The following is a 67,775-nucleotide window of genomic DNA, read 5'->3' as shown; positions in this document are numbered from 1 at the left end:
GCTGCTGATTGGTTTTATTTTGAAATGTTTCTGTTTATCTGCGAGGAAAATATTGTTGTACAGCTCGCCAAAGGGGCAAAATCAATATAATTGGAGAAATGTAACAAGATGCGGCATTGGTCATATATCAGAAAGACTTAAAGTCTTGGGCAGGAATTATGACTAATAGATTAGGCTAGTCTATGTAGTTTTATCGGATTGAGTTTACTCTCTTTCTTCACTGTCTTCATTCTCTCTCTCTCTCTCTCTCTCTCTCTCTCTCTCTCTCTCTCTCTCTCTCTCTCTCTCTCTCTCTGCACAGGGGCTATGATTGTTTTTCCCTCTCTTATGGTTTTTCTGTAAGTCTGTGTCTGGTGGAGCCGAACACCATCTATGTAACAAAAACAGGAACACCTACAAGGTCATCTGTGTTCTGGGGAACATGTTTTGGCCACTAGGTGTCAGGCTTGGATGTGAAGTATCAATCATTCAACTGAGATTTCCCTCCCCTAAGTTGGAGACCTGTGGGACTTCTTTGATCCACCCCCCTGCACTGCATTATGGCCATTTTAATCCTTTTGTGTACATGACTGACATCTGAGCTCATGCTAACTTGATAATGATATCGTGTTTAATCTTAATATGTGTTTTCATTTATAAAAAAAAACTTTTTTCCCTCCTATAAGAGCAGTCACACCACAGGACACCATAAAATGAACCTAAGCATTGCGTGACAGAACGATTGCAATATGAAGACATATTAAGAGGTTAAGAGTCACCTTAAACTTCCACAGCACTACAATAACTGAGGTACTGACTGGTTAGGAGCCAGTCTTTAAGACCCTTGTATTTGGCCTTGCAGCTGCCCAACAAACATTGACATACATGTCACCCCACAGGATGCAATTTGTGTTACGAAATTGAACTTGTAGTTAATATTACTGTCTTGAGTTTTTTTCACATTCACATATCTTAATATAAAGTTAATATTTATGCAACCATGCCAAATGCTTCATATATTATTCAAAATGTCGTTAGTTAATTTATATATATATTATATTCCAGGTTTCATTAATGTTACAGTCACACCACAGGATATTTGACATATAAACCTTTACATAAATCTTAACAAAGATGTTTCTTTCTCATCTAAGACTAATATGAAACATAATGTACTACATCTTCTTTATTGACATTTGTTTTTAAGATGAAAAATAACAGTTTTGTAGGTTTTCAACCAATGTTACGAAAAAACAAGGCGTCACGTTTCCCACCCCTGTCTATTTGATGAACACCCTTGGGTGCCTGGGCAGGTAAATGAACGGTCATGTGATATACGTAGGCCACAGCCTCTTTCTGTTACCCATATGCCTGACGAAAATCCAGGGTGATCAAAACGTTGATCGAAACGCTCCTTCAACTGTTTGACACTTTTGTCTGGCACCTGTAAAAAGTGTTTCTGGATGTGCGCACCCACACAAAACTACTGAAAATGATGCATGGCTTTAGAACTTTAGCTTCGTGAAGTGAAAGCCCAACTAGTAAACTTCAACTCCCATTGTCATTGTGACAGACAGCACAGAAGTGAACACTGCATGCACCTAAATTGCATTCATGCCTTACCCATCCAAGGGGTAGTCATGAGTGATGATGGGGGAGATCACTGGGTAATTACTCCCTCCACCAACCTGGCGGCTCAGGAGTCCACCCGGCAACCTTTGGGCTACAAGTCTGATGCCAGCAGGTTTTCTGGCATTTCAGATTTTATTCTACTTAACAAAAAATCCTCTTCTCTCAATTTTTGACCAGGAAACCTAGTAATAAGGCCTTTTAAAACAAGCCATGTTAAAAAGCTGAAAGGGATTCATTTTTGAAATATTCAACCATTTGGCCAACACACACACACACACACACACACACACACACACACACACACACACACACACACACACACACACACACACACACACACACACACACACACACACACACACACACACACACACAGGGCTGGACTGGGATCGAAAAACAGCTTGGGCATTTTGGCATAGAGCAGCCCCTCCCTAACACCACCTTCTGTTTTTCTATGATGTCATGATTAGCTCTGTCCACTGTCTATATTAAAGATGGGTCAGATCACAAGGGGTGATCACAGGGTTGCAGGTTCAAATCTCACCCTTCCCAGCACTTTTATCCATGGCTGAAATGCCCTTGAGCAAGGCACCTAAATATAGGTTACCGAGGGTAACCCTGGTTAACGGGAAATCTTTCTATGGGTTACGCCAGGGGTGTCAAACTCAAATTCACAGTGGGCCAAAATCTAAATGTGGGACGAAGTCGCGGGCCGAAGTCAAAATTCTTAAACATCTTAAACACTCAATCCCAGCAGATATTGTAGTTCAAATGTGCCTGCAGTCTGTTGTAAATGAGTGGAAGACATCATTGATGCACTTGTATGTGACGCCCAAAATGTCATGTTGAAGTCATATTAAAATACATTTATGTGTAGGGGGGCCAACTGTAATACACATTTGAAATGATCTCGCGGGCCAAATAAAATGACTGCACGGGCCAAATTTGGCCCCCGGGCCTGAGTTTGACATCCCTGGGTTACGCACTTTGCATGACCATTTGCCGAAACTTGCTTTCAGTCAAGCCATCAGGCCAATGAGCTACACAGGGGGAGTCCCGACCCCACAGGACAAAATCCAGATGCACCATGCTCTGAGTTTCAGTCTGAGGCAACTTACCTTTGAGCTTGTGTGGTGAGCAGGGAAATCTGGTGAGATGTCTCGTTCATCTTCCTCAGAGAACTGGGGTTGCCCTCCGTAGTTCTCTTTCAGTCAATTTCACTCAACATCTCACTGGGTATTTAAAAACTCCCCAATTGCCTTGCCAGTTACCCAGAATGCACAGGCAAGACCGGACCCCAATTATTTTTTACCCACATGAGTCCAGAAGCCTGTGCTCTAATGGCAGAGCAGTCACATCCATTATCTGACAAATGTGTTCAGGCTAGCCCACTTGCTGCCCGACACACCTCAGACACCACAGCGCCCTGGAAAAGATCCCAGGATGTGGGCACTGCTCTGGTAGAGTGCGCCCTGAGAGGAACAGGGGGAGCGCGCCCCCGAGACTCATATGCCACGGTAATGGCTTGGATAAGCCATTTCGACAACCTCTTTCGTCCACCTTGTATTGACAAAGCGGAAACCTTGGAAGGGTTGGCAAGGCACACAAACAATTGTTCAGTCCTTCTGATTGGTTTCAGTCCTCCTCATGTAACGCACAGACAGGGCACAAGTGATTTTGGCGCCTCTGTTCCAGCGAGGAGAAAGGAGGTGCACAGTAGGAGTGCCGCTCCATGGGATCACAACTGAAAGAGTTGGGAATTTTGGAGATATACACATCTTCAGAGTGACTTTGGCATCATCATCAGCGAACTGCGAGCAATTGAACGACAGGACATGCAGTTCACTCACCCACTTGGTAGTAGCAGTAAGGCAGTTTTGATGGACAACATCTTGATGTCCACCTCCTGCAGGGGTTTGAAGGGGGCCCCCCTCACATGGCTTCCAGCACCAGGGATATTTCCCACAGGAATGATAAATGCCACTGCACTGGGCAAAGGCATCTCGTGCCCTTCATGAACTGGCACACCAAGGGGTGTATTGCCTAGGCTGATCGTGCCTATGCCCACATGGCAGGCTGATATAGCTGCCAAATGCAATTTGATGGTGGAAAAGGCCTTACCCTCCTCCAACAAGCCTTGTAGGAACATTGAAAATCGAGTTCGCCACGTTGGTCGCAGCAGTGCTAAAAAATAGCCATCTTACGGTCTTTAAAGGGCCCTGATAGATTGCGCTCTCACACCTTGAATGGTCTTAATGACATTCTTGGGTAGCCCTGTGGCGTTCAAGTTCATCCACCCACAGTTCCGGACAGGGGTGGGATATTTCCCCCTGGCCTGGGAGAGAAGGTCCCGGCTCTGGGGGAGCCTCCACGGCTCTCCGGAAAGGAGTTGGTGAAGCTGGCTGGAATCTCCGCTAGCCACAGGCGCATAAGGACATAAGGGTGCCACCAACAACAATGACAAGCACTCAGTCCTCACCCTGCATAGGACCAGCATGATGAGGCTCACTGGAGGGAATGCATAAAGGCGTACGCCAGTGTGTCTATAGTGCCCACTCGCATACTGTCCTGGAGAAGAACATCAGACAGTGAGTGTTTTCTGGCGAGGCGAAGAGGTCGATGGCAGCCTTGCCGAAGTGGTGCCACATCATGTCCACCACCCTCGGGTGGATCCTCCACTCTCAGGACGTGAGGAGCTGGTCCTACAGACTCCTTGCACTCCTCTGCCTTCGAACACTGCTCCCCAACCAGTGTTGCCAGATTTGTCTGACCAGTTCCAGCCCAAACAGTGCTCAAAAACTGTCTGCAGACGGTAAATTCTGCCCAATTTCAACAAATTGTATTGATTTCTATGGCCATAAAACTGCAGAAAAACCCGCCCAATGGCCGTTTTTTACCATTTTTATCCGCAGACTGCTATGCCAAGCAGCCCAATTGAGCGGGTAACCGCCCAATCTGGCAGCACTGTACCCAACCCGTTTTGGAGGCGGCTGTTCGTAACACTTTGCGTGTGTGCATCAACCCAAGTGCGTCACGCATGCATAACAAACGCTGGATCTCTCCACGGTCCGAGCGCAGTTACGCACAGTCTCGACCCCTCCACCAACCACTTCAGGAGGCGCATGGGGTTCAGATGCAGGGAGTTCACCCATCATTGGAAGTCCCTCGTGAACAGTAGTCCCAGGGGGACCCGAGCCCGAGCATTAGGGGGCATATGTGAAAGGGAATCGTTTTCCCCACATGAAACTCTCTCAGGCAGAGCCGAAACATTTTGATCCGCTGAGGCGAGAGTCTCACCAGGAAGGACACGGAGTCCAGCACAATACCCAGGAACACAATCTTTTGTACTGGATACAGCGTGCTCTTTTCCCAATTTATTGTGAATCACAAGCTGTGCAGGTTCGTCACCAGCAAAGCAGTCTGCCACTGTGCCTGCAGTTTGGACGATGTGCATGTCAACAGATCTTCCAAACAAGCTAGAACTCTCACTCTATGGGGGGGTCTACAGATCTACTGAAGTAAACCAATCGTTGTGATGTACTGGGTACATCTTGAAATCGTAGCATGTGAAATAAGAATTCAGAGCTCTTAAATCCCTTCTGCAAGGCTTCGTCTCCAACTGCAGTCGAGTCCATTAGGGGTCTTACACACCAAGGCGGTAAAGCGTCGCGGAACGGCCGCGTTTTTTACCGGCGTCGGTGAAAATACATTGAAACCTATCTGTCCTTACACACCAACCGGCGGTAGTCGGGCGTCAGCGGAGCGGGAGCCGGCTCCGCGCCGCGCTGCATTTGGAAAATAGAACTCCAGCGTATTTTTCACGCCGGCAACCGGCGGTGTCTCATTCAAATGAATGGCAAAGTAGCACGCTAGCTTTAGCTGTGGGTAGGGTTTTGAACAGGACTGGCCGCGCACGCCGACGCTGTCAGTGTGCAAGGCAGAGAAAAGCACGCCGGCCAAAACTAAGCAGAAAGACCGCGTCCGTCCTGCGACCGTTCCGTTCCGCCTTGGTATGTTTTGGCCCTTATGGAGGCGAAAGCTGGCTCGGAAGCCTTGCATTCCACCCAATGGTCTAGTCCAGACAGTGTGCCAGTGGCATAACTGGAACACTGCTGCCCCCCTGCAGCATAGCCACGGAAGTGGCGTTCGCCATAGGTAGTGTCACGGCTCTGGTGAGCCCTGTGGGCTTATAATGCCTTATAATCGGGGGATAATGGGGATGAGACTTTTTTGGTGTGTGCAGAACAGGGGTGTGTTGTGCTTTTGCCACTCAGTGAGTATTTGAGGCCCTTATTAACACGAGAGTACCTATTCCCCCGGTCCTATATTCTCCAGGTCCTATGTTCCCTGGGCCCTAGTTTCTATAAAAGGGTTCTATCACCGCATTGTATCTAACCCATCTAACCCAGAAACCATTCCTAAACCTAACCTGTCAGTAATGCAATGTTTCTCAAGTTGTACATTTGTGCCCTGGCCAAAACTATCCCTAAAGCTAACTTGTCACAGGTGCGACAACAACCTGCGCTTTGGCATGCGACAGCAGTCTACTTGGAAGCAGCGGGGAACATAGAACCCTTTTTTGAAAAAAGGGTCCCAAGTTCCCCGTTTGCGGTTTGTTCTGCTGGTGCACGCACATCTGAAATGAGTGCGGAGAGACCGGCAGTGCGCACGGAGGTGGCTGAGGCGGATGTTGGAAAAGTCCATTGCGCTGCACATCGCTCAGCCGGTTCAGACCGTAATGGCTAGGTCTGCTTCCTTTCCTTCTTACCCTGCATGGCTTGGGGTGCTGCCTGAGCCGTGCTGGGGTTAGAGGGGCGTTTGGTCTAGATGGTGGACCACTGTTTATCTTCTGGCCCTGGACACTTCAGGCACTCCGAGGATTCCTGCGAGAAGTGCTGAGGGTGGGCTCTGCCCACTGTGCACATGTAGTGGGCGAGACCGTTACAGGAGGTAGTTCGACTACGCCACCCCCGGGGGTGGAGCCCCCGGAGGAAATGAATTAGGGGTAGTTACAGATACCCCGGACCAACACACCATGTACCCGCACAATAGATTACCAGGCAAACACAGGTTCGTGCACAATGGAGGCAGAGACAGTGGTGACAATTAATAATTCAAATCTTTATTATTCTTTTCATTATAAAAATATATTTGTCACTCTTTGTATAAAAATAATATGCACTCACTTACAGGGGTGGGTGTTCTGCCACAACACCCGCAGATCAATAAACACTTTACCCACTGCTTTCTTGTTCACAACCAGTTACAGTGTGGTGGGTGTTCTGCCACAACACACACAGATCCACAAACAGTGTAGTCACTAGGGGGTAGCCAAAATGGCTCAAATGGATTGCACAGACACAGACACTTTAGCCTCTGGGGCTTATCTTAGGCATTTCAGGTTGGTACCAACTCAAAAGGGTTAATAAAAGAAAATAAATTAAATAATTCACAGCAAACCAAATAAAGCAAAGAAAACAAAACACTGCATAAGCAAAACCATAAACAAAAGGATTAAGTCAAAAATCAGCACACAGGGTTAGAAGAGGGGCACAGCAAACAAAAGTAAAAGATGGGAAGTAGAGTTAGTCCAGCCCTGTTAGCCTTCTGGCCCAGGGACTAATAGTGGCCGTACCACACGCACACACACACAATCATTACACACACACACACACACACACACATACACACACACACACACTGAACTAGAGCGCGCCAACGCACACGCACACACGAATGTCCAAAGTTCCCGAGGCCGGAGCAGCAGCCGAGATACGGGTTCCCGGCGTCCAGAGGCACCACACAACCGGGGCTAAAAGTCGCCGCTCGTGCACCTAAACGCGTGGTGTGTCTGACCACGGCCACACAGATACAACCTGCGAGGGAGGAGGAGAGCGTTAGCCAAGCTAGCAGGACACCCACTATCATACGATTCTGCTGCCGAGAGGTTACCTTACCCGGAGATGAGGGTGCACCGATGCGCAATTCTCACAGTCGGAGTGCCAATACAGAGGTACACGGCCGAGGCGCCGGTAGCGACCACACGCTGAAACCATAATAATGGCCGTCGTTAGCAACCATGGTAAGAAAACAAACAGTCAGAGCTGGGTAAAGGCACAAGCTAACCCACTATAATACATACCGGCGTGCAGGAGACGGGAAAAGCGCAAGGTAACCGTTGGTATTGTCCACCGAAGTCCTTGCCAGTGGAGAAGCAAGAGATCACTCTAGCCAAGTAAGAGACGCCAAGTTGGAATCACAACCTATAGAACAGCAGACGCGAAGTTAGCCACTAGACGCTGGCTAGCACATAAACAGCGACAAGAGATGGTCCACATACTCACAGCGACAAGAAATGGTCCACATCTCCTAGATCTGAACTGGACACCGCACTCCTCTCGACGATGAGGGGAGAAGCAACCACAGCATTCGCCGGTGGCGATGAAACGCGCAAAGGGGGACTTTGCAGGCTTACCGAATACTAGCCACTGGCAGTGTTTATGAAGAGACTTCCCATAAGCCTCTACGAGCGGCGTGGTGACGTGTGCCGCAGCGTCAGACTTTCCCTTAAAGGAGCAGCGCTCCACTACACAAGGGTGGAGGTGAAGAACCTACTGCTCTGCGTCTAGTTCGAGTGCACAGATGTGTTCTGTTGCGGGGACTGCAGAGGCGGCACCATGGCTTTAAAGGCGGTTTGCTCCTATATAGCAGTGAATGCCGCGGGACCGAAGAGACAATTCGAGGACACATGGTGGTCCAGGACCGCCGTCTTCTCCTTTTCCGCCATGGCGGAGAGACTGAGCCACCGGTTCGTGTGCCCCTCAATGGTCAGTCCAAGGGACCTGCCCATTGACTGCGCTGAGCAGCGAGAGACCTTGAGGATGAAATCTGTGACAGTGCGAATCTCAGTCCACATCTCCTCGACAGGCCTGCCCGCCCAAATGGTCGCAGACACGTCCAGCTCTACCAGGTAGGCTGTGAGGAGCTATGCTGCATTCAGTGTTTGGCCTGTTTGTGTAACCGACTTGTACGTCTTCTACCATAGAGATGCAGCAAGATGGTCCGCCTTGAAGGGGAACTTGGGAGAAGCTTTGGTTTGGCCAGTACCACTGAAGGAAAGGGGCCGGTCCCAGCACTCCCTCCATGTCTGACATGGCATAACCGTAAATCGGAGCATGTGCGGAATATGGGTTCAGCAAAGTTTTAGTCAGATCCTTTATCACGTCCGGGAACTGAGGAAGGCTCTGGCGCATCACATGTGCGGCTTGCATGAGGAATTTCCAATCCATCCTTGACCGCTTCGCCTCAGGAGGAAGCAGGCCAGTCAGGGACCCCAATCTTCTCTGCGGCATGTTTGCACGCTCCGTGCAAATGAGCCATGATAGGAGGAACCGGCACCTCCGTTTCGGCTTCTGGCTCAGTGGGAGCCTGGGAGGAGGCTGGGTAATAGCCCTCTGAGTTCGCCTCCATCTCTAACTCCTCTTGTGTTCAAGGCAGCGACCGAGACAGCGTCCTCGTTGGTCAAGACAGCGTCCTCGAGGAAGTAGTGCTTCAAGTTTGGCACAGACAACCCACCATTTTTCTTTCCCAATTGTAAGGTTTTGCACCTAACTCTTGGTTTTTTTTACCTTGCCAAATACGTAAATCTGGAGATAATTTTGTCCCACTCTGAGAATTGTTTGGAGGACATTCTTATGGGCAGGGACTGAAACAGGAACAGAGGCCTTGGAAGAATGTTAATTTTCCCAGATTCAACCCTTTGAATGAGATTTAGGAATGGATTAGGCCGAGTGTTCCATCTTTGTATGTCTGATTTTATTCTTGACACAAGAGGATCATAATTAATTTTACCAAGCAATGACATATCTTTAGGTATCACCATTCCCAGATATTTCAATGTCGTCTGATCCCATCCCAGTGAAAGTGTGTATTTAATTTGTCTTGGAGGATTATTATTAAATGTTAAAATGTGAGTTTTATGAATATTAAGCTTCTATCCTGAATATTTTCCAAAAGTATCCAAAAGTTTGAATAGTTCAGGGAGTGAGTTAGTGGGTTCTTCTAAGTGAAGAAGGACATCATTTGCATACAGTGCAACCTTATGTTGATCTCCATTCATTGATAAACCTTTGATGCACTCAAACTGTCTTAACTGTAACATATTGATTGATCTTGACATTTACTGTGTGGAGCTAGACTCTTGTTATTCCTTTGTAACATTATGTACCTAACATCTTGATGTACTTAATTTGCATTTAACATCCTTTTAAAATTCTTTAGTTTTTTGCTTCATTCTTGTGTTGGACATTGCTGCTATTGTTGCAACTGTACACTGCGCCTAGATGTCTTGTTTATTATCCAATATGCCTTGTTACCTTATTATTTAATGTTGCTTCTGTTACCTTGTGTTGGACAATGCTGTCAGTGTTGCAACTGTACACTGCACCTTGATATCTTGTTTAATTTCTGCTACTTTTTAATGCATCATCCTCTTCTTTACTCTGTGTAGGACAATGCTATCAGTGTTACAACTGTACACTGTCCCTTACCCTGTCCTTGTTTAAATTGCTCCTTGTAAGTAGCGTTGAACAAAGGCGTCTGCTAAATGCTAATGTAATGTAATATAACAGCGCCATCTGGTGGCACTTGGCTAGCTCATATTCCCCGGATGTGTAATGTGCGGTCAGTCTGTCAAATGGAATAAAAGAAACCAGCCGTGTTTGTAGTCCGTCTCCTGGCGTAATTACTACTGGTATGGATATATTATCAGTAAGGTAATTGTGAGAACCCAAATTTATTACATTAACCACTGGGCAAGAGGTTCTAGTATGTAGATTGCAAAAAGTAGCGGCGACAGTCCACACCCTTGTCTTGTGCCTCATTCTAACTTGATCTTGTCTGTTAAATATCAATTTATTTTCACCCTTGCACATGGATTACTGTATAGGTTGCTAATTGCCTGTATAAAGTTTTTATGGAACCCAAATCTCTCAAGCACATTTAACAGAAATGTCCAGCTGACAGCGTCAAATGCCGTTTGTGCATCCAAGATAATTGATCAGCAGTTTCAGTGCCGTCCTCAAGGCCGGATTAACACACAGGCTAGATATGGCTGCAGCATGCAGCCTATGGGTACATTCCAATATGCGACCTTGCGTCCTCCACTTGTGCTTGTGACCTCGTACCAGGAAGTAATGTGTCATGATGACATCATTGACAACAGCATTACAGTATATGTCAATATCTCGCAAAAACTCAATTGTAAAGTCATTTTCTCATTTGCAAACTGGATGGTGAATTGTTTTGGCTAGGCTGACAGCGGGGAAACTTATTTGTTTTCTCCACGGAGGCCGGGCATCAGCAAACGTGAGGCCACAAGCACAAGTGGAGGACACAAGGTTGCATATTGGAATGCACCCCTAGTGTCCCCCACCCACGGAGGTAGAACATAACACTATAGGTGACCCTGCCCTGGGTGCCCCCCTTTTCACTGCAATTTGTGGCAGCCATTTTTGGAGGTATACCTAAGAAATGGAAATGAATGGAGGCTCACCTCTGTCAAAAATGTCCATCATCAACGCACTATACAAGGACAACAGTTGAAGTTTGTTTCTAAATATCTACATAATTAATATAATTTTACTTTTTTTATGTATTTTATCGACTCATGTGATTTAAGTATACAGTGCCTTAGCTTGACATTTCAAATCTGGACTTTGATACAGTTTTAGTCCATTTTTTGACAAAGGTGGGCGTGTTCTCCATTAATTTGCATTGGCTTGATGTGCCTACACTACCTACTCCAGATGGGAGGGTGCATGTGCCTTTTCCCAGTGCGGTCACGATTGGCCGTGTCACCTCAAGTGTTATGTTCTACCTCTATGCCCCCACCAGCCAGGGACCTCCCGATTGGACAAAAGGGGGAACCAATATTGCTGAATTGCAGATGCAGTATTGAAACATGCATTGTTAATAATGTATCTCTAGTTGAAAATTGACCCTGTTTGTGTTTTTTGGCGGGGACCTATCACAACCTGTAGGCTAGCATATGCCTCTGGCCATCTCAATCTGCCCCAATGTCCTACAAGTTGTGGAAACACACAAGAATGAAAGACAGTAGAGCTCCAGTAGAAAAAACTAAATAGTAACTAAATAGTGCTTAAAAATATGATTGGCCACAATTATGTAATGACACACAAATTATGACACTGTTAATTCACTAAATTAGCCTTCCAGGGGGTCCAGCAATCTAGGGGCCACAGGCTACCGGTATCTTTATCCTGCCCTGCAGATTAATATCCTCCCATTATAGGTGTATGACCCGTAACTATGCACAGCAGATAGTTAATTTACTCGTAGGCAAAGGAAAGTGTGATCTAAATTCCAGTATTATTTGGATCACGTCTGTCCACGGCAGTCGAGTAGTTCTAGCAGAGACGGTAGAGAATCTTTGGTTCTAGCGTCTCCTTCTGAGAGAGAATCTCATGGAGCATGCGCCAAGCACCTGAGTCACGCGAAAACCGCATCACACTCATCAGGATCTCTCCACTGTAGAAAAACAATCCTATTTTCAGGTTTCCACCGTCACCTCTTGACTCACTTCTGAAAATACCGTAAAGAAACCTTGGGTAGCGATTTGTTTCTATATTGTAAGAAAAAAATGTGTAAAGCAGGCTATAAGCAGACGTTGTTCTTGCAGTGAACTAAACCCCAGTTTTGGGAGGGATTACTTTGCCTCCACGTCTGCGGAAGGTAATTGCAGAGGGTGGGGTGTGAGGTGGTCAAGATGGCGGCGCCCTGTGGAGTGCAGTTACTCTAACAGGTAAACAGGTTTATTTATTAATGTGCCTAAACATGCCGTACATTCTTAATATTGTACTACTCATAATGGAGAATTGTGAATATGGACGTGTAATGTCCTGCCTTCCGCAGTAACTGGCTAATGATACATTTTTTCTACAAAGCTTGTGATTATGATGACTGGTGTACTAGAGACTGAAGGCGATTTTCAGTTTCTCGCCTTTAGCTATCTTAGTTTTATTTGTATTTTAGCGTTGTGGAAGTGCATTTGTGGCATTACATCTTGCAGATGCATGTTTGTATGGCAAGGATTGAGCACAGTAAACGCGGAACAAGCCGGACTTAGTTTGGCCAGCGATCCCTATTGTTCTCCAGAGTTGTTTACGCCAAGCAGTGGTCATTCCAGATTGCTAGCGAGAATGCTAGCGAATCTAGCCACAGTACTTAATCAAGTCACACTGCGAATAGAAATCCGATTGCATGGCGGCATATATATGTAGTGTAACCACTATATTTCAAGCTCTTTTTTTTGGTAATTTCTAACAATTTATAGCCGTATCGCTTTGTGATTATCGCTTGTCTCTGAGCTTGAAACGCAGCGTCATAGCTGCAAAGCATTTGGACGCTGCATACTTCAGAGCACCTGGTGGCACAGTTGTCCAAATTTATATGATCGGCATCTTGACACAATTTTTTCTAATCACGAATGTTTATACTGCACTCAATTAGCAAACAATCGGTGTGTTGCAGGAAGTTGCTACTATAAAATGATGTGCCATATCATTCCATATCAGTTTCTGTGATGTACAATAAAACGGTCTCCTAGATCTTCGTCTGTCAAGTTGTTAAAATGAATTTATCTTGAATTTATTTTCAAGACATGACAGATTTTGTGAAAAAGTACAGAGGCGCCTGCACGGAAACATTTGTATGCAGTTGCGTTAGGGCCCCTTTTTGCGTTCTTTGCCTGGAGGTGTCTGACTGTGCTGTCTATGCCCTAAGCAGGTCATGGTGATTGTTTGGTCACTTTACTCGTGCAGCGAGTTTTGGTAATGTAGGAAGAATTTTGATAGTGAATGGGAAAGTTTCGTTCTCGTCCCGTGTGCCGTACTGTCCCCCAGCTGTGCACATACTCAGGGCATAGAACACTCATTCTTCAACTAGTTTTAATCCCTACCACGAAGGTTAGTGGCGTTTTAAGCGTATCAAACCTTACCACGGTGACATATTAACATGTCAGCTACTGATCTCGTTAAAAGTACCAAGGTGGTGTGTTTTTAAAGAAATTGCGTTGCTTGCCCATTTCAATTATGTTTTTGATGCAGCCTTGTTGCTTGCTTCTTCAGAAGTGAGCACGTATGTGGGACTTGAAAATAAAATTTTTTAAGGAATGTTCGAAACTGAACTGTAAGATGAAGACCCACTTCATAGTTCTCAGTTGTCAAGTTAATTGGATAAATAAATACAGACAATTAGGTCAGGTAGGCAAAACTTAAACACACACACAGTGTTTTAAAAAGGAAATATAAAAGTATTCTTTGGAGAATGTAAGAGTGTAATAGTGCAAGTGTGTTTTTGCCAATGCTATGCTATGCCAGTCATCAAGAAAATGACTGCCCATTTGGAGTCATACTCGTTTGTCCAAAGAGATTTAAGAGAAGTGACACTTTCGTAGCTGGTAGACGTCACCATGTACAGATCACTTTCACTCCCAGTCAGGATGGGTGTGAGTTTTTAAAAGCATGCTGGATTTCTCTCTGCCAACTGGACTTCCATCCCCCACCCTACCCAGCGAGCTGAATCAGCAGACAGGGAGTCACACCATGCCTTTGGAAAAGCTCCTTGCTGCTAACTGTGTTAAACGTCCACCAGAATCCTGGGCTAGAATGAGAGGGCAGATTATTTTGTCATTGTAAATGACATGTCCCTGTCATTCTGCATTTGGATGTTAGAGCGAACGTCTATTGGGTCAGAGTGAGGTTTGGTACACTACTACTCTCTCAGCCAGACTCCTCCTATTAGAGAAAGTGGACTAAATGAGAAGGCTCGCTCCCATCCTATATATATATATATATATATATATATATATATATATATATATATTTTTAGATATATTTTTTTTGTTGTTTTTTTAAGCACCAGGAGCATCTACACTTTACCAATGTCATGGTACCTGTACAATGACAATAAAGACATTCATACATTCATTCATTCATACATTCATTCATTCATTCATTCATTCATTCTGTTATTCCCTGATAAACGTCAGTTCCATGTACAGTAGACGGCGACCGCAGGCAAGTGATGACTGGGAAACCTGAATAGAGTCAATTGGGCTCAAAGACTTTATTACCAGCATAGTTCTTAACACGATATTTGGATAGAGGTTGATGACTGGAAACTGGAGCAGAATAATGCAAAAATCTTAAAAAACAAAAAAACAACAACCTCAAATTAGTTCTTTTTAGGACTAATTTGGAAATTTACTGTTAATATTTTGGGGCAAAAAATATAGATCAGGAAAAAATATTTCATTTTAGGTTGCTCCACTGATTTACATTACATTCTAGGTTGCTCCATTTTACACTTGTATGGGTGGTACTGCAGCTAGTTAGCTATCACGAGCAACTTCAGTCAGTGATCCTTTATAAATATATTCCCCTTTCTCTGCTCCTACCCAACCCCATGTCTGACTGACATATGAAGCACCATCAGAAACACATGTTCCCACTCAGATGGAGGGAGTGAAGTCTGCGGAAGCAAGAGACTGCAAAATGCAATGCTGTGTTTACAACACGGGTCACTGGTACTCTCAGTGCAGTCTCAAGCATTCAGTCTCACACACTTTGGATTAATCCATGCTGTACAGCATAATTATTCAGTTGAGATTAAGGATTCCACCAGCCCCAGTGAATGCTTAGCTATTGAGGATAGTTAGCCCATGTTTGTTACTTTCATGCCCAAGCAAAATCACTTCTACTATGCTAGTAGATTTTTTTGCTTTGCGTCTCATGAGAGTCCCCATTACCACCACAAGTTTTCTTTCTCCCACAGAATGTTGGTTTCATGGCACATTCAACAACAGCAGGTAATGGGCAGTTCTCTTTAAAACATTGACCTTTTGCCTTGTAACTTAAGTTTTAGCTGCTATCAGTGTTTCCACATCAACTATCAGAATTCAGAACATTTGTTAGTCAAGGTGGACGTGGGGTTCATACATACAGCTTACAGCACAATACAAAGTGCACAGGAAATCAACAGAACAATAGGTGCAAATGCATTGTGGGAGTTAGTTACTGTAGTTTTTTGTTTGTTTGTGCAATTAAATAAAAGACAGTAAGAAACATTATCAGTTGAAGTGGGAGGTGTCTGTTTGTCAGGGTGGCTGCATTTGTTAGGGCAGTCATGGGTAAGTGGATAGGGTGTCAGACTTGTAGCCCAAAAGTTGCTGGTTTGACTCCCGACCGGCAGGTTGGCGGGGGGAGTAATTAACCTTTGCTCTCCCCATCCTCCTCCATAACTGAGGTACCCTGTTTATGGTACTGTTCCGCCGCACTGCTCCCTTGGTGTTTCCCAAATGGGCTTTCACTTTCACTTCACTTAACTATAACGTGCTGGGTTAAACCCTGACCATCTTCTATCCCCCTTCGTTTGATAGTCTAGCCATTTTATCATAGCAGCGTCAGGAGTAGGCTACTTACTGATGGTTCTATTCCAAAAACGGCTAACTTAATACTGTGAGGAGGATCCCTTTCAGCCATCTTATTCTGTCATGCTTCAACCATCATTCATGTAGAGTTTAGTAATAAATACTGTCAACATAAATACTGTTTTCAGCTCTGTCCTTCTTCTGTTTGGAAAATAAAGATGGCAGTGGAAACGTAATGCCGTTTTCTTTTGATGAATTAGCCCTGGTTGAGACAGGTTTTTTTATTTCACAACCAAATCAGAATTATATAAAGTTCTAATTTTACTTTAATTTTTTGGAGGTCATGGGGTATTTTTTTCATTGGGAGATCACAGACTCCGGTGGTGCCGCTGAACCTGCAATATGCGATATTTACGTGCCTGTGTCCCTTCCATCTTTGGTCAGACTCAAATCGGACCAAAATCGCGTAGCTGAGGTAAAACTGTCGGAAAATACTCGCACGGACATCAACAGCACATGCACAACTTACACAGGACTCACATCGGGTAGGGACTCACATTGGGTTGCTACAGGAATAGCGTGTCTCCCGAGCTGTGATTCGGTTCCCGTTGTTCACGTCACAACACTATTGTTCTCTTTCTCCTCCTGCTCTTCTGCAGTGGTGCCCGAAGATCGTTTCGGCAGGCGCCCGGGGGACCTTGGCGCCGCAGGAGCGGAGGGTGCTGTGACCTACTGGGCTGATCCTCCCCCTCCCCTGCCCCCCTGCCCCTTCCTCCTCCTCCTACCCCTCGTCCCGGTGCTGCCGCCTTCTCACACTCCTGCCGCTTGACTGTTCAGTTGAGTGGCATCCTGACACCCACAGCCTGCACCGGGATTCCTCCACGGCCTGCACTAGGGGTGGGTATTGGCAAAGGGTTCACGATTCAATGCGCATCACGCTACACATGCCACGATGCATTGCGATTCATGTACTATTGCGATGCCTTGCGATATTTACTTACGTAAATGTGTAAAAATACACCATATTTCTCAGTTGCTGTGTTGCAATCATTAGTCAATTTATTTTATTGTATTTAAAGTAAATAGCATCTGGACGAGAGCTTCCATTTCAACAGAAATATTATGTACTCTCCTCTGATTAAAATGAACTAGTGGCAAGTTCAATTTTATTATTGTTAAAAATCGATTGTCATGAATCGATGGAGCATATTGTGAAAATAAGTATTGTGGTGCATTGTCAGAAATTGATGCAGTATATTGTGAAAATAAGTATCACAATGCATTGTCATTAGGGGTGTAAATCACAGCCTCCATGACGATATGATTCGATATCAATTTCTTAAAGGGGAAATCCGGCCATTTTGGCAAGATGTCTTATCTGATTCTGGCCAAGGCAACTTGGCCAAAGTCAAAACCGCGAGAAATTTTCATGCGGGCTGCGCAAAGTTGTTCATTTGCACTGTTTTCAATGAAAGCGGGAGGCAGCGGGCAAATGTTTCATCTTCTATGAAGCTCTTAGCGTGTATCAAAATGCTTCAGAGTGAAATGACTTGCTGTTTGGGCACATACAACGATCTCCAATGGTTAATTTTAGCATTAGCTTGCACAGACATGATACATTTGGAGATTTCAGAAATGGCGCACCTACCCCTCCCAGCTTCCGTCTTCCACAGACGTCCGCAGAAATTCTCCTTTAAGGCAGTGATTTGATTATTTTTCGATACTTAAGAGTGCCCCATGATATGATTCCATTTGATTTGATCGTTTGCAGATACATCGATACATGTTGATTATTATTTACACCCCTAATTGTCATGACGTTTTTTTTGCACACCCCTAGCCTGCCCCATCATACACCACCATGGCACGCGAACAGCCCAACGTGGGGGAACTGCTGCCCCTACTGGAGTCTTCAGACCTGAGGCAATTGGAGGATATCAAGGGGCTCATCAATGAACACCTCAACTCCGGTGAGAAAAAGAACAAGAGGTTCAGTCTTCTTTTTAAGTCTGCAAAAGGAGGGTGATTGTCTGAGTTTGTTGTACGTTTGTCCGTTCGTTGGTTTGTTATTTCATGGTGCATGTGTGTTTGTGTCCAACTGAGAGGTGCACTCGGAGGTGTGGTGGAGAAATATTGTTTTGCCACGGAGAAATATTGGATCGTCTCTTTTACACCATTCCTCTACTGGCAGACCAAAATGGGTCTCTGCTACGTCTTAGCCAGTACATAAAATTTCCTTTTAACCTTTTTAGACCTTTTTTCTTCTACACATGTTTTACATTGAGGCCAGCATTAATTTATTGTGTTTCAAATTCGCACAATAAATTACAAAAACTCTTTAGGTAGTGTTAATAGAGTTGCTGTTAATTGTTTTAGTACTGGAAGCTGTGCATTGAATAATACAGCTGTTGGTACAATAACTTACACAGAAACTGGTAGAATTTTGTGTCCTTTTTGTTTCCAAAAGTTTTTATTGGTTTCACACACAAACATACGCGCACACAACCCACACGAAGACACACACGCGCACAAAACACACACACACTCACACTCACACGCATACACGCTCAAACACATACACGCTCAAACACATACACGCGCACACACATACACGCGCACACACATACACGCGCACACACATTTACGCGCATACGCATACACTTGCACACACATACACACGCACACATGCGGTACAGGCCAAAAGTATGGACTCGCCTTCTCATTTATGCATTCTCTTTTTTTCGTGGATTTTCATTGTGTATTTTCATACAGGGCATCAAAACTGAACATGAACACATGGAGAATTACGTACTTACCAAAAAATATCATTCTAGCTTTTGTCCAACAGCAATGACAGCTGTCTATCCACCTGACGTCAACACGGCGCAACTGATGGCCCCACACATTTCAATAAGCTTATTTTTGTCTATTTTCAAATTAAAATGCCATGTCAATCCTAATTGAACATTATACAATAGTTAGATCCGGTCAATTTATTTTGCGATATCTGATTGGATGAGACGCGTTCTACTGGCATTCTACGCGTCGGTATGGAGGATGATGTCTAGGTGGACATCATCCCCGGAGACTCATCACACCTAATAATCACTCCGCCGTGAATAGAATGTAACCAGGGCCGCGCATTTTGAACTCGCCATCATTCTATCTCATAGTCTACTGCGGAGAAAGTGAATGTAACCAGGGCCGCGTAGTTTGAACTCACCATCATTCTATTCCATTGTTCTATGCTGGACTAAGTTGGGCGCACGCACGCCCGCATGACAGAGACGCGTATCCCAGTTGGTAGCTGGATTCTGGCAGAGAGGAAAGAAGTTATCTGATTCTAGTGCAGTTGTCTGGGCAGTTGGCACACCTCTGCGACTGCTATGTCGTAGTCTTTTGAAGGCAATCTAACACATGTAGCCTACGTTAAATATCTGTTCATACACGGAAGATAGTTTCAAACTGGAGATATGCGGGACAACGGACACTTTTTTGACACAGCTACAGAAACGCTGTCAGTCTCCTGCAGTGTATGAGAACCGCTGTAATAGGATCTCATTTGCGCTGCGGGAGAGGGAATGAGAAGGAAGAGATGCCTTAAAAATATAGCCTAGGCTATCTTGCCATCCACTACGTGCAAATCAATTAATAGTAGCCTACAAAGCGGGCATCTGGAAGGAAGATACCGTGTGCCATGCAATTTAAAATGATGGCCGCTTGGAACTGGAATGAGTTGCCTTTTAGTTTATTGGGAGTGAAACCGTGAACACATCTCGGGTTCGCACCCACATCAGACGTTTGTCTATGAAAGTGTTTCAGTAGCAAAGTTGTAGCCTGCAGTAGCCTAAAGCAGACATCGGGATATCATAGGCCTACAAGGGATTGTTTTGTGTGGTTGTGCGTGTGAAAACAGCGCTCGGATCTCATGCGGCACTGGAGAGGGAAAGACGAGGTGTGTCTTTACGCAGCTATCAGCAAGTTTTGTGGTCCACAAAAACGTGAAAATCAATGTCGGCCAAAATGCTTAAAAGTAGGCCTAGGCATCTAACTAAAATGTTGAAGTTGCACAGTGTTTTCATTTATCATGCATCATTTCAGTAGGCTAAGCGAAGCCCAGTCGCAGTCCACACAGAAATGCACTTCACAGCATTTCATGGAACTTTACGCGCTGGCGCTGTCAGCTCGTCATTGCATAGCAACCATACAATCAATTCGGAACTACTTTGCTTAGCGGAGCAGGTAAACAAAGTAGGATGAAGGTAACTAATAAACATGAATTCGAACATTTATTCTGGTATTTTGTTGGCAATTGAACTATTGTATAAAAGCAATATGACCCTCGTGGTCGGGATGATGTGCACTGACATCCTCCCTGGTGTGATTGCCGACGGCACTCAGCCTTCGGCTTCGTGCCTATGGCCGAACCACACCAGGGAGGATGTCAGTGCACATCATCCCTCCCACTCGAGTCATATTGCTTAATTAAAGTCCTCCAATAACTCACTAGAATTGTAGAACTGGAATTTTGAGAATTTTTTGTTTTAAACACTTGCCAATACAAGCATTTTACAGACATTTTCTTGATATGATATTGAGTCACAGCCAGTTACTTGGAGAGGTCAAAACTGTGTTGGAGGGAATCTGTGGCAGGGTTTTTCACTTTTACTTTTACTTTTTGTATCACTGTTTCACCTAGATAACCAGCTATGCTGACTAAGTGACCTATTATCAGATCAAGAAAATCTGTCTTGTATTTCTTGTATAAATTAAAATGGACTCGAATGACTGGGTATTTTTTAGTTGAAAATAGACAGAAAAATAAGCTTGTTGAAACATGTGGGGACCTTAGTTTTGTTGTGTTGATGTCACTGTTTGGCATTTTTTGATATTTAAAAAAAAAAATGTTTTTATTTTTTATATATTTTCATTTTTTTGTTAAGCAAAAAATGATACATGTGTTCATGCACAGAAATAATGCCCTCTCTGAAAATGTATTATGTTCTTTAAAAAGCCACAAAAATAAAGAGAATTAATTAAATGAGAAGGTGAGTCCATACTTTTGACCTGTACTGTATACACACGCAAGCACCACACGCACACAACACACGCGTGCAAACACACGTACACACGCACACACACACACACACACGCACACACACACACACACACACACACACACACACACACACACACACACACACACACATACTGACACACCCTTCCCCAATATTTTGTTATCTCCATGTCTTGTATACATTATATTTTCAATTTCTTGTGTGTTGTAACGGTTCTGGTAATACAGGGGTGCATTTATCAAAACCATAGTTTCTAACTACGTTAACTTCTTTGTTGTTTGCAGTGCAATTTCCCATTGACAACTACCCACGTTGCAACTGCTAACAACTACGCTTTCATTAGTTCACTCTCTGATTTTTGGATTAAGCATGTATGCGTACATCTTCATTCTTGCTGGAGAATGGACTTCTCGAGATTGTGCCGCTCTCGCAGGAGAGTAGCTGTCCACGTGGTGGACTGATCATCAAAGTGCTTCACGGGGTCCACAGGGACCACTGCACTCAAGAAGCTGAGATAGATTACCGGTACGCGGCGTATTGGGCAAGATCGCTGGCCGTGGTGCTGAAGTATTGCCACAGCCGAGAAATGTCTATGCAGCAAACAGTCTCGAGCTCCAAATTCCTCCAAATGACGGCAGAGCGGAGAATGAGATAAAGCTGGTTAAATAGGCGTGCCCATCTTTTCACGTTGAATTCAGGCAAATGACAGTTGAGTGGAGAAAAGAATGCAGGTGGTAAATTAGGCATGCCAAATTTCATTACGCTTCTCTCGAACTTTTGTTTTTAACCAAACGTGCATTTCGAGAAACGCACCCCAGATGTCTACAGTAAACATTTGTTATGCCAATAAAGCACTATTAAATTGGACTCCTAAAGAGGGTGTTGGGCCAGATATTGCAATGGGGCACCTAAGTCATGACCTTCTACTTTCGCTCCATGGGGCTTTAACACAAACATTTTTAATGGGAGTGAATGGAGCGAGTCAAGCTAAATCCTGATTCCGTTTGGCATGTGCTCTGGATTTCGTATATGATAGCAGTGAAATGTATAGGTTTGGATTGTTGTCGTAAGGCCAATTATTTTCGGCATGCAAGAAAGGTTATTTTAGTTTTTGTTCTAAACTGGGAAAGAGACTACAACGGGCGCCTTAAGTATTTGATGTGAACCGAGGCTGTAGTAGGTGTGCAGCCAGCACCGCTTCCGCTGCACCGCGGCTTAAGTGGCAGACATGCGACTTCAGACATGCGACTTCTGTTCAAAGAATTACATATTTTTGCATGCACACTCACAAACTCACAAATCACAAACTCACAAATCACTTGACAAGTGAAGTTGACAATCACACTGGTAAGGGGAGTGGGACACGGCGCAAAGCACTGAATCGCTGACAAAATTTCTTTAAAAGTGCTGTAATATGTAAATGTAATGTAATGTAAATTAATTTGCCACGCGTCATTCAGTTTAGGAAGTTGGTTACCCCGGCATTCTTAAGTATAGAAAATAATCGAATCCCTGCTTTAAGAAACCGATACCGTATGGTATCGTCATGGAGGCTGTGATTTACACCCCTACCGACAGCACTACTGGGCGCGTTCATCGCGCTGCCAGACACACACTTTGCTACAAAATTCAGCGAGGCGAGATATGTACTGGAATGAAACGTCTTTGCAATCACACTGATACCCCAACCACAGATGGTACAAAGATGTGCCCTTCCTGTATTCTCCTACCCCAACTGCACCAGATATTGTTAGTCGCATTGTGTCCACCTTAATCAAGCATAGAATCTTCGTTTGGAATGGTGTATGCTTATTAAGGCTGTAACGATATTGCATCGAACCGAGGTATCGCGGTACGCAGACCCACGAACCCCTATCGCGAAACTGCCTCGCAGAATCGCGATGCCCCCTTTAAATGTTGTTACCAAAGTTCTTCCCTAACAAAATCTCTGTTGTTACCCCTCAGTCTAGAAAACAGCAGCATAAAGGCAAATGTTTGCATATGCGCTTAAAAAAGACAAGTAGAAAAGGGGCGCACATGTGCGAGTAACACTTCCATTCATCCCTCTCTTATAAAATGTTCCGTCCAACCAGCACTTGCATTTGTTATTATCAATTGCCTGAGCAACCTCCGCGAGACGAAACACTTGGAAACGTCGGAAGGTAAAGCACAGAAATGAACAACAGACCCAAGAAGGCTTTATCAAACGTGTGAAGGTGTTAAGATTCATGCATGCGCCGATGCTGTTGAGTGGAGATAGACGTTGAGCAGAGAGAGAGAAAGAGAGCGAGAGAGCGAGATGCTCCGCCTGCCCAAATTCATAAACCACGCGACGCTCTATCAGGGAAGTGTCTGAAGTCGGGCGAACGTTGAGGTCGATGTGGATATTAATAGGCAGCGTTATTCTTCCCCGCATTGACCGCCTGCCTAGCGAAAACATGCTCCATTTCAGCCTGCATCCATTCCCGCTCTTGACAAAATGTCAAATCACAAAACCAAACAAAGGACAACGTGCCTGTTGCATAGTGAGAACATAGGCTAACTGAGTTTCGAGTTTTGTTTGTTTAAGCGTGCGCGCGCTGCTGCACGATCAAAAAAGTTTAAAAAATATTAAAGATCGCCTCTCAACGTAATTTAATTAATATTGCCGTGTTCCCAATTGTTATTGAATGTGTTACGCGTTGGTCCTGTTTTAAAAAACGTTCTGGTTGCTTTGTTTCAAGACGTTTTTGCAAGCTGGCAAGGTGGCTTGTGGAGAAACGAGAGAGTGTTCCGTGTTTCTCGTGGAAATGCGTCTCTGATTGGCTCACTCCTCCTGCTCTCAAAGAAACGCGTCTCTGATTGGCTCAGTCCTCCAGCCTTGGGAGAGAATGTAATGGGAAACAGAGTCGCCACTTCTCCGGGTGGTACTGCACTATAGGGGCGCCAACGGAGGCGTGCAGGCTCCATTCAGGGCTGTGCTCTTTCGACAGCGACCCCTAGGCGAGCTGTAGGCACGGAGCAACCGGAGTGAGCAGGCTTTATGTATGAGGCTTTGTGCTGTGTGTGTACCTGAGAGTAGCAACCAGCTGATAGCTAAGCTAAGCTATGTTTCGGACCACCAGACGTTGCTTGTTTTGAAAACAAGCAGAAAAAAATTACTCGACATGTTTTTAGATAAATGGGTCGATATAAACCTTTGTGGGCAACGCCTTCTTTCGACGTGACGAAACACAGAAAGGCTTTCGTGATTCGCTCGTTTCTCTGCATTATTGATGTAAATTGGGAAACACCGGGAAACACAGCCAGGAGAGTTGACGCACCGCTATGAGAGCCTTGCAAGTGAGTTTAACTTGGGGTGACCGTCCGATCTTCGAAAGGAGTGAGTAAAACTGAGTTTTATCGGAAGTTGGCCTTTAAACATTAAAATTAAGTGCTGCATTTTTGTAAGTAACTTTATACAACATGTTTCCTGACGAAATATGACCAGTGTTGTTTCAGTTAATGTTTGGATATTAATTGGATAATGTTTGATAATGTGAGACAGTTGTTAGACTAATAGGCTACCTACTGGAACCCTGACCCTTCTCTCTCCGTCTCTGTCTCCCTCACACACGGTCAGCATCTCAGCATCATATGATCTAAGCCTATTAATAAGAAGCCTACTTTTCCTTGATGAACTAATATCCCTTATTGTGCTTTGATGTCAATACCTGGGGAACAGGTTGCAGTGGTAGGCTATATCTGCAGCATCATTTAGGTACACCTACAAAATTAATGTAGGCAGGTAGGCCTAAATGCAAAAAGAAATCATATATATAGCCTATATAGGCCTATAATTTATTTTCTTTCTTTTTTTCAATAAAATCGTGGGGCATATCGAACCGTGGGTCATATATCGTGATACAAACCGAATCGTGGGTTGGGTGTATCGTTACAGCCTTAATGCTTATGCCTGATTTACAATGGCCATCAGCCAATCACAGTCGAGAACCAGATCGCACAGTGTTCGATATCTAACATTGGACTTGGGGCCTGGTTGCCATCTCTGGTTCCTGTGGTTGTCCCTGTATAAGTATAACACTGGGTGCTTTTGAATCATGTTCATTTTATTTCTTTCCCTTCGTTGCTTTCCAGAGCGAGGGTCGGTGCTACTTAACAGTCTGGTAGACTACTTCCTGGAGACCAACTCTGGTCAGGCCTTGCACATCCTCTCCTCTGTGAGAGAGCCACATGATAAGGTTTGTATACAATATACATTGTACTATTCCAACTCATTTAATTTATCTATATATTTTATTAATTAACTAGACATGCTCAGAGAGTACAAACCTCCGCCATGGCCATGGGGTCACTGACACGCTGTGGAATCCTATGTCTATAATATAACTTTCAACCAGTCTAAAGCCATACAATTACTCTTCCTTGATTCCATCAGCTGAGCGTCTATATTGTTCTCTAGTTTGTGAGGAGTACAACTGGGTAAAAATGCAAAATCAAATGAATTTAAGATATACCTAAATGCCTCACCCATGCCTGTTATTTTTTTCTGTCTGCAGCACCTTCTGGATAAGATGAATGAGTGCATGGCCAAGCACTCGTGCCGTCTGCCCACCCTCAACCTGCTGGGCCACGTTGTCAGGAAGCAACCGTCATGGATCCACAAGATCGCTCGCTACCCCCTGCTGCTCTCGCTCCTCAAATGCCTCAAGGTATGTCAGGAATTAGGAGACCCAGTACCACCTGTCGGCAAAGATTTTCTTAGTAGATTAGGATGATTCAAACTCCACCCACCCAATGCAAAGGAGTGTGCTCAAGTTCGGTCTCCTAAGGGGGCGTTGTCCCCTCCTTCTCTTTCGGTGGCATTTGTTGACTGCTTGCATAATATATGCACTACAGCCATCTACAGTGCCAAGGAAACTCCATTTATTCTCAACCTAATGCCTCCAAAGGTCTCCTAACTGCAAGTTTTCCTAAAGAGGCGTTCATATGACATCACATAGATCCAGGAAATGAACGGGCTTCAATACTCTTATTCTAATCCAGGGATTCTTAACCATAGGACCTATGGTTAAGAATCCTCACAACCTCCAGGGCCGCAATCAACTTTCAGTTTCGCACCATTGGGCCGCTTGGACGCTCATCAAATAGACTTAGTGTGCGTCTTTTCCCTCAAACGCAACTCTGTCATAATGCAATGACCATACCCCACGTTTTTGTTGTTGGGGGAGTTTCATTAAGAACAAGACAGTAACAGCCTGTGGTGGTAACACCCTTTGCAGTGGGCTAGCCTATTTGAAAAAAGAGATATTACCAACCCGTTACGGTTCCCAGCTGATTTGGCGACGTCCTCTGTGTCCTACTATCCTCACGTTTTAGTACAGTAGTTAGAAATAGGTGTTCACCGGTGCGGTTAGGCTACTCAAAATAATTCAAGTTACTGAATCTTTATCCCTTATACTTGTCTAAGTGTCCCCAAGATGACAGTCCTTTCACAAATTTTGCGTGATACTGAAAAGTTTTCCATCCGGCTTTGGAATTTCTGTTGTTCCCACGCTGCGTTTCCACTTGTATAAAAAAAGCGTCTTCATTTTATGATCAGCGGATTCATTACAAAGCGCAAGTCAAGAGCTGTCACACAAACTTTGAGCTGTCAGAGAGGCATTCAAATGTGTGAATGAAACTGTGAATGAATATGATGAGTGAGATTAAATTACATTAACAATAGCATTAATTAATATAGGGCTATTTCTTTTGGAAAAATACTTTAATAATCACCTATTTATTTATATATCACTATTATAAGCCTATATTATCATAATATAATATAATATAAAATAATATAATATAATATAGCCTAATATAATATAGCCTAATATAATGTAATATAATAATATATACATGGGTAATATGGGCCCCGGGACACTGTGCACTGGAAAAAATGGGCCTCGACGTCAAAAAAGTTGAGAATCCTTGCTCTAATCTACTCTCTTTGCTGTCAGTGTAGCTTGAACATGCGAGCCTGTTAGCCTGTTAGTGTCTCGCTTCCACAAGGGCAGCTGACTCAACAAGTCTACATATTTGTTGACAAGTCAACATTTGTTTCTTTTCAAAAGCAGGTCTTAATATTGACGAAGGAAAGTGTACACTAGGCCTGTAACGATATTGTATCGAACCCAGAAATCGTGATACAGAGAGTCATGATACTGTATCGTGATACAAGGAGGCAGTATCGTGATAAGCTTTTTAAACGTTTTTTTTAACCATCAGTCCAGAAAACAACCACATGATATGAAGTGATAGTGCTTCCAAGCTTCAAATCATCATTAACATTACATTTCAACTTTTTAAAATCATTAGTTGCCTTTTGTAACCTATTCTACAAATTAACAATGAGTTTTTATTCATAATTAAATTATTTTATGTTGGCAAATGTGAAATCGTGGGCTGTATCGAACCGTAGATCACAAATCGTGATATGAACTGAATCGTGAGTTGAGTGTATCGTTACAGCCCTAGTGTACACAATTGCTCACCAAGTTCAGATATGGAAAACTTGCATTTGTTTCAAAGTGAAGCAGATCCTATTTGACAGTTATGGCTAAAAATCTTAGCATTTTGTTTTTGACCTTGACCTGATTTTGTCTTTAAGTTCAGGGGTGGTCTAGGAGTCTTTTCCCATCTTTTTGGGGAAAAAAGTATAAATCCAGTATAAATACACTGTTTTTTGTGTAACGTTGCTAACAGACTGACAAACAAATAACCTGACAACTTCTCACTATGACCTCTCAAAAAGGTTGTGATTCTGCTACCATTAGGGGTCCCTCACCTAAAGTTTTGAGTAGAGTCCCCTCTTAACTTGAGCATGTGGAAAGCCGAAAGTCCAACTGGGAAACTCCAACTCCCATCGTCACAGCACTCAAGCGCACACTGCACACAACGAAATTGGGCATTTATGCCCCACCCATACAAGGGGGCAGCCCCCAATGGTGCCCGAAAGGGAGCAATATGATTATGGTACCTCATGTACCAATTACTCTTCCCTCCAACCTGGCAGGTCGGGAGTCGAACCAGCAACCTTTGAGCTACAATTCTGACGCCCTAACCGCTTAGTAGTTTTGGGTAGGGTGCGCACATCCAAAAACACTTGTTGCAGGTGCCAGACAAAAAAGTCAGACAGTTGAAAAAGGTAGGTCTGCGCACTGCCGATCAGCTCCAAAAATAAATAATAAAAGTTTATTTTTGGAGCTGATCGGCAGTGTGCAGACCTACCTTTTTCAACCGCCCTAACCGCTTACCCATGACCATTGTGTTCTTCCAGACGGATACTGATGTGGTGGTGCTCATTACTGGAGTCCTGGTGCTCATCACCCTGCTACCCATGATCCCACAGGCAGGGAAACAACACCTGTACGAGTTCTTTGACATTTTTGGACGACTGGCATCATGGAACCTGAAGAATCCAGGTAAGGGGAGACCAGTCAATAGTTCATGCTGGGGAAAAGGCCCCTCCTTACCACTTTCTTGTGCAAGTTATAGCTGAAGCTGAAAAGATTGTATCAACTTAAGCACATCCTCAGACGAGTATCCATTGTTATATCATCATTTGATATAACAACAGTTAAACTGTAAATATCTCCCCTCTACAAAGTGTCTGAACATGCTGACCATTATGTGTAATTTAATGTGTAACATTATCTATCTATCTATCTATCTATCTATCTATCTATCTATCTATCTATCTATCTATCTATCTATCTATCTATCTATCTATCTATCTATCTATCTATCTATCTATCTATCTATCTCAAATATTGTCACTGATGTTGTGTGGCCTCTCTAAATTGTAGAAAAACATAGGTTACTTATTCAAGTCAAGCAAGTCTTTCAAGCACATTAGGATGACGCAGGGAAGGCACCAAAATATCCCAGTTCTTTTTAGGCTACAAAACACAAGATGGGCAAATAGGCCCATGGCAATGATACTCTACTCTACTCTACTCTAAACTCTAGGCCATGTGTCGGAGGTTTACCTCATCCATCTGCATGCCAGTGTGTACTCCCTCTTCCATCGGCTCTACGGCATGTACCCCTGCAACTTCGTTTCCTACCTGCGCTCCCACTACAGCATGAAGGAGAACATGGAGACCTTTGAAGAAGTGGTCAAGGTAAAGCTACCATTAGGATTATTCCAGAGCCATGGACTTAAGAGTTTCGACAACCGGTGAACAGGAAGTTGGTTGGGGACATTCATTCACATAGATTCAAATAATTTGAGGCAGTGGCTTTCTTTTCGCTCGAGACTAACACAGAACCACTACATAATAAGCAAAGATGACATAAAATGAATTGAAATGAATTATATTGTCCTTTTCTGCACTTTTTGAGTTCAGTGTTCACTTCCTGGAACTATTTTGGAACTATGTGCATGGCGATCTATGTGTTACTGTGTGAAACTCTTACTTCCATGGCTCTGGATAATTCTATTATGCAACCATGGTCTTGGAGTTCCCTGTTTAAAAATATTGGCACTGCTGCTTTGCATTGTTGAATTTAAAATGATACTGTCCCATTTTTGGAAATAAGCTTATTTTACACCTCTACTTGAATTAAATGATTGAGGTTTTCCTTTCTCCTGTACTTTCTGCCATTCTCTGAGTATGGCAGTGCAAATCTTACCTCCAAGCTGGTAATTAACATTGAGTCCTATGAGACCAGCTGGCGGCTAACTGGTCTCAAAGGACTCAATGTTAACCGCTAGCTTAGAGGGAAAATTTGCACTGTGATACTCAAAGAACGGTTGAAAGTACAGGAGAAAGGTAAGACTCAATCATTTAACTCAAGGAGAGGTGTAAAATAAGCTTATTTCCAAAAATGGGACAGTATCACTTTAAGCGAGAGTGTACAATTCTGGGTTGTCTTTCTCGAAAGTGTATGGTAGTTTGCTAGCCGGTTAGCAACTTGAGTAGTTGCCAATGGGAAATTACAATGCAACCAACAAAGTATCTAATGTAGTTAGCAAATATGATTTTGGAAAATGGACCCCTGCCCTACAAAGCAAAAAGGCAGTAACTGCGCAAACTGAGTTAAAGAAAAGTCTAGTTTGGCACCTTATCATTGATGAAGCTGTGAAACCAGCAGTTTAAGTTCTAACTGATTCAAACTGGCTGCGTGTCTGTCTGCCTGCACTCTCTGCTATTGGCCACATAATGTATAGTTTTCTAGGATCATCATGTTTGTTTTCTTCTCTGTAGCCCATGCTCGAGCACGTTCGTATCCATCCGGAATTAGTGACTGGAACCAAGGACCATGAGCTGGACCCAACAAGGTAAACTTAAGCCCAGCTTGTACCAAAGAAAATACACAATTTAGCTGCCCGTGCAGCAAGGCTATATTGTCAAGTATTTCTAAAGGGAAGCGTAATTACAGTTGACTTCATCTTGATTTTAGTTCATCGCCACATTATTAAATTCATGATCATAATCCCTCTACAGGAAAACAGGTAGTGCCATAAAACTGGTGTTGTCCCTGCAGCCAGACATGTATGTGTTTCTGTCATGTTACAATATCAAGCGCATGTGACAATAATGCGATATAAGATCCAAAGCACCTGCTCCCCAAAATGTCTGTGCACGCCACTGTTGAGAGCGGCATAATAAAGCCACATGAATTAGGACCCTTGTGTTCTTTGCTAATGCATGACAATCTAACTAACCCATTCATGATGCCTCAGATGGAAACGCTTTGAGGTTCATGACATCGTTATTGAGTGTGCCAAAGTGTCCCTGGACCCCAAGGAGGCGTCGTGCGAGGAGGGATACGCCACCATGCCCGAACACTTCAGTGCCCACCTGCAGCTGCGGCCCACCGACAGTACTGCAAGCCCCTACACCGACTTCCACAGTAGCTTCGGTCAGCATCTCATTCATTTTTTTAAATAATATATATTTTTGGTCTTTTTCGATTTTCAATTATTGCACAGCTTTGGGGCAAGAAAGTATTGTATGTCACAGCTTTTTCCTCTGGCCAAAATGCATTATGAAGTAACAAATACTCACAATGACCCCCGATTTATTTTGCTAACCTGAGGTTGGGGGATGTACCTCTGGCAGGCAGGGGTGACCGCTGTAATACAAAGTACAAAAAATACAAATACAAAGCCTTTTACTGTCCAACAAAGTATAATGACATTTTAAGCATCCCTACGAGTCCTTGATAGATCAACGCAGTCATGCAACTGTATGTTCAGTATTAATTAGTTAATACTTGTTATTAGTAGTAAGTGAGCTTTTCTGTAAATTTGGCTTAGAGAAGTATCTGCCTGGCTGGTATGATATTAAATGGGTTTCTGTGATGTGGTTAGATTCATTGATATTATTTTTTTATAGATAGTTTTGCATTTAATGGACAGCACAAAAAAATTGTGTGTGTGTGTGTGTGGGGGGGGTATTTTCTTAGTTATTGGGCAGTAGGCTGATGGCCTAGTTTGATTGATCTATAATCATGTTGGTCTCTTGATTTTAAATTAATATCAGTAAATTTACATGCACAGCTGGGTGACTAGCCAAAAAGCTGTGTACATGCCAGCATTGCTTGACTAAGAAACACATTATCTGGGAAGCATAGTCTGCTGTCTGATGCAGTAATTTGAATTTCTGAAAGTACATGTAAACACGCTATATCATGTTGCAGGCAGTTCCTCCTCCACCCAGTTCTCCACCCCAAGGCAGTCGGGACCCCCGCCTGTCTCCCTACCCCCGCTCTCAGGAACCCTCTGCAGGAGCCCTCCCACCACACGACGCCAGGTAAGACGCCAATGGACCCTTTTCATGTGACCTCAGACACCTTCGAACGCTGCACATTTCAATGCATTTGTAACTGCTAATACTAAGACAGTAAGTAGCATTTGGTGCATACCTGTCAACGTTGAGCTTCAAAAAATCGTGATCATTCCCTGTTCTATTTCGTTCCCTCTGACCGCCAGGCGGTGCTTTCAGCACTGAATGATCCATCACATGCTCATGCAGGTCGAGAGTTAATAACAAAAAAGTCATCTGTGACCCGGGAGACGCGCATGCGCACTCAGTCGTACTCCGGAATTTAAGGCATGCGCGCCCCGGAAGTCCTTGCTTGGCAATCTTCTCGTCAGTATTTTGAGTGACAGCCAAGGCCTGGCGGTCATCCGGAACTCATAGAACTGTGGTTATATACATAATCTTCGTTTGTACAAAGGGGGACATCTGTTACAAATCGTAACAGAGTTGTGGCGGTGCGTTCAACTCTGCTTTTCACACTGAACTTGGCCAGTTCTGTCCAAAATCCCCCCACAGCGCATGTATTGAAAGGAGTATGTAAAGCACCAAAATTAATGAAATATGAGTTTCTCCTAATTGGTTTGTGTCGGTGTGGGAATGATGCAAAACTTCGTGCTGGTGCAAGTTTTGATGGGGTAAATTCACTCACTTCACTGTGCAGAGGTGTGTGTTCACCATATGAACAGCACTGTTTGTATGAACTGACTGCGAGGCAAAGAGTGGACACGCCTGTGGAGCTTGAAAGTGAGAATTTTTAAGGAACATGAATTCTTGATGTTAGTGCGTTATTTTAGTGTGTATATATGGGTAGAATTTTGGATGGAGGGTTGTGTGGCTTATCTTGGACACAAGTAAGCAGGGCTAAAAAAAAGACCAATGTTATGCATACCTTTTTCAGGTAACTAACATATTCCCATGAAGTACAAGGTGCTTCTGATATGTCTTCTGGTGATCCAGTTGCAATTATTGCAAATAATTAAGCTGTGTGTGTGCGCCCGTGTGTATGTGTGCCCGTGTGCATGCACAGAACTCCAGCTGTGAATCCAACTCCACGTCTGGCATCAAAGACCCCCTCTGGAGCCCCTCCTCCCTGTGTGGCATGGCCACACCCCCCTCCTCACGCGGCATGTCACCCAACCCTGAGTTATCGCACAGTGCCTCTCACTTACCCAGCCGCGTCCACAACACCTCGGGTAAGTGCATCACATTGGTAGATGGTGGGTTATAAGAAGTAGAAGTAGGCCTGCATATCAGGCACCTGCTGGGCACCTGCTCTTTGGAAGCCCCCCTCCAGTGCACCTCGTGGGTGCCGCCCCAGGCAACTGCCTGGTTTGCCGGCCCCTAGGATCGCCCCTAGGACTGTCCTTGTCTGTCTGTTGAAAAACTGTGCTGCCTATTTTCAAATCTGATCTTTTAATTAATAAACTAATATTTACTAGTGTGACCAACTACAATATCCAACCTAGTACCAAGGCTTTGAAGGCATTTTTCTCAGTTTCAATGTTGCCGTAGTTACTGCACATTGCCTTTGTAGGGCATACTGTTACATTGCTTTCATGTCATCTTTCTGTTGTGGTCAGTCGGAGGAAAAGGGACTCCGTCCTCCAGCACTCCAGCGACTGCCTCCCCTCCCCCGTCTCTCTCCGATGAGTTTCCCGTCAGTTTGCTGGCCCAGATGGGCAGCTCCACGTGCAAGGTATGTGGTGTCAGTGAGGGGGATTGTCACACACAAATATGAATAAAAACTAAATTGGTCATTGCGTGTGTGTGTGTGTGGCAAATTCTGCTGCTTCAGATAGTTTGTTAACAATCCATTTGACATCATTTAAGCTTTTATAAATTGAATGAATATATTATTTACATGATAAACATTGCATCACATCTTACCTTCGTTTGCGTGTTAAAATGTTTTTGTGCTTTGTGTTCTTTTGTCATTTGTCATGCTACTCTTCTGTTGTAATACTGGGTCTTTTATTGCTATGAAGAAGCCACAATACTTTTTTCTTTTCCTGTGTAGGATGGAAAATCTGGGGAATCAAACAAGCACCACTTAATCAGACATGATCCCATCAGAGAGCTTGACAAAGAAAGCACAGATGTCAACAACCATCGCGGTGAGATATCCAATAGTCAACATAGTTGCTTCCAAAAAAAAAAAACACAATTGAAAAGAAATGGATAACCATCTTGACATGTTGATTGTGTTCCTTCTTGCGAATTGAAACAGGTTGCCACATGCTTCACACTTTGAGACATTCAGAATTGGTTAGGTCCAAAATGTTTTTCAAAATGTAATTTTGTTGTCTAAAATAGCCTTTGTATAACGTTCAGCCATGGTGTACACATCCATTTCTTTTAACCTTTTAGTAGTTCTTGTCTTGTGGAAGCAAAGTATTTTCACAGACCAGCAGTATGATGAAACATCTTTTCCACACGAGTATTATTGCCAGTTCATATTTGAGAAATGTTTCACCCCCCATAACTCCACTACATATGACAGATAATCAAGATGAATGATAGGAGGGGACAAGGATTACTAAAACTGTGTTTGTGAAAGGTGATGGCTATGTAAGCATGTTGGCGTGCGACCCATAAGCAGAATGTTCACCATAGGGATGAGCTTGTTTTTGGGTGAGTATGCATTGAAAATAGATTGCATTTTATAGTAACTTGAGTCACGTGTATTCCCAAATCTGTGCAGATGGAGCAGGCAAAGGCTCATCCATGACTTTAACTGAGCTGTCGGTGTACATGAAGGAACAGGAGCAGTTACGCACGGAGAAGGAGCGAGAGGATGGTAAGACCTATTCCAGAGCATGTCGTCTCGAGATGAAGATATTATTAAAGGATAAGTTCAGCCAATTTCAACATGCAGTTGTAATGCTCACACTACCCTGGACTTGTCAGTACCTGAGAATTTTTCTTTCCGAGATCCTGGTCATTGTAATGGGGGCAGGTGTTTACATTTAAAAAAACATCTTGATTTATTCCCAATAACATCCTAAATGTTATGCAACATCAGCAGACAACTAGCAAGTGATGCCTTTTGGGAAAATATTTGGACTAGGCCTATGTTAAGAATTTTTTTTACATGTTAGCAAAATCTGCCCCCATTAGAATAGCTCAGATCTCGGAAAGGGCTGAGCCAAAAAGTGCAGCATCACCGGGTACTGACAAGTCAAGGGTAGCGTGAGCAATACAACAGCATATTGAAATTGGCAGAACTGGTCCTTTAAGTGGGCCTTTAAGTGTATGCTGATTTTAAAGCAGCTGGTACCGAAAGCAAACATATCCGAAAGTACCAGTATCGAAAACAACGTATCAAAAAAATAAAAATTATACCTAGCTCATAGTGTGTAGGGTGTTGCCTTAGACGGTTGCGCATTCAGATTTCACACCAACCATATAGTGCATTTGACAATATGAAACAAATTGAAAAGTTCAGGCCCAAAAGGCAAGCCCACTTTTAGCTTTTTCTGCGAGAATGCAGTCTAGTTCAAAGTTGTACGTCGCATCAGTAATGGGTTGCAAAGTTGGCAAAGTTCCCTCTTTAAAACCATGTCCCAACTTTGCAAATCAATTCATTGAATTTCTTGTCTGTCTGAATCTGTTTTAAAATGTCTTTCTTGGTCCTCCTAATACACATCAGGTCAGAGTTCTTTTTATTTCTCTCTCTACATGCGTCACATTTATTACCATTCTTCGTTGTCGGTCTGTCTGTGTGTCTGTCTGTGTGTCTGCCTGCCTGCCTGTCTTCCTGCCTGTCTTTGAATGTGTGTCTCTGTCTGTCTATCTGTCTTGTGTCCAGCTGCCATTACAGAGGAACTGCTGAAACTGACAGAGGACAAGCCAGTGCTGTGTGGTTTCGAATCCCCGTTCCTCCACACCACAGAGACACTCACCAGCTGCGTGGATGATGACGATAAGCCCTGTGTCGTCGTCCCAACCGCAGGCCCAACCTCGTCTTTCTCCCATGACGGTCCACTCCACCACCCACTACAGCTCCACAACAACAACACCACCTCCACCCCCACCACCACCCTGGACAAGGCGGGTGGCGGCCGGGGTGAAGGCAGCAGAGGCCCTCCTGTCCAGGACGGCAGCGTCCTTCCCTGGGCATTCCAGCCCGTCTTCACTCCCATCGAAGCACCACCGTTGGGGCCCTGCAGTATAGGAGGGGAACAGGTGCCCCACCACCACCAGCGCAGTCCCTGCACCTCCACCACCACCACGGAGGAGGACGCACTGAAGCTGGGCCTGCTGTCGCCCAGCCCCTGCCGGCCACCTGTCGCTCTGCCGTACGAAGCACTCTTCGACCTGGCCTTGCCACGCGCAGCCTCGCTGTTTGTCGCACGGAAGACGTTGGAGGCCACCAGAAGGGCTACCATAGAGAGGAGAGGACATGCGGGGGGAGGGGGAGGGGGGTTACTAGGATTTGGACTGGTGGCGGCCGCAGAGGAAGAGGAGGAGTTGGATTTAGGAAAAGCCCTGGCGGTGAGAGATGGCGAGGTGGATGGTGAGTTGGCGCTGGTGGAGGGAGAGCTGGAGGAGGGGGAGCTGTCTATTGCCGCGGCCTCACCTCTGGAGGTCCTTGACCGCCTTGTGCAGCAGGGAAATGACGTTCACGACAAAGTGCTAAAGAGGTGAGCAACGTGTGACAATTTGTATTAAACAGACTGTTTGTCCTGATATTGAGGGAAATAATGGACATGGCGGAAGCATAGATCAGCAAACTTCTAAATAATACTAAATAACAGAGATGGGACCAAGTCACTAATTTGCAAGTCGCAAGTAAGTCTCAAGTCCGTCCAATCAAGTCTGAGTCAAGTCACAAGTTACGACACATTTGACCAAGTCAAGTCCAAGTCCAAGTCCCAAGTCATGCCTAAGCCAAGTCCAAGTCCAAGTCTTATTTTTTCCAAGTCCTTAACAAGTCACCTTGTATTCTATGTGCAATATTGACAATTGCTTTTGGTCATAAATGCATTACCTCTCGACACTGCTTTGCATATCGCCCTTCGGCCTTCGCCAGTCATGTCCCTTGCATGATTTCATGTTTTTTTGAGGTTCGTCATGGTTTTTGGTTTGACTAGGTTTAACTATAAAATGAACCATGGTTTTAATCTGAGAACTAACCATTGTTTTAGCACAGTTTATAATTATTCATTAAATTACACCTAGCTGCCGCTTCTTTTATCCAACGTACATATTGGTGACAGTCCTTGGAGCAATGTGGGGTTAGGTGCCTTGCTCAAGGGCACTTCAGTCATGGGTGTAGGTGTAGGGAGAGGTGGGCCTAAGGGTGGGATTCAAACCTGCAACTCTGTGATCTTCAATCCAACTCCCTAACCATTACACCTTGGCTGCAAACAAGTTTTCATGTTTTTTTGGGTGACTATGCAACCCACAATTTACCATGTTTTTTGAGCAAAATTTGTGATTTATGGTTAAACCATAGACACAAACCATGCTGAAAAAACATGAAAACCATGAATAACCATGATCCATGGTTAGTCAGGATCAACGGTTTTCATGGTTACCAAAAAGGACATGGATAAGCTATAGTGATACTAAGAGTACTTAGAGAGACTATGACTACTACAGTAAAACCATGGTTACTACAGTAAAACCATGAACGATTTTCGTAGGGGTTCTAAACAAAAATAGTAGGCCTACTGGTACTGTTTAAGGGTAAGTTGTTTAGTTTTTCTCTCTTTCATGCATTTTCTTCACACTCAAATGAAAAAAAATCTCTCTATATATTTATTGACTTGGAATGCTATTGCAAGTCATTGCAAGCTAAAACTGTCAAGGCAAGTCAAGTCTCGAGTCAATAGCATTCAAGTCGAGTCACGTCACAAGTCATTCCTAATATTGGCAAGTCAAGTCTCAAGTCGAGTCATTTGTGACTCAAGTCACAAGTCAGTCCAAGTCACAAGTCCACATCTCTGCTAAATAATACTAAATTCTAAATAATAAACCAATATTTGCTAGTGTAACCAAAGTACAGTAAGTTTTGCAGCTATAATGTCTATTTCTGGAAATTCAAAATGGCAGACGTGGAGAAGATCCCCCTTTTCATGTATGAAAAGCGCAATTTTCCCAGCCATAATGAATACATAGAATTTGGTGGTGGTGGTAAGCATTCATGAAAAAGGTAACATTTGTGAATGGGCAGCATGAATTCTGGAAATAAACTGCAAAAAAATATTACACGGTGCACCTTTAAGGTTTTCCCTTAAATACTGTCGCCTTTCCAAAGGAAGACTTGACTTAATTGTTCCATTCTAGGGGAATAACCGACACCTTCTCAGCCAATCAGAGCATGTCGCTTAATGTCACCGGGTGATAAAGCCTAAAATAATTGCTACAGTGTACAGCAACATGATGAATACTAGAGATGTTCTGATCAGCTTTTTGGGCCCGATGACCAATCACCAAAATCACTAAGTTACTGTGCAGCTCTAAATGTATGCAAGTTAAAGTCATGCGAGTAATTTATGTCACATGATCAGCGTTTTGGTTGCTGCTGATAATGGTTTGCCAGTCACACCATTTTTAAGCAAAATTTGCCGGTCATGATTGCCGGAGCATCGGAAATAAATATCATAATTTTCATTCCAGTGCTCCAGAATTGCTAGAATTGGCACAGTACACACTGTAGTGAGGTTATATGTTGCATTAAATATGTGTGCAAGCACAAGGAACAACACAAACATGTGTCCATGCTTCTTCAAGTTTGTGTTATTCTTTGTTTTTCTTTGCGTGTTCATAAGCCACATGCTTATGTGGTTGTCTAATATCTGCAAATGAACTGTGAAAAACACTGAATTGGTTTCCAAGGCAAGTGGGTGTGTAGAATGTGTTTTTGTATGCGCAGTATGCACGTATAATATTACATAATATGTGTGTGCCAGAAAGTCACTGGCTAATGTCTAGCCTATTTAGTAGGAGTATGATCACGCATGATTAGAACTTAAGAGAAAAATTCATGTTGAGGTCACAAATCTGTGAGGTCACAAATCTGCAAGAGTTTTCAATACTAAGTTCTATGGCAGCTGTAGAATGTTCAAGTAAAATTCTAGAAAGAATCCTAACTCCTGCCTGACCTGCCTGATGGCCAAGTGTCTGACACAACGGCCGCCATTGTCTCTTCTTCACACACCCAAGCTGCACTGCGGCTGACCCACTCAGTAGATGTGCAGCACACAAGCTGTAGCAAAAACATGCAACAATCAGATCATTCTTCTCTCTCTCTCTCTCTCTCTCTCTCTCTCTCTCTCTCTCTCTCTCTCTCTCTCTCTCTCTCTCTCTCTCTCTCTCTCTCTTTTCCTCCTTCTCTCTACATGCCTTTCTTTCTCCTCTCTCTCTCTCTCTCTCTCTCGCTCTCTCTGTCTTTCCCTCGCTCTCTCTCCTTCTCTCTCTCTTTTCCTCCTCCTCTCTCCATGCCTTTCTTTCTCCTCTCTCTCTCTCTCTCTCTCTCTCTTTTCCTCCTCCTCTCTCCATGCCTTTCTTTCTCCTCTCTCTCTCTCTCTCTCTCTCTCTCTCTCTCTCTCTCTCTCTCTCGCTCTCTCTGTCTCTCCCTCGCTCTCTCCTTCTCTCCCTGCCTCTTTCTCCTTCTGTCTCTTCTTCTATCTCTCTCTCTCTCTCTCTCTCTCTCTCTCTCTCTCTCTCTCTCTCTCTCTCTCTCTCAAATATCAATGATGCGACAGCACTTTTTTCTGCTGCTATGCATTACTGAAGTTGAAAAGGATTTGAATTTTTCAGTCACCTCTATACTGGGACGTTATGTTTGTTTAAGATCCTTCTTAGTTTTTTAATTTTGTCTAAGACTCTTCTGTGGTGACCCATCCTGGCACTCAAATGCTCAGTCCACCATTAAGTATCCTCCTCCCCCCTCTGCAGTTTGTTTTTCTTGTCCTCCTGTTCTCTGACTGTGTTTCCAAATGTCTTCCAGATTACCTTTGCCAAGCAAATCAGCTGACTGGACACACTTTGGAGGTAAACAGCATCATTGTGAGTGTTGTCCTTTGTTTTGTCATATTTCCATCTCGTAAACATACACAAAACGAGCCAGATGGCTCCACCAAATATGGACAGGTCAACATGGATTGTCACACCCCCCCCCCCCCCCAAAAAAAAGATGTGTACATTTAGAATGTGAGCACAGTTTAAGGTCTGAATTTTGTGAGCACAGTCTGATTTTTGTCCACAACCAATCGACACATTTGTGCCAATAAGCCATGCTTCTCCAGTTGTCTGGCCATTCTCAAATCCGTGTGTCCGTCAGATTTTGAACACATCGACAGATTTGCACCAATCTTAAGTGATTACACAATTGCTTGCACAAAGTCATACAATTTGAATTTCAGCCCTTTCAAGATGGCTGGCCTTTGCAATAACTAGTGTGATTGGTATAAATATTTGCTTTAGATCAGGTTTAGCGTTTAGCAGAAAAGGGGTAACTATTTTGAAAGGGTACCTGTTTCCTATTAGCTGTTATGTAAGTCACATTCGTTAATTGCATTCACCTTCATCTTCATCTTTATGGGCTGACGTGAATGATGGCTACATGAGCATATATATGGATTTACATGCATTCAAGTGTACAGTACACATAGAGTCGGTGTGATGTTGCACCTATTCTCTGTGCTCTGAATATCCATTCATGTGTCATCATCTACCATTGCTGTTTTTAAAACGTATATTATTTCTGGAAATAAGCTCATTTTACACCTCCCCTGCAGTTAGATAATCAAACTTTACCTTTCTCCCATTCTTCCAGCCATTCACTTTTTCAAGTGATGTTGCTTCTAGTTAGAAACTAGCAACTATCATTGAATCTTACGGGACCTGCCTATAACTATCATTGAATATTGTGGGACCAGCTTGCTGCTAGCTTGTCCAATAAGATTCAATGATAATTGCTAGCTTGGATGTACAATTTTTGTTGCATAATATTTAACTTAAGGGGAGGTTTAAAATGAGCTTATTTCCAGAAATAATACGGTATTGTTTTACTGCCGTCAGCCACCAGTGTGTTGCACTTGAAGCCTTAGCCAGACTAGACTCGGGATACTTTTTCACAGAATCATTTTTCTCTTGCACTAAAAGCCTCTTCTGCTTTTTTTTCTTTGCTATTTTTTCTGTTACTCTCTGTGTTGTCTCTCTCTCCCCCCTTCGGTCTCTCTCTCTCTCTCTCTCTCTCTCTCTCTCTCTCTCTCTCTCTCTCTCTCTCTCTCTCTCTCTCTCTCTCTCTCTCTCTCTCTGACATGGTATTCCTCCTTTTCTGTCTTGTTTTCTGTTAGATTTTTCTGGGGAGCTCTCTGCTCTGGTCATCTGTTGTCATTTGTGTTGCGGCAGTACACTTCTTTTTATTCAATTTTTCTACATTTTATTGGTTTTTACTCCATTAGTTTAACGCCATTGTGAGAAGGAGAACCTTTCCCCTTCTCAGTATCTCACTGCTTTTAAAAAACTCATTGTTTATGTGCATCATGAACTTCTATGTGACTGTGCTGCTTGCACTGTGCAGCTCTAAGGGAGCGCAAGAGACCGTGAACATGTGCACTGCAACACGAGAGAACACTGTTGACTGAACTTTGAAATCCACAGTTGTTTCCAGCGTTCCGGGTCAACATTGCCACACGGAAGCGCGCACCGTTGTGGCAACTCCAACTCTTGACTTTGGGCAAGGGGAAATGTGGGGATTGAAGTGGGTGTAAATGTCTGATTTGTTGTACTGTCTGTAGGCCTAATGTTTGTGAAGGGTGACTGAAATGTGTACAAGGGCAATTGTGTTGCGGTATGTTTTCTTTTGACTGTTGTAATTTAAAACTGGCTGATTTTGTTTTGTGATGGTCTAGTGTAATGGTTTGGACCAATCATGTGTGTCTAGTGTAATGTTTTTGACCAATCAGGTGTATCATGTGTTGCCATTGGTTAATTGCTTTGTAATGGGTAGATTGAGGCCCAGCCCACTGATGTGAGTGGGCACAAAAAGAGTCAGCTGTGTGACTAACGAGGTCGTTGACTGCAGTGTCTGCTGCTGTTGAGAGAAAGCACATGTGAGTGAAATTTAGGCTGCTGTGCTACTGTGAAGTTTTGATTTTGGATCTTATGTTGCCAGTGATTTGTCTTCAGTTTTGGTTAAGTTGATTTTGCCCTCGTGCACATTTCTTTTGATTATATGTAAAATAAAAAGGCGCCTATATTTTTGATAAAAAAACACTCAACGTTGTGAAGCCGTGTCTATCTTCCTCTGGCACTTCATCCACAAAGAACAAGAAGTGGCTACCAGCTACTTCACATATGGTGGCAGAGCGGTGGGATGAGACGCCAGGAGAGACTGGAGCCGGAGGAGAAGGCGCATCGGCGAGAGAGGTGGTCGTTTGAGCAGAGGAGGCCAAGAGACGTCCCGGGAGATCTGAGGTCGGGCGGCCTGCGAGCGGAAGCAACGCTGGAGGAGCAGCCGGGGCCAGCTGACCAAACTCCGCCAAGAGTCAAGTTGGAGGAGCAAGGCACCAGCAGACCCACCAGCAACCGCAGCACCAACAGCACCGAAGGCGTCAGCAGAGATGGGGGCTCAGCCATCAGGAGGGGCAGCGTCTACAGCAGCAGCAGCAGAAGCACCAGCACATGTGGCAACGACGGCATCGTGACCGTGGGGTGGCCCACTTGCGCTGTCCCTGCACCTAGAGGGGATGCGGCGGGGCTTGTCTCTCCACTCCGGTGTCGAGACTGGAGAAGGGGTAGGAAATGTGAGAAGGAGAACCTTTCCCCTTCTCAGTATCTCACTGCTTTTAAAAAACTCATTGTTTATGTGCATCATGAACTTCTATGTGACTGTGCTGCTTGCACTGTGCAGCTCTAAGGGAGCGCAAGAGACCGTGAACATGTGCACTGCAACACGAGAGAACACTGTTGACTGAACTTTGAAATCCACAGTTGTTTCCAGCGTTCCGGGTCAACATTGCCACACGGAAGCGCGCACCGTTGTGGCAACTCCAACTCTTGACTTTGGGCAAGGGGAAATGTGGGGATTGAAGTGGGTGTAAATGTCTGATTTGTTGTACTGTCTGTAGGCCTAATGTTTGTGAAGGGTGACTGAAATGTGTACAAGGGCAATTGTGTTGCGGTATGTTTTCTTTTGACTGTTGTAATTTAAAACTGGCTGATTTTGTTTTGTGATGGTCTAGTGTAATGGTTTGGACCAATCATGTGTGTCTAGTGTAATGTTTTTGACCAATCAGGTGTATCATGTGTTGCCATTGGTTAATTGCTTCGTAATGGGTAGATTGAGGCCCAGCCCACTGATGTGAGTGGGCACAAAAAGAGTCAGCTGTGTGACTAACGAGGTCGTTGACTGCAGTGTCTGCTGCTGTTGAGAGAAAGCACATGTGAGTGAAATTTAGACTGCTGTGCTACTGTGAAGTTTTTGATTTTGGATCTTATGTTGCCAGTGATTTGTCTTCAGTTTTGGTTAAGTTGATTTTGCCCTCGTGCACATTTCTTTTGATTATATGTAAAATAAAAAGGCGCCTATATTTTTGATAAAAAAACACTCAACGTTGTGAAGCCGTGTCTATCTTCCTCTGGCACTTCATCCACAAAGAACAAGAAGTGGCTACCAGCTACTTCACACCATGTTTATACATTTTATGTGTCACTATATATGCTTTGTGTGTTGTTTGTATGACTTTGCATATATAAGCTATATACGTATATATTCCATACTAAGCAAACTGTAAAGCACTTTGAGACTGTTTTGTCTGTCTTCGATTCGATTTGATTTTTTTCCATTACTTTCGACTTCCATTGTGTTACACTGGGCAGGGGCCAGCGATTTGATTATTTTCTATACTTAAGAATGCCCCACGATACGATACGATTCGATCGGATCATATCGATTATTATTTACACTCTATTACTTACTGTTCTTCTTCAGGCCCGGTGCCTCTGGACGAGCTGCACACGCTGCGCAGCCAGCTGCTGTTGCTGCACAACCAGCTGCTGTACGAGCGCTACAAGCGTGAGCAGCATGCAGTCCGAAACCGCCGCCTGCTGCGACGCATCATCAATGCCACGGCACTCGAGGAGCAGAACAACGCCATGGTAACACACAGACACCTACGCACACATACACACACACACACACACACACACAGAGCCCAACCTTAATATCTGTGAGGGGCCCTCCCATTGACTTCCATTCATATTAACCCTAGCAATAGCTATAGAATGATAAACTGTGCCCAAACCAAAACAATCCCTAACCCTAACCTGTCAGTGAGGAAATGTTTTTACACTTTTGCCAATAACAACAAAACTACCCCAGCAAAAGGGGTCAAAGATGTGGGGTCCAGGATTTACTCTCTCTGCCTCTCTGTTTGAGAGAGAACCCTTGGTCTTCAATTGACAAGATTGTCTTGGCAATCCAGTGACTCATTCTGGGTCATTGGCATTTTTAGTAGCAGACATCAGGTGGTGCAACCTCAGATAATGTCACTATTTTAAATTAATTAATTAATGATGGGTAATTCCTTTACAAGCAATGGATATGCTTTCCATGATAACCCAGTAAAGCCAAAATCATTTAGTTAGCATGCAATAGTGACATTAGCTGTGGTTGCACCACCCGGATGCCTGCCACTACAAAATGTCAGCTTTGTTGAGTGGTGTGGGTGTTTTGTTCTTTCTGCTGTCAGGTAAAAGGTCAGCGCTACTTGTCAGTGTTGGAGTTGCTGTCTGAAGTATTCCTGTATACACCACTGTACTAGTAACCTGTAGAGGCAGCGTTGTATTTCTCTAATGCTGTGAACTATTTCTGGCATCAAAAATGGATATATTACAGTGCCACATATTCCAAATGACTTTGGTGGTTTTATCTGTCTAATTCAGCCAGGTGATTCACATCACCTGATTGATTTGGACAGGTAAAACAAGGTCATTTGGAATAGGTGGCCCACTGATTCTGAAGTATCTGAAGTGAAAGTGAAAGCCCAACTGGGAAAGTCCAACTACCATTGTCATTGTGACACCGCACTCCACAGCACACAAGTGCACACTACACACAACACAATTGCATTCATGTCTCACCCGTGCAAGGGGGCAGTCCCCAATGGCGCCCGAAAGGGAGCAGAATGGCGGGACGGTACCATGCCCAATATACCTCAGTCATGGAGGAGGATGGGGGAGAGCACTGGTTAATTACTCCCCCACCAACCTGGTAGGTCGGGAGTCGAACCGCCAACCTTTGGGCTGCAAGTCTGGTCCCCTAACCACTTACCCATGACTGCCCTAACTGCCCTGACTGTCTGTTTCTGTTTCAGAAGGAGCAGCTAAACCTGCAGAGTGTGGAGATGATCTCCCTGCGCGACAGCCTGAGCGTGGAGCAGCAGCGCTACCGACAGCTATGGGACGACCGCGAGACCCTTGTCACCAGGCTGCACAGCCAGGTCCGCACGCTGCAGCAGAGCCGTGAGGATCACTATACCAAGAACCAGGAGCTAGAGGTATCAGCACAGCCCTTATAGAACAGCCTTGCCACTCGCTATTAAGCCCCATTGTACCAGTTGTTTGTGTTAGTTTGTATTAGTTCTATGGCCCGGAGACCAGAATGAATGGGACCCAATGGAGCCAGATGCTAAAAATCTTAATTTTCACCCAGGTCTCTTCAACAAAGCTCAGATTTGAATGTCGATCTGGAGATTTCAATAAGGATTTCAATCAGCAGTATAATAAAAAAACACATATATCCGTTTGATTTGTTACAGGAGGCGTTTTTGTTGCTCACTACTCGCTAGCATTTTGCTAAGGATGTGACGTCATAGACACTTAAAAATCACTTTTTAAGCATATGCGTGGCTCAAAAGATCTAAAACTCAGCCGTGGGTATTTTCTATATATAGTCTTTCTAAAGCAACATCCGAATTACACAAGAAAAAATCATATACTGAGATAAAGGCACCATGAGGGGTTTTGCTCCATAGGACTCCATTCATTCTGGTCTCCGGGCCACCACGTGGATAAGGGTGGAACTGCCCCTTCAGTTCTAAATCTGCCATAGAACTAATACAAACCTGCCTCGTTTCGGAAACCGGAAATACACCGTGAAATCAACCAGTGGCGTATCTGGTCTCTTACAGAATCTGTAGTATCAGTATTACATGACTCAAACATCATTCTGTAGAATGTGCTGTTCACAACATGAATGGGGCTCCCCAACGTTTGCACGTCTGTTTTTTCTGAATAACAGCACGCTGTCAATGACGACAAACAGAATGTCTGTTGCCTGGGAAAGCCAGCTGATTTTGACACATGGAAAACTGCCTAACTGCATTGTCTAGGTCAGGGGTGAGAAACCTTTTTTTGTTGGAGGGGCCTCTTCAAATTGATAAAGTCCTACAAAGGGCCGTACTATGAACACAAACCAGGATTTCCCCCTGGACTTAAGATCTATTGTTGAAGGCAGCCACCTTTACTGCAGACCCTAACTTCTATAGGTTCCCTGAAAATATAAGTTGATTGTATTGCAAAAATAATTTCTAAGATTGCTTTACAAAACATGTCATATTTCATGTGAAACTGCATAACATTAAAATTAATCGGGGGCTGGATAAAACTAGCCTCGCGCACCATCCTACGTACTTCCACCAAGAGACTTGGCTCCACACTACGTCTGTTACCTGTTTTCTGTGGAGCGATGCTGAGTGGCAGAATTTGGTCGCTTCTACGCTGTAATTTTATCCTACAGTAGGATGTTCGGTCAGACATGTCTGTTAAACTGTCCTACATTGCCAAAGATAGATGTCAGACATGTTTGTTCAACAACTTGTCCTGATTTTTCAGAAATTTCAAATAAACATTCTATGTGTGTCTAGGTTAGACGCTTGCGAAAGAGAAGAGCTAGACCTGGTGCAGTTGGGGTTGGGAGAATACAGGAATGAGACATCTATGTTGTCAATCTAAGGTTAACCATATAAGAAGTGGGATAACATTCAGCAAGAAGATCCCGTCCGTGGAATAGCGCACTTCAGAGGGATCAAGACCCCTCCGCTTTGCGTCAGGGCCCTGTATCTCTCTGCCGTGCGCTATTCCACAAGATGGACCTTCTTGCCGAATGTTTTCCCTTACTTATTATTGTTCTTGCTATTGCTGCTATTATTATTATTATTATTATTTGCCTTGCCGGTACTCAAACTCAAACTCAAACGGATCTTCTGGGGTACCAAACTGACCGCTATACCGAAGAGGCAGACTCTACGAGAGCCAGAACTTGTTGTGACAGTCAGAACACACCCACAACCCTAGTGATGGTCACTCCTCAGTAGAACCCTTCTTTCCAGTTTTCAACTTTCCTCTCCTTCCTTGCCCAGAGCAAGCTGCAAGAATGCCAAAAGCAGATGGGGGAGATGGAGGCAGAGCTGCAGAGGGCCAACAACAAGGTGTGCCATACGGGGCACCTACTCAACCAAGTCACTGCCAAGGTACAGTGGGAACAACTTGCACTCGCTTGCACACACACATACACTCACACAACTAAACAGTGCACTTATTGAAACACTTGTGAAGATCTCTGTGAGAGTCACATGATCTTTTCACTGATAATCTTAATTGGCACCCTGAATTACATTACACCACACTGCCGTTTTTAGTGACTTGACCCTAGCTCAAGGGCATTTCATCCACAGTTAAAGCTGTATGGATACACCTTCTTTCTATTGGTTAGGGTGGGATTTGATACAGCAACCCGCTGATCTAAGACAAACTCCGTTAGCATTTGGCCACGGCCGACCCTTGCATGGCACACTTTTAGGGAAAGGAGTGCAGAGATCACAATGTTTCCAGATTTATAAACATAGATACATAGGGCCAGACTCTATGGCATGATGTGCTTGTGTGTGTACTCTACCTAACACTGTGCTAAAAAAAAACCCTACCGAGCATCTGCAATTGTTCCTGTGCATTTTGTATCTGCTAATGATGCTGCTGACTATGATTGAAAAGATGAACCGCATACAGCTCCCGTTTAATCCATTTTTATTTGTGAGACGTTTCGGGCCACCTTGGCCCTTTCTCAGACTAAAAGTGCAATTGTGCAACTGACCCCTGAATTTCCATATCAAGTAAATTTCCATATCACGTGACAATGACATTATATAACATTTTCACGTTTTCACATTTGCCCTATCAAATATTTACAAGAAAAAAGAAAATCGTAATACATAAGTGCATTTGTATAGTACATAGACCAGTGATTAAGAAAATGTGTACCATATATACATAAGACATCTTATATTGGTAATATTCAAACCCCAACTCCATAGAAGTTGGGACACTATGAACATTGTAAATAGTAACAAAATACTGTCATTTTCAAAACATCTGATTCTTACAGTAGAGGGAGAATGGTACAAAGAAAACATATCAGCCACCAAAACTGACCAAAATTATTGTTTTCGGCGATATTCATGAATGTGAAAAAATAAAAGAGTTGAGACGGGGACAATAAAAGAGAGCAAATGTCGAGGAAGACTCAAAACAAAACAAAGCAAGGACAACACTCAGTAGTTAATTACATTAACTGATGGGATTATTTTGATATAAAAATAATGTTAATTCCTATCTTGGAGATGATTTCAATATCTTGACCCATTTTAGCCTAAGCCCTTTTTGGGAAAATGTGTCCTCTCCCTATTAAAACCTAAATATCTCCGATCCGAAGCACATAAAAACATGAAATAAGTTGCATTTACAAGTTAGAACCTTCACATCTCAAGAACCTGAATGCAGCGTATATCGCTCCAGGACACAATGGGTTAAATGGCGAGTGTATTCTTCATCATGTTTTCCAATGTTTTCCTGTCTGTAGTGCTTACAGTGTGACAGATCTTCACCAAAGGCCAGCCATTTTATCACCTGCTGGTCCTAATGATGGAGATAAACCGTTAAAACATAGTAGAGAATGCAATTTGTCCTTACTATATGGCAATAGTCGAAGATCTCACTTCAAAATATAGTTTTGTGGCTTTTAATACTGTTTAAAACCCATATACGAAAACGTATGTGCAGTGTGTAATAATATACTAATGTTATCTCTAATTTACTACTGTGATCTCTTTGCAGTTGTCTACGAGTGAGAGCACTCAGCAGCAGATGGGCTTCCTCAGTAAGCAGCTCCTGTTGCTGGGAGAGGCCCACAAGCTGACCTTGCAGGAGCTCCAGCACTCTGGCCATGACACCACAAAGGTACACACACACACACACACACACACACACACACACACACACACACACACACACACACACACACACACACACACACACACACACACACACACACACACACACACACACACAAAACACACCACTAAGTTGCGGTAAACACACATGCATGCACGCGCACACACACTATCTTTCTCTACTAGACGATTCTTTGGTGATGGCTTGCAAAAGATGTGCAGTACCATCATCTACAGTGCCAAGAGAACTCCATTTATTCTCAACCTAAAGCCTCCAAAGGTCTCCTAACTGCAAGTCTCCTTAAAGGGCATTCACACAACATCAAATGGATCCAGGAAATACACAGGCTTGAATCATCTTACTCAACTCCACTGTCTTTGTCACAACTCCCTCTCCATCTCACAACTAATTCATACACTTTAGGAGAAGCAGATGGTGAAGCTGGCCAGCGCTAAGGAGGCGGAGCGTCTGCGGCAGAGCCTCCTCTCCCAGGCCCAGAAGCTGGAGGCTGCTCAGCAGCGCGCCACAGAACTGGAAACGCAGCTCTCCAAGAAGGAACATCTCATCGCAGAGCAGAAGAAGTTTCTGGAGGACGTCAAGCTGCAGGCCAAGTATGCCCCAGTGGACAACAGACACATACTTTTACATTACATTACACTTAGCTTACGCTTTTATCCAAAGTGACTTACAGATTTTACAGGGTAGTGGTTACAGTCCCTGAAGCAGTATGGGGGTTAGATGCCTTGCTCAAGGGCACCTAAGCCATGGAGGCAGGAGGGGATTAAGGGTAAGGGTGGGAATTGAACCTGCAACCCTGTGATCTACAGGCCCCACACACTGTACAGTTACAGTACAGACACACAATGCACAATGGATTGAATTACGGGCACATAACCACACCATCCTGATTCCAACCACACCTAATTAGTGTGTGGAGCGGGAGCCATTACTTGTATTACTCACACACACATCAAACTTAAAAAGTGTCAAGAGGGTAATTTAGGGCCGCTTCACACTCTCATGCTTTGTCCTCCAAAACATGAGAACTGTTGCTAGTATTCGGAATCCAAGTGTCAGCACTGCGGTTTGATTGCTGTTGCTAAGTTAGATACACCGTTCCATCGCCTACCATTTGTCGTCAACTATTCACTGACTTACCTGTTGTCAAGCAATGACCCATTGTGGAAAAATACATGTTCCAAATGGTGAACTGATTTTAACTGGTAACGCTAGCGTTTTTTGGAAGCTTCACATTTTTTGAGAGACCCACAAAAAAAACGAGGTGCACCACAGTTCCATAGGAAAACAATGGAAATACAGTTCCTGGCAGAGAAAAAAGTGTGTCAGTCTGAACCCCGCCTTAAGGCACGAATAGACCAAAGCGTGACCAGTGAATAGACCAAGCGCGACTTGAGTGATTCCAGCGACGGAAGTAATTGATTTTGAGTTGCGGGTGAGAGAAGAGACAAAATCGTTTCAGGCGACTAGAGGCGATTCAAGCGACATGAGCAACAGTTTGTATTTGGACTTGAGCGAATATTATGCAAATTAGCTATGATGCGGTTTGGGGACAGCCGGCACAGTTGATAGGTATGTTAAAATGCTTGCATTCTGCTTTTAACGGACATACTCTGATGCTTCCATCGCTCGTATCGCTCTTGCTGCACAGTCCAGGGATTCTATGTCGCTTAATCTTGCTGCTGGTGGTGTATTCGCCTGGTTACCGTGCCTTCCGATGAAATTCTGTCTTTGTTTTTTTTTCTCTCCCAGAGGTGAGCTTCAAGCCTCGGAGAGCAGGTGCCAGGCCCAGCGTCACATGACCCAGGCCCTGCAGGCGGAGGTGCTGCAGCTCTACAGTCGTCTGGAGATGGAGCTGGACGCTCCCTCCAACGCCACCAACACTCCAGCTGGGGCCATCGGCGATGCCCACGTCCCCACGGAGGCCAGGTGAACTATGCACATGCACAAACACAAACACTCATACAGTGATTTGTCCCAATATAGAGCAGTTTCACATATCATACCACCTCATTATCAAGCCATCTTTGAGGATGGTAGTATAGTCAGCCACTGGAAAAGGTTTGAATTGGGTAGGGTATTTGCATTCTAATAGAGATGATCCTTGGTAGTGTGACAAGTTTGGAGCAAAGAGGCTGCCGGATGTTTTGAATTAACAGACTGGGATTTGTTTTTCCAATGATTATGGAAATGATCCCAACGTTTTTACAGATGCACTCACTTCCTATGTTTCATTTAGCGAGGACACAGTAACACCTATCAAGCTTTTTCCACAACAATAAAAATGGATCAAAAAGGACATGAAAATCGTCCCGATACAAAAAAAGGGAGATATGTTTAAGGTGAGGGAGCTGGAGAAATAGTTTAAGAGGAAAGCCAAGCTTGCTAAGATTGACTACAAGAATAAAGTGGAGTTTGCATATTCATTTTGAACACAGTGTAGTATTGATTTGTAATTGCTTAGATATAGGTGTGTGTAATTGAATAGAAGATCGTCGAGAATTTGCCAAAGTGGAGAAATCATATAGGTTGTCTTGTAGTGAGGCTGTTTACTTTATCATTACATTACATTTGGGAGACGAAAGCGACGCACAATCGAGGACAAAATCGAGACAGTTTGTGTTGGAAGACCGTATATCTCTTCCAGGAACATAAGGCCTTAGTATGTCCTTCACATAAAGCCGTTCCTGCGGTGGTTGTGTAGGCAAGGGTCAAGGCCTTGCGCTTGATTCGGGCAGCAATTGGTAGCCAATGCAGCTCGATTAATAGAGGAGTAACATGGGTCTATCTGCAGTGATTTTAACGCACAAGCAGGTAGACCTGCCAAGAGGAAGTTGAAGTAATAAACGTGAGACATGACTGTTGCCTGAACCAGTCGTTGTTTAGCATATTGTGTCAGAAAGGATCTGATTTTTCACATGTTGGACATCTGAAATCGGCATGCCCGTGTGACTGAATTGATGTGGTTGGAGAATGACCGCTCGTCATCAATCATAACGCCAATGTCTTTGACAACTTTGTTTGGGGTCACAGTGGCAGGGCACATCTTGAGGTTGATGTTGTGACAGATTGACTCTTTAGCTGGGATCACTAGGAGCTCGGTCTTGGACAGGTTCAGCTGTAGGTGGTGTCAGAGAGTGTTTATGGGTAGTACGAGAGAGCAATCTCGCTACTTTTTCCGGGTGGTACTGTCCACTAAGTGGCGCCATCCAGACAGCGCAGAGGAGCGCCAAGGAGCGCAGAGGCTGTTGAAATGAATGTGGTCCCATGGAGCTCAACCACGATGCTGCCATTGCTTTGGGAGAGAATTGGTATCATCGTTTCATTTTATTTTTCCAAAAGGCAGGATAGATTATCCTTTCAAACAGCAGTTAGTTTGAATGTTTAAACTTGCTGGATCTTTGTAAAATACGTCTTTATTGTCAATATGACGTCACGAGTGGCTTCACACACTGCGCTTGGATTGGTCGGCCGGCTGCATTGCTGTGATCACGACGGCCGTAAAGCAATTTTGTTAGCAAGATGCTAGCGGAGCCTGACTCATAAATGCCAAAGCTGTAGGAAATCAGAAGGACATAACTCCCATTAGTCCAGCGGATGGGACACACAAAAGGGCCTTATCGTGCACTTTTGAGTAAAAGCATGAAAATCGGTACACATATCCTTCTTGATATGCTGATTAATGTTAGCGTTGGAGGCGTCGTGAAAAATGCATCGTTTTCAAGATGGCCGCCAAATTCAATATGGCCGACCCATATTAATGAATCTACCTGATATTTGGTAGTAAAAGCATGAAAATCGGTACACATATCCTTCTTGATATGCTGATTAATATTAGCATTGGAGATGTAGCGAAAAATGCATTGTTTTCAAGATGGCCGCCAAATCCAGTATGGCCGACCCATATTAATGAATCTACCTGACACTTGGTATTAAAAGCATGAAAATTGGTACATATATCATTCTTGATATGCTGATTAATATTAGCATTGTAGGCGTTGCGAAAAATTTAGCATTTTCAAGATGGCCGCCAAATCCAATATGGCCTACCCATATTAATGAATCTTCTTGACACTTGGTATTAAAAGCAAGAAAATCGGTACACATAACATTCTTGATATGATGATAATAAATATTACCATTGGAGGCATTGCTAAAAATGCTGTATTTTCAAGATGGCCGCCACATCCATTATGGCCAACCCATATTAATGAAGCTACCTGACAGTTTGTAGTAAAGGCATGGAAATTTGTGCACAGTTACTTTTTTTATATTTTGATTGATAAAAGAACTCGATACTTTGCAAAAAAGTTTACATTTCAAGATCACTGCCAAATCAAATATGGCTAACGCATTTAAATCCTTAACGCATAATAAATCCTTCAGGCACTTTTACTTTGTAGTAAAACCATGGAAACTGGTGCATATTTAAGTTACTTCTTGATGTGCTCATTGATATTAGACATTGAGGCATTGTGGGGGAAAAACACATTTTCAAAATGGCCAACTAAGATAGTGTTTATAAGAAAATACATATTTTTCTACAAAAATATTTTGGCATTGCATATAATAAACACTCACAAAATACCATTGAAAATGATTAAACATTCTTGGCATGTTATCAAATGAAGTGATGCATATGTTATGGTTTTGCCCAAACTGTGTCTGCCACCACCACAATAGATTATTTTCTGCAATGTGATAACTTTAGAATAGGTGCAAGAGTTTGCACCACCTCTTGTGTTCTACCACTCTATAATATGTACATGAATTGAAGTGTTAAAGCCTTACACTTTGAAGATTGTTGACTTTGTTTGCATTATAGGTTTTGTACAGATGGACAGATATGTATGAAATGTTCTCTGCTAATACTCTTCAATCGGTACAATGATTGCATTCTGGAGGCCTCAAATAGGTAATACGGCAGTAGCGTTATGTACAAATCCAAGACTTTTGAGGGGCTTGTGGGATGTACAGCACCTCTAGCGCTTAGTGATAACTGCATAGGCCTTGTACAAATTCCAAAAGGGCCAGGATTTCAAGATTGCTAGACAGAAAGTTAACTTGATTTGTTAATTCATGGACATTTTTATGATTGCTTACTTCAAAGAAACTAATTGTTGATGACTACTTCTAGCTGCACAAGGTTTTCAAACAAACTGCAATCCTGCACCCAATGCAAGTTGTATGGTAAGCTTATATCTTGCCTGGTTAACACAAGTTGATCTCACAAGTGATATAATCTGGTGGTTATGCAATTTCTCATAGTAAAGTTGTGATTTACGATTGCCCATGGCAGTTTATAGGTCGTTAAGAATGTGGTATTTGGCATATGTGTAGCCCATATCCAATCATGTCAGTTGTATCTATTCAAACAAACTGCAGCCATCGCCTTTACACCCCTACTCTTTCTCCTGATTGCACCCCAAGATCTGGTACCCTCACTGAGGGATGGAATCCATGCTACATTTCAGATCAGAACAATTGTGTAAAGTAGTAGGATTTCACAGGTTATGGTATACACTATGGTCAACATCAATCAAACTGCCAATAATGCCTAATTTAAAGATTGACATAAACTTTGAATAAATGGTGAATGGCACAGTTGGAAGATGATGGCCATCAAAAAGTCAACTCAGGGTATGTAAAATATAACTTGAGTGAAAAGTTTACATGTACAGTATTAGGATTCGTTTCTAGACCAGGATAATGATGTGAAGATTTGGCGTGTGTGTGTGTGTGTGTGTGTGTGTGTGTGTGTGTGTCTGTCTGTCTGTCTGTCTGTGTCTGTGTCTGTGTCTGTGTCTGTGTCTGTGTCTCGCGTGACAACCGGTGCCGTACGGCAGTCTGCACACTGTGCACAGCTGGTGTGTGAATGTGTATGTATGCGTGTATGTCTTTTTTCAAAGCGCTTTGAGTAAACTTCATAGTTGTGATACTGTGCTACATATATACATATTGCAATGTATTGTATTGTAATATGGGTCAGTCATATTTGATTTTTGTTCATGGCCCCTAATATGAATAAGCATCTAATGTAAAGAAGTAACTATGTGTACCAATTGTCATGCTTTTACCACAAATTACCAGGTAGTTAATATGGGCTGGCCATATTTGATTTGGCGGCCATCTTGAAAACAATTATTTTTTTCCCGCGACGCCTCCAATGCTAATATTAATCAGCATATCAAGGACATGTGTACCGATTTTCATGCTTTTACCACCAAGTGTCAGGTAGATTCATTAATATGGATTGGTCATATTGGATTTGGCGGCCATCTTGAAAACGATGACTTTTTTGTGACTCCTCCAATGCTAATGTTAATCAGCATATCAAGAAGGATATGTGGACCGATTTTCATGCTTTTACTACCAAGTCTCAGGTAGATTCATTAATATGGGTCGGTCTTATTGGATTTGGCGGCCATCTTGAAAATGATGAATTTTGCGCAACGCCTCCAACGCTAAACTTAATCAGCATATCAAGAAGGATATGTGTACCGATTTTCATGCCTTTACTACCAAGTGTTAGGTAGATAGGTAGATTCATAAATATGAATTGGCCATATTGGATTTGGCGGCCATCTTGAAAATTAATAAATTTTTCATGACGCCTCCAATGCTAATGTTAATCAGCATATCAAGAAGGTTATGTGTACCGATTTTCATGCTTTTACTACAAAGTGTCAGGTAGATTCATTAATATGGGTCGGCCATATTGGATTTGGCGGCCATCTTGAAAACGATGCATTTTTCGCGACGCCTCCAACGCTAACATTAATCAGCATATCAAGAAGGATATGTGTACCGATTTTCATGCTTTTACTCAAAAGTGCACGATCAAATCACCCATCCGCTGGACTACATGTTATTGTACATTTCATTGAAATCCACATTGGTTTCACAGAACTTACAGTAATATTATCAAGTTTCAGCAGACAGCGAGCACAATTGTCAGTTATTAGCGCCAGCCTTATGACCTCTGCTGTCTCGACAGCGCTCCCTAGGTGAACTGCAGGCACGGGTTTGAGGGCGAGATTCAACACTGTATGTAAACCCACTGTGGTGGTGTTCCTTCATCCATGTTGACAAGTCGTTGGGACAAGTGTGGATTCCAATATGCAGACTCCGTCCTCCCTTGCTCACTTTCTTGCTTGTGGCCTCATGATGACGTCACTGACGACAGAAAATTAATTCAATATCTTGCAAAAGGACAATTCGAATGTCATTTTCTCATTTGCAATCGGGATCTTGAATGAAGAACAGTCCCCCACAAGTTGTTGTGGCTAGGCTGACAGCGGGGAAATTTTATTGTTTTTTCCACGGAGGCGGGGCGTCAGCAAAACGTGAGGCTACAAGCACAAGTGGAGGACAGTAGTCCGTATATTGGAATGCACCCATAGTGTTGTTGTTTTCTCTTTTATTCTTTACTTTATTGTATTCCAATTGGGCACTTTATCAGTGGCATCAGTGTGTTTTTACATTCATACATATACTGCCAAGTATATTCATTAAAATCTGTTCTGAAAGATTTTTTTTTGTCAATGGAAGATTGTGATAAAAAAATCTAAATCGAGATTTCATGTAAAAAGCCATGATGACATTTTTGCCGTATCGCCCACCCCTACTTTGATATGAATATTTATATGATATATATTTGCATGTATGTCTTGTGCATGTGTTATACCATAGTGTCTCCATCCCTGACGGTCCTGCCAAGGCCCCGGGCAACCAGGACGGCCCTCCGCCTCCCAACGGCAACATCAGCACTTTATCACCCGGGCAACCCAAGCATGCCAAGCCGTCGCCATCCTCCTGCTCCTCCCCTTCCTCCTCTTCTGCCTCCTCCTCTTCCTCCACCTCCTCTTCCTTCACCTCCTCAGCCAACACCTCCATCAATGGCAGCAGAGACGGCAGCAGCACCACCACCCAGCCCCCCTCTCTTGTGGAGCCACCTCCACCACTCCTGGGCCTCCCTCCCCGTGGTGGTCCCCCGCGTGATGCCCCCCTCACCGTGGGCTCCTACCCCAGCGCCAAGAGCTTCCTGGGCATGCGGGCCCGCGAGCTCTTCCGCAACAAGAGCGAGAGCCACTGTGGGGAAGAGGACGAGGAGGAAGAGGACGAGGAGGATGAAGGCATCGGAGGAGTAGGAGGAGGAGGCGGAGGTGAAGGAGGAGAGGGGGAGGATGTGCCGATCGCAGGAGAGGCCATCCACGGGCACAGGCACACGGCCTCCCCATCCCCTCGCCGCCTCACCAGCCTCTCGCAGGAGCTGAAGACTGAGCTGTGCGTGGAGTCTCGGACGTCCGGGCCCAAGTCAGCCATGCCAACCGCTAGCCCCCACAAGCAGCCGCCCCCCAAACAGCATCCACAGCACCCCAAGCAGCAGTCGTGCCCAGGCCAGGGGGGCAGCGCTAGCCCTGCGACCACCACCAACACATCTCCTGCCTCTGTAGCTGGTGTGCAGGGCCCTGCAGGCACTCCCAGGTCCTCTCCTGCTAAGCAGGCACGGGCAACAGGTGCCCTGCAAAGAGCCAACAGTCGAGAAAGGTCAGGGGTGGGCTCACCCAGCAACGCAGCAACAGCCACCAGGCCCCGGCAGAAACAGCTGAAGATTATGGACTACAACGAGACGCACCAGGAGAGCAATTAAAGAGAGGTCCAAGACAAAGACAGAGAGAAAGAGAGAGATTCAGGTAGGAGAGGGAGAGATTCTGAGTGAGGGAAAAAAAAACAGAAGCTGATAAGTGCAAGAAAGAACTGCCTGCTTTAGAAGAAGAACGTTTAAGGCAAGACCTTTATTCAGTGTTATTTGTTCCATTCCCATGAGTGGGCAACAGGATTTTGGACCATTTTTCCTTTGACTCCTTTTTTCCTCTTAATTGGTCCCCTGACAAAACTGGAAAACAGCTATTGCATCCATCAAGCACTGGTATTATACAGTGAGTGCTCACCGGTAGAGGTTTCTTTCTGCTTTTGGTGTTTCGTCAGAGTCCATCATCACCGGCATCTGTGTTTAGCAACACCTTTTACCACCAAGCCTTATGTTCTGTTGTTTATTTAAAATATTGTACTCTTTTTGTGACTCATTGAATCGCTGTCGCATCACTGTTTCCATCTGTGATGGGAATGGCCATATCTGGGATTGTGCATGTGTGCTCTGGCTGTCACACCTACAAGCTTGGCTCTTTGTTGTAGTGGTCAGAGCCATGGTTTGGTTTCCTTGAAGGTCTAGAGGTCCTGACAGGGCAACTCTACTCCTCTTCATTAAGAATGGTGTTAGAAGCAGGATGGCTTGCCCTGTGACCATCAGAGGTGCAGCCGTTGTGTGCGAGGGATAGTTCCATGTGAGGGATTCCCAGAATTGGTGACCCTGGTGTGAGGGACACCCGTGATGGGTAGAGCATAGATGATGATGCACGCTAGATGGGAGGCGTACGGTGGTAGCTGTGTGAAAAACACCTTGAGTGTGAAGCGCAAGACTGTCCCTAGTGTGCCCATCACGAGGGTTGTAGGTGTAATCTGATGTAGTCAGACCTCCAGTTTGCAACCCCAGAAAAAGCCAGGTTTGAGTCCCAGCGTGGCTTCTCTACTCCTCCTCTCTTCAAGATCAGTATAGGATCAGTATTTATTTGGCCTTAGTGCTTCAAAGTCTTTCACTTTAAACACCTAAACACAGCTAAAGTACATCAAAATTAAGATTAGAAATCAGACATATCTTTCACTAGTCAGCATATTGCCAATCTTTAGGAAACATTAACGGGTGTCTCAAGGAGATAAGAATCGCAGCAGCAGGTGTTATTTTATTAAGCTAGAAGTTTTAAATTATTTATTCCCTTGTCTGTTGCTTTCTTGCTGCCTTGCCATACCCATCATGCTCACTGTGGCGTGCACAGCTTTGGCTGGTTGCTGCACTAAATTGAGTCTGCTACACTAATTGGACGGTGAATGAGATGAGAGGCTTGATTGAGGAAGTGTGGTGTCAACGTGTCTAAATTTATTTTAAAAAGATAGACTAGATGGAGTACTTTTTTTTCTGGTCACTTATCTGAGCACAGTCATGCCTTTTGGTCATCTTCTTTTCACAAACTGATGAAGCGCTGGAGACAGTGAGCACCTTACGGCACATCATGGCATGACGAGAGGCTTACAATAGCAGTGGCTGTTCATCCCTTCAACTAGAATATCACAATTGGTAGTGTTTTCCTCATGAAGCCCTTAGTTAAATGCTGGTATACATGTTTGGTTTGGCCTCTGTCTTTGGGGAACGGTTCATGTGACAGGCCGAGAAAGCGGAGCTACTCCGCTGCCTTCCTTGTTTCTGCCTTTTGAAAGGATTCTGGCACCGTACATGTATTTTTCTTCAAGTGTCATCTTATTTCACCTTTCTGTGTGAGAAGTGCCAAAACTATGACATGCTGCTGCTGAGGTACCTAAGGAAAAAAAGAGCAGAAACTTTCCATATCATCAATCATTTCAGATTTTGTTTCTTGGTTGAGAGAAGAATTATGTGAAACATTTTTTTTGCACTTATCACTTTTGAGTTGTGTTGCGCTCTTAATTGCACAGAAGGCTTCAAACTTACTTTATCTCTCTGTCGTACTCCCATAGCCACAATGGCACGCACTTGTGTGTGACACAGTCAGTGCACACTAAAAGGCGTGTAGTGTTTTTGTTACCTTTCTTAACCTTCATTTTCGCTGTGAACAGAATGTTAGTCTTTTTTGTTTGTCCTGCTCTATTTGTTTTTTTAACATCCCAAAATCCTGTTGTCCACCTGACGCCTCTTTCAGTCCTCCTGCCTTGCTATCTAAAGCATGTACAACAATCCACTAAAACGCCAACTGTAGGAAATAACGTCAAAGGTACAATCAGTGAAAAAAGGTCTAGAGAAATGAGGTGTGGGAGGTCCTATATTGGAGATGAGCGTTACAATATAAAACATGAAGGAGGTCTGGAGGAGGACAGAAGTTCTTAAGCAGTTGCTTGTGTAAACTGTGAACGATTTAAAAAAAGCAAAAGAAGAAAAAAAAGAAATAAAATTGTCTTCAATGTTTTGCACTAAAGATCTGTGCTCCGAGTCCGACTCCTTCTCTGATGTACAATTATGATGGATTGAGTATAGCCCTACTCATGAAATTAATTAACGTACTGTATGTCTCTGTCCTAGATTTCAGGAAAATAAAGCTGGTATGCCGGTATGCTTGCTGCAAGATACGCGAGCGCGTGCACGATTCGTTCATGAACGCGTTAACGTGTTTATTTAATGTCAATTTTGCGCTCGTTGGACACGGCAGCCAAATGCGTGCGTCAGGTGCAATATCTTCAAACTCGCTGGGGGCGATCGTAATATGGACTGCGCAGTTCCACGCGTGTGCTTCATATGAACATGACAATGGCAGCAACTTTTAAGAGCGTCTCATTGAGTTTGTCCGAAATTTCAAACATTTGTGATCATACTTCCTTGTTGTACTTTGAAAAGGGAGCATGCACATACAGGAGTAGTAGCAGTATTCTTTCCTTGCCCAGGGAGCCCCTCTGTTTGTTTTGTTGTTTTCTTTGCCATCTGTGTTACCAATTTCCCCATCCCAATGCTGCGTGCTCTCTGCCCCCTGGATGATACCGCCAGTATGTTGCGTCTTGGTCAACTGCTTTTGAAGCAAGCATGTGCTGTCGGTTGCTCGCGGTGATGCACGTAATTTACAGCTCGCAGCAAGCATACCGGCACCTTTAAGAAGAGTGCCAGTATTTTGGGAGAAGACAAACTATACTTTATGCAAGAAGACTGATGAAGACGTGGCAAACATGGAAACTCAAGTCCATGGCACACATGCCAGAAGGCAACTCCAGGAAATAACTTTCACCATTATTTCAACATTATTTCCGGGCACTTGATTTATTTTCAATGTATTGCCAGTAGATAACTTAGAAGTGTTTTCTTAAGTTTGCAAGGCCATAGCGCAACATGTAGTATAGAAGGCTTACATTGTCATCATGCTTGCTCTATATGACGCCCTGTCTTTACGGCTTTACAGCTCTTCAAAGTCGATCATTTTATTGCAGTGTTTTGCTGTGCTCTGTTTAGGCCTACAGGATACATTTGTACTGAACGTAGACTCTTGATTTTCAGTTCTTACTGAGATTAGTTGGAGCACTTCCTCAAATGTTAATGACAATTGAAGAAATCTCATCACAGTCTGAATTGTTGGCCTTGCACATCTGGAAGATCATTTTTAGTCTAATTTTCAAATGTGCTTTTGATATTTCTGAAAACATACAATTATGAGTTGTGTACACCATTTTCTGTTATTTAATGCTCTGGAAAAGTATCAGATCAGTATGTTGTAGCTAGTGCCCTCTGGTGGTTAAAAGCAAGCTCCAAAGACATGTTCATATGTACAGTAGGGTGTAAGGCTGGGGATATGATTGCTGTGTGAACAAATACACATACTTGTAAAAGAGGTATAACAGTGCTGCACACAATACTGGAGGTATCATTTAGGGGGCAGATAGCCAACCAGGCTCCTATTAATATTTTCCACTATTGTTTGACTGTACTGCGCCCTGAACATGGAAGTTTGTTTGCGAAGTGTGCATGCACACGTATATCCTTCAGCAAACATATCAAATATTTAAAATGCAAAGAAAATAAGAGGCAAACAGTGCATTAAACTAGTTATGTGTACATCTAAAAGAAAAAGAAGAAATTGTGGTGCTTCCATGAAAAAATGGAAATAATACATTCTCACAAGGTGTTTGGGTTCACTGAAAATGCGATTGAAAATTATTTTCCTGAAAGGGTTTCTTCTAATCTCAGTAAGAACAAAAATTTGAACGCCATGTTGAGAACAAATCTGTGTTCTGAAGGCCTAAACAGAGTGCAGCAGAATACCGCTGGCTGCAGTGAAGATGTGGCATCATCTAGTGCAGTGGTTCTCAACCTTTTTTTTTTTTTAGACAAACACACCCTGACCTCATCTTAAACCTTTCAACGTCCCCCTTGGTATAAAAAAAATAAAATGGACTAATGCACCTCAATTTCAGCTAAGCACAACCCCCTCTCAGCTATCACCTTCTCAACACCTCCTAGGTCTCCCCCCTGCTGGACTATACAGCCTCCGTGAAGAGGGACTCTACTAATCTACGTAGTTGTGTTATGACTTACAGCATATGGCTACAAACTACACCTATTCCTGAACCAGTATTCCACATTGAGCTTGCTGCATTGCATGGATGTTGCGTTATGGCCTTGAGAACCTCGCAACACCCACCTCCCCATATACAACAGACAGGGTCGGTTCTAGGCATTTTGGTGCCCTAGGCGAGCGCCGATCTTTCCTTTTTGTGGAATTTGTCATTGGCATCTGTAAACATGGTGTCATACATCTGATCGAGCATAGCTGATCCAGTACCATGTATATATATACTGAGTGTCCATTAAATGTAAACTTTAATGCTTTATTTAGCTTAATACTGTAATTCCGTGGGCCTTGGTGCCCCACCAGGACATTTGGCGCCCTAGGCGACCGCCTAGTCTGCCCATGCCTAACGCCGGCGCTGACAACAGACTGTAACTTGAAAGGACATAAATTAATTTGACACAAGATTTCTATCTTTTCTCCTGGGTGTATAAGGAATGCCTGTTAATATTTTCAGAATATTTTGAGAGGCAAGTGCGTGGAGATTTGCACAATGGATGTGGAATTGCCCTATATTAATTAAGCAGTCGTCTCATTCTTGGAAATGTGCATGTACACATGACATCAGAAATGCATTCTGCACTGAAAACGTTACGTACAGGATGTTCATTCAGTCGTTTTAAGTTGCAAAAAAGAAAAAAATATGACGCAAAGCTGAACTCATCAAAAGGCAACTATCTGATTCTGAAATACTAAGAAAATCCAATTTTGTTAGTAAGTAGGCAAACGGTTCCTTTTATAGTGCATGTCTAGGGAAAAATATGGAATCGCTCAGTTCAGAAGAAAAAAAAGAGAATAATGAAAAAAAAAAAATGGAAAAAAAAGGGAAAAAAAAACACTTTGTTGAACCCACGGGCGCGTAGGTTTAGGGGGGAACGGTTGTGACATGTCCCTACCAATATTTAAGGGATATAAAATTGTCCCTACCAATTTTTGCCATATGATTTTAATGTATCGAAAATCTACATTGATTAGTTTAATATGTCAATATACTACAAAGTGGTAGCATTAATCTAAAAACATTTTAAACTGGCTGTTTTCTTTATGATATGAGAGATTCTGCTGTTTATTCGGAGCTATGACGACGATCCATGTTGCCGCTGTTGGGTGCAACAGAGTGATGGGACATTAGATGGCCAGGTATTCAGGTGGAAGCAGTGGTCCATGTGCCAGCGGTGCTGAAAGCCCTCAACTCAAACTGCATAGGTGTTTCATTATGAATATGAGCTTAGCCTCAGAGACGACATGTACGCTTGCCGCGTCTTGTAAAAGGTTTAGCAAAAGGAATTAATTTTGAGTTGTGACTCCTCTGGCATTCTGAGAATAACAGTAGGGCCTAAGGTGTACATATTTTGTGGGTTGAAGTTCTCCCCACCAAAGCTCAGACCAAACCTACGCCCTTGCCACCCCTGGCTTTTAGAACAAACTTACTGTCTCTAAGGTATGGCATTAATGAGTAAAAAGCGGTAGGCCTACCCTTCATCAATTGTGCTCCAACTTTCTGTGATTACAGTGCAAGATCATCTTTACAGGTTGGAGGCTTGCCATGGACCATTTTTCTTAAACATCCACCACAGATATTGGCTGTGTCTCAAATGCCGCACTTGTGCACTTCGGGCACTGTTTTTAAGTGCCTAGGGCTAGGGTGGCCATCGGTCCGTTTTTACGACCTGTTCACGACGTCCGTGTGTCCCTCTCTTTGTCTTTCCTTTCCTCCTAGCCTTTTGCTTATGGCCTCGAGATGCGAGGCAACGTCATTGACGCAAACTAGACCTTGACAGTCGGTCACGTTTCCGATATCTGCGGCCGCCATGTTACTCCAGATATAACCCCATACTTTGCCCAGCGAATTAACTGTATTGCTGTCGCCTTATGTCGGGGAAATCTCCGTGAATGACAAAAAGACCAACAAAGGTCGGCGTCTGCGCCTTGAACTCAACGCTCGTGTATTGCTTGGTGCGAGCACTCCCAAAAACGTAGTAATCACTCAAAAATGGAAAAAAGGAGGCGCACACAAGACTTGTGTGAAAAAGTGTATTGAAGCCGAAAATATACAACAGAAGTCTAAGGATTAACTGGAGAGACAGACGTTTCGGAGCTAGTCCATTTTCAATGTCTCCAGTTCTGGAGACATTGAAAATGGACTAGCTCCGAAACGTCTGTCTCTCCAGTTAATCCTTAGACTTCTGTTGTATATTTTCGGCTTCAATACACTTTTTCACACAAGTCTTGTGTGCGCCTCCTTTTTTCCATTTTTGGGGGAAATCTCCGTGCAATAGCCCTATATGAAGTTCATTAACTGACTGTATTAAAGTTAAATAAGGTAACTATATTATTGTCTACTGTCTGTTTCCTATTTTTCCTGCACTGGTGGCAACGCATGGTGCAACTAAGTTTGTCCGCTAAATGCCTTTACAACGATAGGAGGGTTCTCACAACTTTACAAACAGGGCAAAGAAACGTCTTTCTGCACGGGCGCTGTCTGTATTTTGAGCTCCATCCAGCATCTGCATGAGAAAAAAAAGGTTGACAGAAGCGGTTTGCCTCCCTTAAAACACCGCTGATAAACACACTTCTGACTTCAAAGTTAATCAAATTAATTGTTGACTATTAGGCCTACGAATGCATGACTACCCAAAATACATTTAAAAAAAAAAATACGAAATGCGAAAATCCTTCCCCCAAAAAATATTGTTTTACAAGTAAAACTGCTGTTGGCAGCTGAATTTAGTCTGAGGTAAGATGGCGGCGCTGTTCCCTGATTTCTGCCTACAGTTTAGAATGCCAACTTCACTGTTTTCTCCACGGAGGCGGGGATTCGGCAATTCGCAGCAATGGGTGCGCGCAAGGACGCTAGGTTAGAAAGTTAAGGGGCGGGGTTGTCCGGCCGAAGTCCGGACAGCTGGTCACCCTACCTAGGGCGCTCACGCTGAAAAATTCAGTTGAGCCAGTGCACTGAAAGTGCCAGGATGATGCCCTAACAATGGCTGAAAAATGCAGTGCTTGAATGATGGGCTGAATCTCAAATGGTGCACTTGTGCACTTCAGTGTCCATGTTTCAGTTGTGTATCCCGTATTAGTTACGCACTGAAACATAGTGCCTGAAGTGCACAAGTGCGCCATTTGAGATCCAGCCATGGACACTGCACGCACTAAACGGCGGCCATGTTGACAATGACACAGAGGAAATGTGGCATTCAGTTCAGTAGAAGAGTTTGGGAGTCTCCTAATTCTGTAAGTAATGTTGATGGGACACCAACCTTTTCATGCCAACCAAAGTATTGTTTGTGTGATTGTTGTGCTTTGGGGTGAAGGAAATGGAAATCCAAGCACCAGACACTGTGCATTGTAAACAGTAGCCAACTCATATTTTGGCGAGCTAATGCCATGCTCATCCGTCACTTCCAGCGAGGGCACAGTGCATAGTGCTCAAATTTTTCCATGACACTATGCACTAAAGACCTCAGTGCACTGTGTGCACTGTGCACTGACTGTCAGTGCACTGACACTAGTGCGTGATTTGAGACATAGCCATTGTATTGGAATTGGTGGTGGGGGCCCCAGGTTTTCCGTTAACAAACATTCGCGATGTGAGGAGGGGCAAGATGCTATAAGCAGCCAATCGTGTGAGCACATTTTTTGAGTAACAGCAGTTTCTAACAATCAGAGGTTGAACAGTGCGCAGCCAGTCACACAGCCAGGGATTCTTTTTTTTTAGAAATGGGAAGCCCATGACCTTGGTTGGCAGGCTAGGCACTTGCAGGGATGAAGCAATTTTGGCAAATTTTGTTGTGTACAGTGATCACTGCCTATGTATGTGTGTTTGTCTCTCTCTGGGACTCACAAAAACTAGGGTATTTTGTCCGGACGTGCCTACGTTATTAGTGATGTGCGTCCTCGTTGCTGAACTGCAGTGGGCACTGCACAGGACTCACTAGTTTCAGGCCATTTCAAACAAGCGTTTTAGGGTTAGGTTTAGGGTTAAGGTTAGGTTTAGGGTTAGGGTTAACTGACCCCTTTATACTGTATTAACCCTAACAATATAGCTAAAGAATGCTTAACTGTGCCCAAACCGAAACAATCCCTAACCTTAACCTGTCAGTGAGGAATTGCTGTTTTACACTTTTGCTTTACCAGTAACAACAAAACTACCACAGCAAAAGGGGTCAAAACATGTGTGGTTCAGGATTTGGGCCCCACATGGTAGCCTGATTATCATCGACGTCTGACCAAGACCATAACAGTTAAAGGAGTAGTCCGGTGTGAAATGGTTTACGTTGTGTCAATATGTGATGCTGAGCGCTGACGTTTGCCTCATACCTCGCATCCAAAGGTCCCCTGCATTCCGAAATCCGAGTGGTAGGCAGGACCCCGCGAGCTAGGTGAAATGCAGCTTCTGTTGGGAGGTCGTGGCACCTGTGTTAGCCATGGGGCTAAATCTTTACTTTACACCCATTTACGAGGCTCAAAGTTGCAAAAATGTTGATCCCGTAGTGTCGGGTGGTTGTTGACATGTAAATCCAGGCACTGAGAAGTTTGATAGTGCACCGTTGTTTTAACTACAATTACGTTTTTGAAGGCTGCGCCTCGGAGGACTCTGCCGGGCGCCGCCATCTTTTTTTCTAGTCGCGATACGTCAACAGGTCATGTGATACATCACGTGGTTATTGGACTGCAGTCGGAGACCGTCTAAAACTTCAGCTTCAGCGACAAAACACCCATTGTATATAAAAAAAACAAACCAAACCTATAAGTACTGTAATATTTTGTCGCTGAAGCTGAAGTCAGTTTTAGACGGTCTCCGACTGCAGTCCAATAACCACGTGATGTATCACATGACCTGTTGACGTATCGCGACTAGAAAAAAAGATGGCGGCGCCCGGCAGAGTCCTCCGAGGCGCAGCCTTCAAAAACGTAATTGTAGTTAAAACAACGGTGCACTATCAAACTTCTCAGTGCCTGGATTTACATGTCAACAACCACCCGACACTACGGGATCAACATTTTTGCAACTTTGAGCCTCGTAAATGGGTGTAAAGTAAAGATTTAGCCCCATGGCTAACACAGGTGCCACGACCTCCCAACAGAAGCTGCATTTCACCTAGCTCGCGGGGTCCCGCCTACCACTCAGATTTCGGAATGCAGGGGACCTTTGGATGCGAGGTATGAGGCAAACGTCAGCGCTCAGCATCACATATTGACACAACGTAAACCATTTCACACCGGACTACTCCTTTAAGATATCCCAAACGGCATGGTTGACCCGCCTCCCTTGGTTTGCTATATGGTTGTTTGCTTCCCGACACAGTGAAAGGAGTTCCCGTATTTTCGGGAACTCAGAAAGTACTTGCATCACACACACATACACAAACAGATAGGCTAT

General features: G+C 43.8%; 1 protein-coding gene across 3 annotated transcripts; it reads left to right on the top strand.

The window, feature by feature from the left end:
- Positions 1-12,356: 12,356 nt before the first annotated feature.
- On the top strand, positions 12,357-60,263 carry tsc1b (TSC complex subunit 1b). 3 transcript variants are annotated; one of them, XM_063211041.1, is made up of 24 exons: positions 12,409-12,433; positions 15,466-15,499; positions 16,720-16,957; positions 17,901-18,030; positions 25,255-25,358; positions 25,677-25,829; positions 28,439-28,583; positions 29,131-29,285; positions 30,372-30,445; positions 30,851-31,029; positions 31,810-31,922; positions 32,959-33,124; positions 33,512-33,627; positions 33,949-34,045; positions 34,633-34,728; positions 35,740-36,574; positions 39,889-39,932; positions 43,879-44,045; positions 45,263-45,445; positions 47,309-47,419; positions 49,059-49,181; positions 49,599-49,786; positions 50,946-51,122; positions 56,886-60,263. In XM_063211041.1, exons 4-24 carry the CDS (start codon positions 17,922-17,924, stop codon positions 57,844-57,846), a joined length of 4,296 nt encoding a protein of 1,431 aa, XP_063067111.1. In that variant the 5' UTR covers positions 12,409-12,433; positions 15,466-15,499; positions 16,720-16,957; positions 17,901-17,921; the 3' UTR covers positions 57,847-60,263. The 3 variants fall into 3 exon arrangements, with proteins under 3 accessions (XP_063067110.1, XP_063067111.1, XP_063067109.1); XM_063211039.1 differs by having other exon boundaries at positions 39,889-39,947; XM_063211040.1 differs by lacking the exon at positions 15,466-15,499 and having other exon boundaries at positions 12,357-12,433; positions 39,889-39,947.
- The last annotated feature ends 7,512 nt before the right edge of the window (positions 60,264-67,775 follow it).

The sequence above is a fragment of the Engraulis encrasicolus genome, chromosome 11 (genome assembly GCF_034702125.1).
Source record: "Engraulis encrasicolus isolate BLACKSEA-1 chromosome 11, IST_EnEncr_1.0, whole genome shotgun sequence".
Classification (NCBI taxonomy): Eukaryota; Metazoa; Chordata; class Actinopteri; order Clupeiformes; family Engraulidae; genus Engraulis; species Engraulis encrasicolus.
The sequence above is the reverse complement of the archived record's forward strand: the minus strand, read 5'-3'. Positions and strand labels throughout refer to the sequence as shown.

Bases quoted from the DNA above. Each gene is read 5' to 3' on its own strand.
- tsc1b (XM_063211040.1), top strand. From the start codon at position 17,922: ATGGCACGCGAACAGCCCAACGTGGGGGAACTGCTGCCCCTACTGGAG. The intron at 25,830-28,438 runs GTATGTCAGGAA...GTGTTCTTCCAG, and splicing joins CGCTCCTCAAATGCCTCAAG to ACGGATACTGATGTGGTGGT. The intron at 30,446-30,850 runs GTAAACTTAAGC...ATGATGCCTCAG, and splicing joins CATGAGCTGGACCCAACAAG to ATGGAAACGCTTTGAGGTTC.